Here is a 72,089-nt window from a genome sequence, read left to right on the forward strand (position 1 = left end):
CACCCAGTCAAAAGATCTGGGTTTGATCCATCACCGTTCTTTAGCCCACTCTGCCACCCCAGTTCAGACATGGCTATATGCAAATCAGTCTGACCCTGTGCCTCATGGGAACAGTCCAGCCCGAACTGCCAAGCCATGCCTTCCCTGGACCGGAAACAAGCTTCCGAGGACCGGTTTCTGGCATTACAGTCGTCTTCAGCCCGGCTAGCTTGAATCCAGTGGCAAAGTGAGAAGGGACTCACATCTGAGCATACCCTGCCACACTTATGGCGGCCAAAAGCGGTACAAAAGGGGGTGGTGATGGACGGAGCATCTGAACCAATCAAACACTCACACCCAGTCAAAAGATCTGGGTTTGATCCATCACCGTTCTTTAGCCCACTCTGCCACCCCAGTTCAGACATGGCTATATGCAAATCAGTCTGACCCTGTGCCTCATGGGAACAGTCCAGCCCGAACTGCCAAGCCATGCCTTCCCTGGACCGGAAACAAGCTTCCGAGGACCGGCTTCTGGCATTACAGTCGTCTTCAGCCCGGCTTGCTTGAATACAGTGGCAAAGTGAGCAAGGGACTCACATCTGAGCATACCCTGCCACACTTATGGTGGCCAAAAGCGGTACAAAAGGGTTGGTGATGGACGGAGCATCTGAACCAATCAAACACTCACACCCAGTCAAAAGATCTGGGTTTGATCCATCACCGTTCTTTAGCCCACTCTGCCACCCCAGTTCAGACATGGCTATATGCAAATCAGTCTGACCCTGTGCCTCATGGGAACAGTCCAGCCCGAACTGCCAAGCCATGCCTTCCCTGGACCGGAAACAAGCTTCCGAGGACCGGTTTCTGGCATTACAGTCGTCTTCAGCCTGGCTTGCTTGGATCCAGTGGCAAAGTGAGCAAGGGACTCACATCTTAGCATACCCTGCCACACTTATGGTGGCCAAAAGTGGTACAAAAGGGGGTGGTGATGGACGGAGCATCTGAACCAATCAAACACTCACACCCAGTCAAAAGATCTGGGTTTGATCCATCACCGTTCTTTAGCCCACTCTGCCACCCCAGTTCAGACATGGCTATATGCAAATCAGTCTGACCCTGTGCCTCATGGGAACAGTCCAGCCCGAACTGCCAAGCCATGCCTTCCCTGGACCGGAAACTAGCTTCCGAGGACCGGTTTCTGGCATTACAGCCGTCTTCAGGCCAGCTTGCTTGAATCCAGTGGCAAAGTGAGCAAGGGACTCACGTCTGAGCATACCCTGCCACACTTATGGCGGCCAAAAGCGGTAAAAAAGGGGGTGGTGATGGACGGACCATCTGAACCAATCAAACACTCACACCCAGTCAAAAGATCTGGGTTTGATCCATCACCGTTCTTTAGCCCACTCTGCCACCCCAGTTCAGACATGGCTATATGCAAATCAGTCTTGACCCTGTGCCTCATGGGAACAGTCCAGCCCGAACTGCCAAGCCATGCCTTCCCTGGACCGGAAACAAGCTTCCGAGGACCGGTTTCTGGCATTACAGTCGTCTTCAGCCTGACTTGCTTGAATCCAGTGGCAAAGTGAGCAAGGGACTCACATCTGAGCATACCCTGCCACACTTATGGCGGCCAAAAGCGGTACAAAAGGGGGTGGTGATGGACGGAGCATCTGAACCAATCAAACACTCACACCCAGTCAAAAGATCTGGGTTTGATCCATCACCGTTCTTTAGCCCACTCTGCCACCCCAGTTCAGACATGGCTATATGCAAATCAGTCTGACCCTGTGCCTCATGGGAACAGTCCAGCCCGAACTGCCAAGCCATGCCTTCCCTGGACCAGAAACAAGCTTCCGAGGACCGGTTTCTGGCATTACAGCCGTCTTCAGCCCGGCTTGCTTGAATCCAGAGGCAAAGTGAGCAAGGGACTCACGTCTGAGCATACCCTGCCACACTTATGGCAGCCAAAAGCGGTACAAAAGTGGTGGTGATGGACGGAGCATCTGAACCAATCAAACACTCACACCCAGTCAATAGATCTGGGTTTGATCCATCATCGTTCTTTAGCCCACTCTGCCACCCCAGTTCAGACATGGCTATATGCAAATCAGTCTGACCCTGTGCCTCATGGGAACAGTCCAGCCCCAACTGCCAAGCCATGCCTTCCCTGGACCGGAAACAAGCTTCCGAGGACCGGTTTCTGGCATTACAGCCGTCTTCAGCCCGGCTTGCTTGAATCCAGAGGCAAAGTGAGCAAGGGACTCACGTCTGAGCATACCCTGCCACACTTATGGCGGCCAAAAGCGGTACAAAAGGGGGTGGTGATGGACGGAGCATCTGAACCAATAAAACACTCACACCCAGTCAAAAGATCTGGGTTTGATCCATCACCGTTCTTTAGCCCACTCTGCCACCCCAGTTCAGACATGGCTATATGCAAATCAGTCTGACCCTGTGCCTCATGGGAACAGTCCAGCCCGAACTGCCAAGCCATGCCTTCCCTGGACCGGAAACAAGCTTCCGAGGACCGGTTTCTGGCATTACAGCCGTCTTCAGCCCTGCTTGCTTGAATCCAGTGGCAAAGTCAGCAAGGGACTCACGTCTGAGCATACCCTGCCACACCTATGGCGGCCAAAAGCGGTACAAAAGGGGGTGGTGATGGACGGAGCATCTGAACCAATCAAACACTCACACCCAGTCAAAAGATCTGGGTTTGATCCATCACCGTTCTTTAGCCCACTCTGCCACCCCAGTTCAGACATGGCTATATGCAAATCGGTCTGACCCTGTGCCTCATGGGAACAGTCCAGCCCGAACTGCCAAGCCATGCCTTCCCTGGACCGGAAACAAGCTTCCGAGGACCGGTTTTTTGCATTACAGTCGTCTTCAGCCCGGCTTGCTTGGATCCAGTGGCAAAGTGAGCAAGGGACTCACATCTGAGCATACCCTGCCACACTTATGGCGGCCAAAAGCGGTACAAAAGGGGGTGGTGATGGACGGAGCATCTGAACCAATCAAACACTCACACCCAGTAAAAAGATCTGGGTTTGATCCATCACCGTTCTTTAGCCCACTCTGCCACCCCAGTTCAGACATGGCTATATGCAAATCAGTCTGACCCTGTGCCTCATGGGAACAGTCCAGCCCAAACTGCCAAGCCATGCCTTCCCTGGACCGGAAACAAGCTTCCGAGGACCGGTTTCTGGCATTACAGCCGTCTTCAGCCCGGCTTGTTTGAATCCAGTGGCAAAGTGAGCAAGGGACTCACATCTGAGCATACCCTGCCACACTTATGGCGGCCAAAAGCGGTACAAAAGGGGGTGGTGATGGACGGAGCATCTGAACCAATCAAACACTCACACCCAGTCAAAAGATCTGGATTTGATCCATCACCGTTCTTTAGCCCACTCTGCCACCCCAGTTCAGACATGGCTATATGCAAATCAGTCTGACCCTGTGCCTCATGGGAACAGTCCAGCCCGAACTGCCAAGCCATGCCTTCCCTGGACCGGAAACAAGGTTCCGAGGACCGGTTTCTGGCATTACAGCCGTCTTCAGGCCAGCTTGCTTGAATCCAGTGGCAAAGTGAGCAAGGGACTCACGTCTGAGCATACCCTGCCACACTTATGGCGGCCAAAAGCGGTACAAAAGGGGGTGGTGATGGACGGAGCATCTGAACCAATCAAACACTCACGCCCAGTCAAAAGATCTGGGTTGGATCCATCACCGTTCTTTAGCCCACTCTGCCACCCCAGTTCAGACATGGCTATATGCAAATCAGTCTGACCCTGTGCCTCATGGGAACAGTCCAGCCCGAACTTCCAAGCCATGCCTTCCCTGGACCGGAAACAAGCTTCCGAGGACCGGTTTCTGGCATTACAGTCGTCTTCAGCCCGGCTTGCTTGAATCCAGTGGCAAAGTGAGAAGGGACTCACATCTGAGCATACCCTGCCACACTTATGGCGGCCAAAAGCGGTACAAAAGGGGGTGGTGATGGACGGAGCATCTGAACCAATCAAACACTCACACCCAGTCAAAAGATCTGGGTTTGATCCATCACCGTTCTTTAGCCCACTCTGCCACCCCAGTTCAGACATGGCTATATGCAAATCAGTCTGACCCTGTGCCTCATGGGAACAGTCCAGCCCGAACTGCCAAGCCATGCCTTCCCTGGACCGGAAACAAGCTTCCGAGGACCGGCTTCTGGCATTACAGTCGTCTTCAGCCTGGCTTGCTTGAATACAGTGGCAAAGTGAGCAAGGGACTCACATCTGAGCATACCCTGCCACACTTATGGCGGCCAAAAGCGGTACAAAAGGGTTGGTGATGGACGGAGCATCTGAACCAATCAAACACTCACACCCAGTCAAAAGATCTGGGTTTGATCCATCACCGTTCTTTAGCCCACTCTGCCACCCCAGTTCAGACATGGCTATATGCAAATCAGTCTGACCCTGTGCCTCATGGGAACAGTCCAGCCCGAACTGCCAAGCCATGCCTTCCCTGGACCGGAAACAAGCTTCCGAGGACCGGTTTCTGGCATTACAGTCGTCTTCAGCCCGGCTTGCTTGAATCCAGTGGCAAAGTGAGAAGGGACTCACATCTGAGCATACCCTGCCACACTTATGGCGGCCAAAAGCGGTACAAAAGGGGGTGGTGATGGACGGAGCATCTGAACCAATCAAACACTCACACCCAGTCAAAAGATCTGGGTTTGATCCATCACCGTTCTTTAGCCCACTCTGCCACCCCAGTTCAGACATGGCTATATGCAAATCAGTCTGACCCTGTGCCTCATGGGAACAGTCCAGCCCGAACTGCCAAGCCATGCCTTCCCTGGACCGGAAACAAGCTTCCGAGGACCGGCTTCTGGCATTACAGTCGTCTTCAGCCCGGCTTGCTTGAATACAGTGGCAAAGTGAGCAAGGGACTCACATCTGAGCATACCCTGCCACACTTATGGTGGCCAAAAGCGGTACAAAAGGGTTGGTGATGGACGGAGCATCTGAACCAATCAAACACTCACACCCAGTCAAAAGATCTGGGTTTGATCCATCACCGTTCTTTAGCCCACTCTGCCACCCCAGTTCAGACATGGCTATATGCAAATCAGTCTGACCCTGTGCCTCATGGGAACAGTCCAGCCCGAACTGCCAAGCCATGCCTTCCCTGGACCGGAAACAAGCTTCCGAGGACCGGTTTCTGGCATTACAGTCGTCTTCAGCCTGGCTTGCTTGGATCCAGTGGCAAAGTGAGCAAGGGACTCACATCTTAGCATACCCTGCCACACTTATGGTGGCCAAAAGTGGTACAAAAGGGGGTGGTGATGGACGGAGCATCTGAACCAATCAAACACTCACACCCAGTCAAAAGATCTGGGTTTGATCCATCACCGTTCTTTAGCCCACTCTGCCACCCCAGTTCAGACATGGCTATATGCAAATCAGTCTGACCCTGTGCCTCATGGGAACAGTCCAGCCCGAACTGCCAAGCCATGCCTTCCCTGGACCGGAAACTAGCTTCCGAGGACCGGTTTCTGGCATTACAGCCGTCTTCAGGCCAGCTTGCTTGAATCCAGTGGCAAAGTGAGCAAGGGACTCACGTCTGAGCATACCCTGCCACACTTATGGCGGCCAAAAGCGGTAAAAAAGGGGGTGGTGATGGACGGACCATCTGAACCAATCAAACACTCACACCCAGTCAAAAGATCTGGGTTTGATCCATCACCGTTCTTTAGCCCACTCTGCCACCCCAGTTCAGACATGGCTATATGCAAATCAGTCTTGACCCTGTGCCTCATGGGAACAGTCCAGCCCGAACTGCCAAGCCATGCCTTCCCTGGACCGGAAACAAGCTTCCGAGGACCGGTTTCTGGCATTACAGTCGTCTTCAGCCTGACTTGCTTGAATCCAGTGGCAAAGTGAGCAAGGGACTCACATCTGAGCATACCCTGCCACACTTATGGCGGCCAAAAGCGGTACAAAAGGGGGTGGTGATGGACGGAGCATCTGAACCAATCAAACACTCACACCCAGTCAAAAGATCTGGGTTTGATCCATCACCGTTCTTTAGCCCACTCTGCCACCCCAGTTCAGACATGGCTATATGCAAATCAGTCTGACCCTGTGCCTCATGGGAACAGTCCAGCCCGAACTGCCAAGCCATGCCTTCCCTGGACCAGAAACAAGCTTCCGAGGACCGGTTTCTGGCATTACAGCCGTCTTCAGCCCGGCTTGCTTGAATCCAGAGGCAAAGTGAGCAAGGGACTCACGTCTGAGCATACCCTGCCACACTTATGGCAGCCAAAAGCGGTACAAAAGTGGTGGTGATGGACGGAGCATCTGAACCAATCAAACACTCACACCCAGTCAATAGATCTGGGTTTGATCCATCACCGTTCTTTAGCCCACTCTGCCACCCCAGTTCAGACATGGCTATATGCAAATCAGTCTGACCCTGTGCCTCATGGGAACAGTCCAGCCCCAACTGCCAAGCCATGCCTTCCCTGGACCGGAAACAAGCTTCCGAGGACCGGTTTCTGGCATTACAGCCGTCTTCAGCCCGGCTTGCTTGAATCCAGAGGCAAAGTGAGCAAGGGACTCACGTCTGAGCATACCCTGCCACACTTATGGCGGCCAAAAGCGGTACAAAAGGGGGTGGTGATGGACGGAGCATCTGAACCAATAAAACACTCACACCCAGTCAAAAGATCTGGGTTTGATCCATCACCGTTCTTTAGCCCACTCTGCCACCCCAGTTCAGACATGGCTATATGCAAATCAGTCTGACCCTGTGCCTCATGGGAACAGTCCAGCCCGAACTGCCAAGCCATGCCTTCCCTGGACCGGAAACAAGCTTCCGAGGACCGGTTTCTGGCATTACAGCCGTCTTCAGCCCTGCTTGCTTGAATCCAGTGGCAAAGTCAGCAAGGGACTCACGTCTGAGCATACCCTGCCACACCTATGGCGGCCAAAAGCGGTACAAAAGGGGGTGGTGATGGACGGAGCATCTGAACCAATCAAACACTCACACCCAGTCAAAAGATCTGGGTTTGATCCATCACCGTTCTTTAGCCCACTCTGCCACCCCAGTTCAGACATGGCTATATGCAAATCGGTCTGACCCTGTGCCTCATGGGAACAGTCCAGCCCGAACTGCCAAGCCATGCCTTCCCTGGACCGGAAACAAGCTTCCGAGGACCGGTTTTTTGCATTACAGTCGTCTTCAGCCCGGCTTGCTTGGATCCAGTGGCAAAGTGAGCAAGGGACTCACATCTGAGCATACCCTGCCACACTTATGGCGGCCAAAAGCGGTACAAAAGGGGGTGGTGATGGACGGAGCATCTGAACGAATCAAACACTCACACCCAGTAAAAAGATCTGGGTTTGATCCATCACCGTTCTTTAGCCCACTCTGCCACCCCAGTTCAGACATGGCTATATGCAAATCAGTCTGACCCTGTGCCTCATGGGAACAGTCCAGCCCGAACTGCCAAGCCATGCCTTCCCTGGACCGGAAACAAGGTTCCGAGGACCGGTTTCTGGCATTACAGCCGTCTTCAGGCCAGCTTGCTTGAATCCAGTGGCAAAGTGAGCAAGGGACTCACGTCTGAGCATACCCTGCCACACTTATGGCGGCCAAAAGCGGTACAAAAGGGGGTGGTGATGGACGGAGCATCTGAACCAATCAAACACTCACGCCCAGTCAAAAGATCTGGGTTGGATCCATCACCGTTCTTTAGCCCACTCTGCCACCCCAGTTCAGACATGGCTATATGCAAATCAGTCTGACCCTGTGCCTCATGGGAACAGTCCAGCCCGAACTTCCAAGCCATGCCTTCCCTGGACCGGAAACAAGCTTCCGAGGACCGGTTTCTGGCATTACAGTCGTCTTCAGCCCGGCTTGCTTGAATCCAGTGGCAAAGTGAGAAGGGACTCACATCTGAGCATACCCTGCCACACTTATGGCGGCCAAAAGCGGTACAAAAGGGGGTGGTGATGGACGGAGCATCTGAACCAATCAAACACTCACACCCAGTCAAAAGATCTGGGTTTGATCCATCACCGTTCTTTAGCCCACTCTGCCACCCCCGGTCAGACATGGCTATATGCAAATCAGTCTGACCCTGTGCCTCATGGGAACAGTCCAGCCCGAACTGCCAAGCCATGCCTTCCCTGGACCGGAAACAAGCTTCTGAGGACCGGTTTCTGGCATTACAGTCGTCTTCAGCCCGGCTTGCTTGAATACAGTGGCAAAGTGAGCAAGGGACTCACATCTGAGCATACCCTGCCACACTTATGGCGGCCAAAAGCGGTACAAAAGGGGGTGGTGATGGACGGAGCATCTGAACCAATCAAACACTCACACCCAGTCAAAAGATCTGGGTTTGATCCATCACCGTTCTTTAGCCCACTCTGCCACCCCAGTTCAGACATGGCTATATGCAAATCAGTCTGACCCTGTGCCTCATGGGAACAGTCCAGCCCGAACTGCCAAGCCATGCCTTCCCTGGACCGGAAACAAGCTTCCGAGGACCAGTTTCTGGCATTACAGCCGTCTTCAGCCCGGCTTGCTTGAATCCAGTGGAAAAGTGAGCAAGGGACTCACATCTGAGCATACCCTGCCTCACGTATGGCGGCCAAAAGCGGTACAAAAGGGGGTGGTGATGGACGGAGCATCTGAACCAATCAAACTCTCACACCCAGTCAAAAGATCTGTGTTTGATCCATCACCGTTCTTTAGCCCACTCTGCCACCCCAGTTCAGACATGGCTATATGCAAATCAGTCTGACCCTGTGCCTCATGGGAACAGTCCAGCCCGAACTGCCAAGCCATGCCTTCCCTGGACCGGAAACTAGCTTCCGAGGGCAGGTTTCTGGCATTACAGCCGTCTTCAGGCCAGCTTGCTTGAATCCAGTGGCAAAGTGAGCAAGGGACTCACGTCTGAGCATACCCTGCCACACTTATGGTGGCCAAAAGCGGTACAAAAGGGGGTGGTGATGGACGGAGCATCTGAACCAATCAAACACTCACACCCAGTCAAAAGATCTGGGTTTGATCCATCACCGTTCTTTAGCCCACTCTGCCACCCCAGTTCAGACATGGCTATATGCAAATCAGTCTGACCCTGTGCCTCATGGGAACAGTCCAGCCCGAACTGCCAAGCCATGCCTTCCCTGGACCGGAAACAAGCTTCCAAGGACTGGTTTCTGGCATTACAGTCGTCTTCAGCCCGGCTTGCTTGAATACAGTGGCAAAGTGAGCAAGGGACTCACATCTGAGCATACCCTGCCACACTTATGGTGGCCAAAAGCGGTACTAAAGGGGGTGGGGATGGACGAAACATCTGAACCAATCAAACACTCACACCCAGTCAAAAGATCGGGGTTTGATCCATCACCGTTCTTTAGCCCACTCTGCCACCCCAGTTCAGACATGGCTATATGCAAATCAGTCTGACCCTGTGCCTCATGGGAACAGTCCAGCCCGAACTGCCAAGCCATGCCTTCCCTGGACCGGAAACTAGCTTCCGAGGACCGGTTTCTGGCATTACAGCCGTCTTCAGGCCAGCTTGCTTGAATCCAGTGGCAAAGTGAGCAAGGGACTCACGTCTGAGCATACCCTGCCACACTTATGGTGGCCAAAAGCGGTACAAAAGGGGGTGGTGCTGGACGGAGCATCTGAACCAATCAAACACTCACACCCAGTCAAAAGATCTGGGTTTGATCCATCACCGTTCTTTAGCCCACTCTGCCACCCCAGTTCAGACATGGCTATATGAAAATCAGTCTGACCCTGTGCCTCGTGGGAACAGTCCAGCCCGAACTGCCAAGCCATGCCTTCCCTGGACCGGAAACAAGCTTCCGAGGACCGGTTTCTGGCATTACAGTCGTCTTCAGCCCGGCTTGCTTGAATCCAGTGGCAAAGTGAGAAGGGACTCACATCTGAGCATACCCTGCCACACTTATGGCGGCCAAAAGCGGTACAAAAGGGGGTGGTGCTGGACGGAGCATCTGAACCAATCAAACACTCACACCCAGTCAAAAGATCTGGGTTTGATCCATCACCGTTCTTTAGCCCACTCTGCCACCCCAGTTCAGACATGGCTATATGCAAATCAGTCTGACCCTGTGCCTCATGGGAACAGTCCAGCCCGAACTGCCAAGCCATGCCTTCCCTGGACCAGAAACAAGCTTCCGAGGACCGGTTTCTGGCATTACAGCCGTCTTCAGCCCGGCTTGCTTGAATCCAGAGGCAAAGTGAGCAAGGGACTCACGTCTGAGCATACCCTGCCACACTTATGGCGGCCAAAAGCGGTACAAAAGTGGTGGTGATGGACGGAGCATCTGAACCAATCAAACACTCACACCCAGTCAAAAGATCTGGGTTTGATCCATCACCGTTCTTTAGCCCACTCTGCCACCCCAGTTCAGACATGGCTATATGCAAATCAGTCTGACCCTGTGCCTCATGGGAACAGTCCAGCCCGAACTGCCAAGCCATGCCTTCCCTGGACCGGAAACAAGCTTCCGAGGACCGGTTTCTGGCATTACAGCCGTCTTCAGCCCGGCTTGCTTGAATCCAGAGGCAAAGTGAGCAAGGGACTCACGTCTGAGCATACCCTGCCACACTTATGGCGGCCAAAAGCGGTACAAAAGGGGGTGGTGATGGACGGAGCATCTGAACCAATAAAACACTCACACCCAGTCAAAAGATCTGGGTTTGATCCATCACCGTTCTTTAGCACACTCTGCCACCCCAGTTCAGACATGGCTATATGCAAATCAGTCTGACCCTGTGCCTCATGGGAACAGTCCAGCCCGAACTGCCAAGCCATGCCTTCCCTGGACCGGAAACAAGCTTCCGAGGACCGGTTTCTGGCATTACAGCCGTCTTCAGCCCGGCTTGCTTGAATCCAGTGGCAAAGTGAGCAAGGGACTCACATCTGAGCATACCCTGCCACACTTATGGCGGCCAAAAGCGGTACAAAAGGGGGTGGTGATGGACGGAGCATCTGAACCAATCAAACACTCACACCCAGTAAAAAGATCTGGGTTTGATCCATCACCGTTCTTTAGCCCACTCTGCCACCCCAGTTCAGACATGGCTATATGCAAATCAGTCTGACCCTGTGCCTCATGGGAACAGTCCAGCCCGAACTGCCAAGCCATGCCTTCCCTGGACCGGAAACAAGCTTCCGAGGACCGGTTTCTGGCATTACAGCCGTCTTCAGCCCGGCTTGTTTGAATCCAGTGGCAAAGTGAGCAAGGGACTCACATCTGAGCATACCCTGCCACACTTATGGCGGCCAAAAGCGGTACAAAAGGGGGTGGTGATGGACGGAGCATCTGAACCAATCAAACACTCACACCCAGTCAAAAGATCTGGATTTGATCCATCACCGTTCTTTAGCCCACTCTGCCACCCCAGTTCAGACATGGCTATATGCAAATCAGTCTGACCCTGTGCCTCATGGGAACAGTCCAGCCCGAACTGCCAAGCCATGCCTTCCCTGGACCGGAAACAAGCTTCCGAGGACCGTTTTTTTGCATTACAGTCGTCTTCAGCCCGGCTTGCTTGGATCCAGTGGCAAAGTGAGCAAGGGACTCACATCTGAGCATACCCTGCCACACTTATGGCGGCCAAAAGCGGTACAAAAGGGGGTGGTGATGGACGGAGCATCTGAACCAATCAAACACTCACACCCAGTAAAAAGATCTGGGTTTGATCCATCACCGTTCTTTAGCCCACTCTGCCACCCCAGTTCAGACATGGCTATATGCAAATCAGTCTGACCCTGTGCCTCATGGGAACAGTCCAGCCTGAACTGCCAAGCCATGCCTTCCCTGGACCGGAAACAAGGTTCCGAGGACCGGTTTCTGGCATTACAGCCGTCTTCAGGCCAGCTTGCTTGAATCCAGTGGCAAAGTGAGCAAGGGACTCACCTCTGAGCATACCCTGCCACACTTATGGCGGCCAAAAGCGGTACAAAAGGGGGTGGTGATGGACGGAGCATCTGAACCAATCAAACACTCACGCCCAGTCAAAAGATCTGGGTTGGATCCATCACCGTTCTTTAGCCCACTCTGCCACCCCAGTTCAGACATGGCTATATGCAAATCAGTCTGACCCTGTGCCTCATGGGAACAGTCCAGCCCGAACTTCCAAGCCATGCCTTCCCTGGACCGGAAACAAGCTTCCGAGGACCGGTTTCTGGCATTACAGTCGTCTTCAGCCCGGCTTGCTTGAATCCAGTGGCAAAGTGAGAAGGGACTCACATCTGAGTATACCCTGCCACACTTATGGCGGCCAAAAGCGGTACAAAAGGGGGTGGTGATGGACGGAGCATCCGAACCAATCAAACACTCACACCCAGTCAAAAGATCTGGGTTTGATCCATCACCGTTCTTTAGCCCACTCTGCCACCCCAGTTCAGACATGGCTATATGCAAATCAGTCTGACCTTGTGCCTCATGGGAACAGTCCAGCCCGAACTGCCAAGCCATGCCTTCCCTGGACCGGAAACAAGCTTCCGAGGACCAGTTTCTGGCATTGCAGCCATCTTCAGCCCGGCGTGCTTGAATCCAGTGGCAAAGTGAGCAAGGGACTCACGTCTGAGCATACCCTGCCACACTTATGGCGGCCAAAAGCGGTACAAAAGGGGGTGGTGATGGACGGAGCATCTGAGCCAATCAAACACTCACACCCAGTCAAAAGATCTGGGTTTGATCCATCACTGTTCTTTAGCCCACTCTGCCAACCCAGTTCAGACATGGCTATATACAAATCAGTCTGACCCTGTGCCTCATGGGAACAGTCCAGCCCGAACTGCCAAGCCATGCCTTCCCTGGACCGGAAACAAGCTTCCGAGGACCGGTTTCTGGCATTACAGCCGTCTTCAGCCCGGCTTGCTTGAATCCAGACGCAAAGTGAGCAAGGGACTCACGTCTGAGCATACCCTGCCACACTTATGGCGGCCAAAAGCAGTACAAAAGGGGGTGGTGATGGACGGAGCATCTGAACCAATCAAACACTCACACCCAGTCAAAAGATCTGGGTTTGATCCATCACCGTTCTTTAGCCCACTCTGCCACCCCAGTTCAGACATGGCTATATGCAAATCAGTCTGACCCTGTGCCTCATGGGAACAGTCCAGCCCGAACTGCCAAGCCATGCCTTCCCTGGACCGGAAACAAGCTTCCGAGGACCGGTTTTTGGCATTACAGCCGTCTTCAGCCCGGCTTGCTTGAATCCAGTGGAAAAGTGAGCAAGGGACTCACATCTGAGCATACCCTGCCTCACGTATGGCAGCCAAAAGCGGTACAAAAGGGGGTGGTGATGGACGGAGCATCTGAACCAATCAAACTCTCACACCCAGTCAAAAGATCTGTGTTTGATCCATCACCGTTCTTTAGCCCACTCTGCCACCCCAATTCAGACATGGCTATATGCAAATCAGTCTGACCCTGTGCCTCATGGGAACAGTCCAGCCCGAACTGCCAAGCCATGCCTTCCCTGGACCGGAAACTAGCTTCCGAGGACCGATTTCTGGTATTACAGCCGTCTTCAGCCCGGCTTGCTTGAATCCAGTGGAAAAGTGAGCAAGGGACTCACATCTGAGCATACCCTGCCTCACGTATGGCAGCCAAAAGCGGTACAAAAGGGGGTGGTGATGGACGGAGCATCTGAACCAATCAAACTCTCACACCCAGTCAAAAGATCTGGGTTTGATCCATCACCGTTCTTTAGCCCACTCTGCCACCCCAGTTCAGACATGGCTATATGCAAATCAGTCTGACCCTGTGCCTCATGGGAACAGTCCAGCCCGAACTGCCAAGCCATGCCTTCCCTGGACCGGAAACAAGCTTCCGAGGACCGGTTTCTGGCATTACAGCCGTCTTCAGCCCGGCTTGCTTGAATCCAGAGGCAAAGTGAGCAAGGGACTCACGTCTGAGCATACCCTGCCACACTTATGGCGGCCAAAAGCGGTACAAAAGGGGGTGGTGATGGACGGAGCATCTGAACCAATAAAACACTCACACCCAGTCAAAAGATCTGGGTTTGATCCATCACCGTTCTTTAGCCCACTCTGCCACCCCAGTTCAGACATGGCTATATGCAAATCAGTCTGACCCTGTGCCTCATGGGAACAGTCCAGCCCGAACTGCCAAGACATGCCTTCCCTGGACCGGAAACAAGCTTCCGAGGACCGGTTTCTGGCATTACAGCCGTCTTCAGCCCTGCTTGCTTGAATCCAGTGGCAAAGTCAGCAAGGGACTCACGTCTGAGCATACCCTGCCACACCTATGGCGGCCAAAAGCGGTACAAAAGGGGGTGGTGATGGACGGAGCATCTGAACCAATCAAACACTCACACCCAGTCAAAAGATCTGGGTTTGATCCATCACCGTTCTTTAGCCCACTCTGCCACCCCAGTTCAGACATGGCTATATGCAAATCGGTCTGACCCTGTGCCTCATGGGAACAGTCCAGCCCGAACTGCCAAGCCATGCCTTCCCTGGACCGGAAACAAGCTTCCGAGGACCGGTTTTTTGCATTACAGTCGTCTTCAGCCCGGCTTGCTTGGATCCAGTGGCAAAGTGAGCAAGGGACTCACATCTGAGCATACCCTGCCACACTTATGGCGGCCAAAAGCGGTACAAAAGGGGGTGGTGATGGACGGAGCATCTGAACCAATCAAACACTCACACCCAGTAAATAGATCTGGGTTTGATCCATCACCGTTCTTTAGCCCACTCTGCCACCCCAGTTCAGACATGGCTATATGCAAATCAGTCTGACCCTGTGCCTCATGGGAACAGTCCAGCCCAAACTGCCAAGCCATGCCTTCCCTGGACCGGAAACAAGCTTCCGAGGACCGGTTTCTGGCATTACAGCCGTCTTCAGCCCGGCTTGTTTGAATCCAGTGGCAAAGTGAGCAAGGGACTCACATCTGAGCATACCCTGCCACACTTATGGCGGCCAAAAGCGGTACAAAAGGGGGTGGTGATGGACGGAGCATCTGAACCAATCAAACACTCACACCCAGTCAAAAGATCTGGATTTGATCCATCACCGTTCTTTAGCCCACTCTGCCACCCCAGTTCAGACATGGCTATATGCAAATCAGTCTGACCCTGTGCCTCATGGGAACAGTCCAGCACGAACTGCCAAGCCATGCCTTCCCTGGACCGGAAACAAGGTTCCGAGGACCGGTTTCTGGCATTACAGCCGTCTTCAGGCCAGCTTGCTTGAATCCAGTGGCAAAGTGAGCAAGGGACTCACGTCTGAGCATACCTTGCCACACTTATGGCGGCCAAAAGCGGTACAAAAGGGGGTGGTGATGGACGGAGCATCTGAACCAATCAAACACTCACGCCCAGTCAAAAGATCTGGGTTGGATCCATCACCGTTCTTTAGCCCACTCTGCCACCCCAGTTCAGACATGGCTATATGCAAATCAGTCTGACCCTGTGCCTCATGGGAACAGTCCAGCCCGAACTTCCAAGCCATGCCTTCCCTGGACCGGAAACTAGCTTCCGAGGACCGGTTTCTGGCATTACAGTCGTCTTCAGCCCGGCTTGCTTGAATCCAGTGGCAAAGTGAGAAGGGACTCACATCTGAGCATACCCTGCCACACTTATGGTGGCCAAAAGCGGTACAAAAGGGGGTGGTGATGGACGGAGCATCTGAACCAATCAAACACTCACACCCAGTCAAAAGATCTGGGTTTGATCCATCACCGTTCTTTAGCCCACTCTGCCACCCCCGGTCAGACATGGCTATATGCAAATCAGTCTGACCCTGTGCCTCATGGGAACAGTCCAGCCCGAACTGCCAAGCCATGCCTTCCCTGGACCGGAAACAAGCTTCCGAGGACCAGTTTCTGGCATTACAGCCGTCTTCAGCCCGGCTTGCTTGAATCCAGTGGAAAAGTGAGCAAGGGACTCACATCTGAGCATACCCTGCCTCACGTATGGCGGCCAAAAGCGGTACAAAAGGGGGTGGGGATGGACGGAGCATCTGAACCAATCAAACTCTCACACCCAGTCAAAAGATCTGTGTTTGATCCATCACCGTTCTTTAGCCCACTCTGCCACCCCAGTTCAGACATGGCTATATGCAAATCAGTCTGACCCTGTGCCTCATGGGAACAGTCCAGCCCGAACTGCCAAGCCATGCCTTCCCTGGACCGGAAACAAGCTTCCGAGGACCAGTTTCTGGCATTACAGCCGTCTTCAGCCCGGCTTGCTTGAATCCAGTGGAAAAGTGAGCAAGGGACTCACATCTGAGCATACCCTGCCTCACGTATGGCGGCCAAAAGCGGTACAAAAGGGGGTGGTGATGGACGGAGCATCTGAACCAATCAAACACTCACACCCAGTCAAAAGATCTGGGTTTGATCCATCACCGTTCTTTAGCCCACTCTGCCACCCCCGGTCAGACATGGCTATATGCAAATCAGTCTGACCCTGTGCCTCATGGGAACAGTCCAGCCCGAACTGCCAAGCCATGCCTTCCCTGGACCGGAAACAAGCTTCCAAGGACTGGTTTCTGGCATTACAGTCGTCTTCAGCCCGGCTTGCTTGAATACAGTGGCAAAGTGAGCAAGGGACTCACATCTGAGCATACCCTGCCACACTTATGGTGGCCAAAAGCGGTACTAAAGGGGGTGGGGATGGACGAAACATCTGAACCAATCAAACACTCACACCCAGTCAAAAGATCTGGGTTTGATCCATCACCGTTCTTTAGCCCACTCTGCCACCCCAGTTCAGACATGGCTATATGCAAATCAGTCTGACCCTGTGCCTCATGGGAACAGTCCAGCCCGAACTGCCAAGCCATGCCTTCCCTGGACCGGAAACTAGCTTCCGAGGACCGGTTTCTGGCATTACAGCCGTCTTCAGGCCAGCTTGCTTGAATCCAGTGGCAAAGTGAGCAAGGGACTCACGTCTGAGCATACCCTGCCACACTTATGGTGGCCAAAAGCGGTACAAAAGGGGGTGGTGCTGGACGGAGCATCTGAACCAATCAAACACTCACACCCAGTCAAAAGATCTGGGTTTGATCCATCACCGTTCTTTAGCCCACTCTGCCACCCCAGTTCAGACATGGCTATATGAAAATCAGTCTGACCCTGTGCCTCGTGGGAACAGTCCAGCCCGAACTGCCAAGCCATGCCTTCCCTGGACCGGAAACAAGCTTCCGAGGACCGGTTTCTGGCATTACAGTCGTCTTCAGCCCGGCTTGCTTGAATCCAGTGGCAAAGTGAGAAGGGACTCACATCTGAGCATACCCTGCCACACTTATGGCGGCCAAAAGCGGTACAAAAGGGGGTGGTGCTGGACGGAGCATCTGAACCAATCAAACACTCACACCCAGTCAAAAGATCTGGGTTTGATCCATCACCGTTCTTTAGCCCACTCTGCCACCCCAGTTCAGACATGGCTATATGCAAATCAGTCTGACCCTGTGCCTCATGGGAACAGTCCAGCCCGAACTGCCAAGCCATGCCTTCCCTGGACCAGAAACAAGCTTCCGAGGACCGGTTTCTGGCATTACAGCCGTCTTCAGCCCGGCTTGCTTGAATCCAGAGGCAAAGTGAGCAAGGGACTCACGTCTGAGCATACCCTGCCACACTTATGGCGGCCAAAAGCGGTACAAAAGTGGTGGTGATGGACGGAGCATCTGAACCAATCAAACACTCACACCCAGTCAAAAGATCTGGGTTTGATCCATCACCGTTCTTTAGCCCACTCTGCCACCCCAGTTCAGACATGGCTATATGCAAATCAGTCTGACCCTGTGCCTCATGGGAACAGTCCAGCCCGAACTGCCAAGCCATGCCTTCCCTGGACCGGAAACAAGCTTCCGAGGACCGGTTTCTGGCATTACAGCCGTCTTCAGCCCGGCTTGCTTGAATCCAGAGGCAAAGTGAGCAAGGGACTCACGTCTGAGCATACCCTGCCACACTTATGGCGGCCAAAAGCGGTACAAAAGGGGGTGGTGATGGACGGAGCATCTGAACCAATAAAACACTCACACCCAGTCAAAAGATCTGGGTTTGATCCATCACCGTTCTTTAGCACACTCTGCCACCCCAGTTCAGACATGGCTATATGCAAATCAGTCTGACCCTGTGCCTCATGGGAACAGTCCAGCCCGAACTGCCAAGCCATGCCTTCCCTGGACCGGAAACAAGCTTCCGAGGACCGGTTTCTGGCATTACAGCCGTCTTCAGCCCGGCTTGCTTGAATCCAGTGGCAAAGTGAGCAAGGGACTCACATCTGAGCATACCCTGCCACACTTATGGCGGCCAAAAGCGGTACAAAAGGGGGTGGTGATGGACGGAGCATCTGAACCAATCAAACACTCACACCCAGTAAAAAGATCTGGGTTTGATCCATCACCGTTCTTTAGCCCACTCTGCCACCCCAGTTCAGACATGGCTATATGCAAATCAGTCTGACCCTGTGCCTCATGGGAACAGTCCAGCCCGAACTGCCAAGCCATGCCTTCCCTGGACCGGAAACAAGCTTCCGAGGACCGGTTTCTGGCATTACAGCCGTCTTCAGCCCGGCTTGTTTGAATCCAGTGGCAAAGTGAGCAAGGGACTCACATCTGAGCATACCCTGCCACACTTATGGCGGCCAAAAGCGGTACAAAAGGGGGTGGTGATGGACGGAGCATCTGAACCAATCAAACACTCACACCCAGTCAAAAGATCTGGATTTGATCCATCACCGTTCTTTAGCCCACTCTGCCACCCCAGTTCAGACATGGCTATATGCAAATCAGTCTGACCCTGTGCCTCATGGGAACAGTCCAGCCCGAACTGCCAAGCCATGCCTTCCCTGGACCGGAAACAAGCTTCCGAGGACCGTTTTTTTGCATTACAGTCGTCTTCAGCCCGGCTTGCTTGGATCCAGTGGCAAAGTGAGCAAGGGACTCACATCTGAGCATACCCTGCCACACTTATGGCGGCCAAAAGCGGTACAAAAGGGGGTGGTGATGGACGGAGCATCTGAACCAATCAAACACTCACACCCAGTAAAAAGATCTGGGTTTGATCCATCACCGTTCTTTAGCCCACTCTGCCACCCCAGTTCAGACATGGCTATATGCAAATCAGTCTGACCCTGTGCCTCATGGGAACAGTCCAGCCTGAACTGCCAAGCCATGCCTTCCCTGGACCGGAAACAAGGTTCCGAGGACCGGTTTCTGGCATTACAGCCGTCTTCAGGCCAGCTTGCTTGAATCCAGTGGCAAAGTGAGCAAGGGACTCACCTCTGAGCATACCCTGCCACACTTATGGCGGCCAAAAGCGGTACAAAAGGGGGTGGTGATGGACGGAGCATCTGAACCAATCAAACACTCACGCCCAGTCAAAAGATCTGGGTTGGATCCATCACCGTTCTTTAGCCCACTCTGCCACCCCAGTTCAGACATGGCTATATGCAAATCAGTCTGACCCTGTGCCTCATGGGAACAGTCCAGCCCGAACTTCCAAGCCATGCCTTCCCTGGACCGGAAACAAGCTTCCGAGGACCGGTTTCTGGCATTACAGTCGTCTTCAGCCCGGCTTGCTTGAATCCAGTGGCAAAGTGAGAAGGGACTCACATCTGAGCATACCCTGCCACACTTATGGCGGCCAAAAGCGGTACAAAAGGGGGTGGTGATGGACGGAGCATCCGAACCAATCAAACACTCACACCCAGTCAAAAGATCTGGGTTTGATCCATCACCGTTCTTTAGCCCACTCTGCCACCCCAGTTCAGACATGGCTATATGCAAATCAGTCTGACCTTGTGCCTCATGGGAACAGTCCAGCCCGAACTGCCAAGCCATGCCTTCCCTGGACCGGAAACAAGCTTCCGAGGACCAGTTTCTGGCATTGCAGCCATCTTCAGCCCGGCGTGCTTGAATCCAGTGGCAAAGTGAGCAAGGGACTCACGTCTGAGCATACCCTGCCACACTTATGGCGGCCAAAAGCGGTACAAAAGGGGGTGGTGATGGACGGAGCATCTGAGCCAATCAAACACTCACACCCAGTCAAAAGATCTGGGTTTGATCCATCACTGTTCTTTAGCCCACTCTGCCAACCCAGTTCAGACATGGCTATATACAAATCAGTCTGACCCTGTGCCTCATGGGAACAGTCCAGCCCGAACTGCCAAGCCATGCCTTCCCTGGACCGGAAACAAGCTTCCGAGGACCGGTTTCTGGCATTACAGCCGTCTTCAGCCCGGCTTGCTTGAATCCAGACGCAAAGTGAGCAAGGGACTCACGTCTGAGCATACCCTGCCACACTTATGGCGGCCAAAAGCAGTACAAAAGGGGGTGGTGATGGACGGAGCATCTGAACCAATCAAACACTCACACCCAGTCAAAAGATCTGGGTTTGATCCATCACCGTTCTTTAGCCCACTCTGCCACCCCAGTTCAGACATGGCTATATGCAAATCAGTCTGACCCTGTGCCTCATGGGAACAGTCCAGCCCGAACTGCCAAGCCATGCCTTCCCTGGACCGGAAACAAGCTTCCGAGGACCGGTTTTTGGCATTACAGCCGTCTTCAGCCCGGCTTGCTTGAATCCAGTGGAAAAGTGAGCAAGGGACTCACATCTGAGCATACCCTGCCTCACGTATGGCAGCCAAAAGCGGTACAAAAGGGGGTGGTGATGGACGGAGCATCTGAACCAATCAAACTCTCACACCCAGTCAAAAGATCTGTGTTTGATCCATCACCGTTCTTTAGCCCACTCTGCCACCCCAATTCAGACATGGCTATATGCAAATCAGTCTGACCCTGTGCCTCATGGGAACAGTCCAGCCCGAACTGCCAAGCCATGCCTTCCCTGGACCGGAAACTAGCTTCCGAGGACCGATTTCTGGTATTACAGCCGTCTTCAGCCCGGCTTGCTTGAATCCAGTGGAAAAGTGAGCAAGGGACTCACATCTGAGCATACCCTGCCTCACGTATGGCAGCCAAAAGCGGTACAAAAGGGGGTGGTGATGGACGGAGCATCTGAACCAATCAAACTCTCACACCCAGTCAAAAGATCTGGGTTTGATCCATCACCGTTCTTTAGCCCACTCTGCCACCCCAGTTCAGACATGGCTATATGCAAATCAGTCTGACCCTGTGCCTCATGGGAACAGTCCAGCCCGAACTGCCAAGCCATGCCTTCCCTGGACCGGAAACAAGCTTCCGAGGACCGGTTTCTGGCATTACAGCCGTCTTCAGCCCGGCTTGCTTGAATCCAGAGGCAAAGTGAGCAAGGGACTCACGTCTGAGCATACCCTGCCACACTTATGGCGGCCAAAAGCGGTACAAAAGGGGGTGGTGATGGACGGAGCATCTGAACCAATAAAACACTCACACCCAGTCAAAAGATCTGGGTTTGATCCATCACCGTTCTTTAGCCCACTCTGCCACCCCAGTTCAGACATGGCTATATGCAAATCAGTCTGACCCTGTGCCTCATGGGAACAGTCCAGCCCGAACTGCCAAGACATGCCTTCCCTGGACCGGAAACAAGCTTCCGAGGACCGGTTTCTGGCATTACAGCCGTCTTCAGCCCTGCTTGCTTGAATCCAGTGGCAAAGTCAGCAAGGGACTCACGTCTGAGCATACCCTGCCACACCTATGGCGGCCAAAAGCGGTACAAAAGGGGGTGGTGATGGACGGAGCATCTGAACCAATCAAACACTCACACCCAGTCAAAAGATCTGGGTTTGATCCATCACCGTTCTTTAGCCCACTCTGCCACCCCAGTTCAGACATGGCTATATGCAAATCGGTCTGACCCTGTGCCTCATGGGAACAGTCCAGCCCGAACTGCCAAGCCATGCCTTCCCTGGACCGGAAACAAGCTTCCGAGGACCGGTTTTTTGCATTACAGTCGTCTTCAGCCCGGCTTGCTTGGATCCAGTGGCAAAGTGAGCAAGGGACTCACATCTGAGCATACCCTGCCACACTTATGGCGGCCAAAAGCGGTACAAAAGGGGGTGGTGATGGACGGAGCATCTGAACCAATCAAACACTCACACCCAGTAAATAGATCTGGGTTTGATCCATCACCGTTCTTTAGCCCACTCTGCCACCCCAGTTCAGACATGGCTATATGCAAATCAGTCTGACCCTGTGCCTCATGGGAACAGTCCAGCCCAAACTGCCAAGCCATGCCTTCCCTGGACCGGAAACAAGCTTCCGAGGACCGGTTTCTGGCATTACAGCCGTCTTCAGCCCGGCTTGTTTGAATCCAGTGGCAAAGTGAGCAAGGGACTCACATCTGAGCATACCCTGCCACACTTATGGCGGCCAAAAGCGGTACAAAAGGGGGTGGTGATGGACGGAGCATCTGAACCAATCAAACACTCACACCCAGTCAAAAGATCTGGATTTGATCCATCACCGTTCTTTAGCCCACTCTGCCACCCCAGTTCAGACATGGCTATATGCAAATCAGTCTGACCCTGTGCCTCATGGGAACAGTCCAGCACGAACTGCCAAGCCATGCCTTCCCTGGACCGGAAACAAGGTTCCGAGGACCGGTTTCTGGCATTACAGCCGTCTTCAGGCCAGCTTGCTTGAATCCAGTGGCAAAGTGAGCAAGGGACTCACGTCTGAGCATACCTTGCCACACTTATGGCGGCCAAAAGCGGTACAAAAGGGGGTGGTGATGGACGGAGCATCTGAACCAATCAAACACTCACGCCCAGTCAAAAGATCTGGGTTGGATCCATCACCGTTCTTTAGCCCACTCTGCCACCCCAGTTCAGACATGGCTATATGCAAATCAGTCTGACCCTGTGCCTCATGGGAACAGTCCAGCCCGAACTTCCAAGCCATGCCTTCCCTGGACCGGAAACAAGCTTCCGAGGACCGGTTTCTGGCATTACAGTCGTCTTCAGCCCGGCTTGCTTGAATCCAGTGGCAAAGTGAGAAGGGACTCACATCTGAGCATACCCTGCCACACTTATGGCGGCCAAAAGCGGTACAAAAGGGGGTGGTGATGGACGGAGCATCTGAACCAATCAAACACTCACACCCAGTCAAAAGATCTGGGTTTGATCCATCACCGTTCTTTAGCCCACTCTGCCACCCCCGGTCAGACATGGCTATATGCAAATCAGTCTGACCCTGTGCCTCATGGGAACAGTCCAGCCCGAACTGCCAAGCCATGCCTTCCCTGGACCGGAAACAAGCTTCTGAGGACCGGTTTCTGGCATTACAGTCGTCTTCAGCCCGGCTTGCTTGAATACAGTGGCAAAGTGAGCAAGGGACTCACATCTGAGCATACCCTGCCACACTTATGGCGGCCAAAAGCGGTACAAAAGGGGGTGGTGATGGACGGAGCATCTGAACCAATCAAACACTCACACCCAGTCAAAAGATCTGGGTTTGATCCATCACCGTTCTTTAGCCCACTCTGCCACCCCAGTTCAGACATGGCTATATGCAAATCAGTCTGACCCTGTGCCTCATGGGAACAGTCCAGCCCGAACTGCCAAGCCATGCCTTCCCTGGACCGGAAACAAGCTTCCGAGGACCAGTTTCTGGCATTACAGCCGTCTTCAGCCCGGCTTGCTTGAATCCAGTGGAAAAGTGAGCAAGGGACTCACATCTGAGCATACCCTGCCTCACGTATGGCGGCCAAAAGCGGTACAAAAGGGGGTGGTGATGGACGGAGCATCTGAACCAATCAAACTCTCACACCCAGTCAAAAGATCTGTGTTTGATCCATCACCGTTCTTTAGCCCACTCTGCCACCCCAGTTCAGACATGGCTATATGCAAATCAGTCTGACCCTGTGCCTCATGGGAACAGTCCAGCCCGAACTGCCAAGCCATGCCTTCCCTGGACCGGAAACTAGCTTCCGAGGGCCGGTTTCTGGCATTACAGCCGTCTTCAGGCCAGCTTGCTTGAATCCAGTGGCAAAGTGAGCAAGGGACTCACGTCTGAGCATACCCTGCCACACTTATGGTGGCCAAAAGCGGTACAAAAGGGGGTGGTGATGGACGGAGCATCTGAACCAATCAAACACTCACACCCAGTCAAAAGATCTGGGTTTGATCCATCACCGTTCTTTAGCCCACTCTGCCACCCCAGTTCAGACATGGCTATATGCAAATCAGTCTGACCATGTGCCTCATGGGAACAGTCCAGCCCGAACTGCCAAGCTATGCCTTCCCTGGACCGGAAACAAGCTTCCAAGGACTGGTTTCTGGCATTACAGTCGTCTTCAGCCCGGCTTGCTTGAATACAGTGGCAAAGTGAGCAAGGGACTCACATCTGAGCATACCCTGCCACACTTATGGTGGCCAAAAGCGGTACTAAAGGGGGTGGGGATGGACGAAACATCTGAACCAATCAAACACTCACACCCAGTCAAAAGATCTGGGTTTGATCCATCACCGTTCTTTAGCCCACTCTGCCACCCCAGTTCAGACATGGCTATATGCAAATCAGTCTGACCCTGTGCCTCATGGGAACAGTCCAGCCCGAACTGCCAAGCCATAGCTTCCCTGGACCGGAAACAAGCTTCCGAGGACCGATTTCTGGTATTACAGTCGTCTTCAGCCCGGCTTGCTTGAATCCAGTGGCAAAGTGAGCAAGGGACTCACATCTGAGCATACCCTGCCACACGTATGGCGGCCAAAAGCGTTACAAAAGGGGGTGGTGATGGACGGAGCATCTGAACCAATCAAACTCACACCCAGTCAAAAGATCTGGGTTTGATCCATCACCGTTCTTTAGCCCACTCTGCCACCCCAGTTCAGACATGGCTATATGCAAATCAGTCTGACCCTGTGCCTCATGGGAACAGTCCAGCCCGAACTGCCAAGCCATGCCTTCCCTGGACCGGAAACTAGCTTCCGAGGACCGGTTTCTGGCATTACAGCCATCTTCAGGCCAGCTTGCTTGAATCCAGTGGCAAAGTGAGCAAGGGACTCACGTCTGAGCATACCCTGCCACACTTATGGTGGCCAAAAGCGGTACAAAAGGGGGTGGTGCTGGACGGAGCATCTGAACCAATCAAACACTCACACCCAGTCAAAAGATCTGGGTTTGATCCATCACCGTTCTTTAGCCCACTCTGCCACCCCAGTTCAGACATGGCTATATGAAAATCAGTCTGACCCTGTGCCTCGTGGGAACAGTCCAGCCCGAACTGCCAAGCCATGCCTTCCCTGGACCGGAAACAAGCTTCCGAGGACCGGTTTCTGGCATTACAGTCGTCTTCAGCCCGGCTTGCTTGAATCCAGTGGCAAAGTGAGAAGGGACTCACATCTGAGCATACCCTGCCACACTTATGGCGGCCAAAAGCGGTACAAAAGGGGGTGGTGCTGGACGGAGCATCTGAACCAATCAAACACTCACACCCAGTCAAAAGATCTGGGTTTGATCCATCACCGTTCTTTAGCCCACTCTGCCACCCCAGTTCAGACATGGCTATATGCAAATCAGTCTGACCCTGTGCCTCATGGGAACAGTCCAGCCCGAACTGCCAAGCCATGCCTTCCCTGGACCAGAAACAAGCTTCCGAGGACCGGTTTCTGGCATTACAGCCGTCTTCAGCCCGGCTTGCTTGAATCCAGAGGCAAAGTGAGCAAGGGACTCACGTCTGAGCATACCCTGCCACACTTATGGCGGCCAAAAGCGGTACAAAAGTGGTGGTGATGGACGGAGCATCTGAACCAATCAAACACTCACACCCAGTCAAAAGATCTGGGTTTGATCCATCACCGTTCTTTAGCCCACTCTGCCACCCCAGTTCAGACATGGCTATATGCAAATCAGTCTGACCCTGTGCCTCATGGGAACAGTCCAGCCCGAACTGCCAAGCCATGCCTTCCCTGGACCGGAAACAATCTTCCGAGGACCGGTTTCTGGCATTACAGCCGTCTTCAGCCCGGCTTGCTTGAATCCAGAGGCAAACTGAGCAAGGGACTCACGTCTGAGCATACCCTGCCACACTTATGGCGGCCAAAAGCGGTACAAAAGGGGGTGGTGATGGACGGAGCATCTGAACCAATAAAACACTCACACCCAGTCAAAAGATCTGGGTTTGATCCATCACCGTTCTTTAGCACACTCTGCCACCCCAGTTCAGACATGGCTATATGCAAATCAGTCTGACCCTGTGCCTCATGGGAACAGTCCAGCCCGAACTGCCAAGCCATGCCTTCCCTGGACCGGAAACAAGCTTCCGAGGACCGGTTTCTGGCATTACAGCCGTCTTCAGCCCGGCTTGCTTGAATCCAGTGGCAAAGTGAGCAAGGGACTCACGTCTGAGCATACCCTGCCACACCTATGGCGGCCAAAAGCGGTACAAAAGGGGGTGGTGATGGACGGAGCATCTGAACCAATCAAACACTCACACCCAGTCAAAAGATCTGGGTTTGATCCATCACCGTTCTTTAGCCCACTCTGCCACCCCAGTTCAGACATGGCTATATGCAAATCGGTCTGACCCTGTGCCTCATGGGAACAGTCCAGCCCGAACTGCCAAGCCATGCCTTCCCTGGACCGGAAACAAGCTTCCGAGGACCGGTTTTTTGCATTACAGTCGTCTTCAGCCCGGCTTGCTTGGATCCAGTGGCAAAGTGAGCAAGGGACTCACATCTGAGCATACCCTGCCACACTTATGGCGGCCAAAAGCGGTACAAAAGGGGGTGGTGATGGACGGAGCATCTGAACCAATCAAACACTCACACCCAGTAAAAAGATCTGGGTTTGATCCATCACCGTTCTTTAGCCCACTCTGCCACCCCCGGTCAGACATGGCTATATGCAAATCAGTCTGACCCTGTGCCTCATGGGAACAGTCCAGCCCGAACTGCCAAGCCATGCCTTCCCTGGACCGGAAACAAGCTTCCAAGGACTGGTTTCTGGCATTACAGTCGTCTTCAGCCCGGCTTGCTTGAATACAGTGGCAAAGTGAGCAAGGGACTCACATCTGAGCATACCCTGCCACACTTATGGTGGCCAAAAGCGGTACTAAAGGGGGTGGGGATGGACGAAACATCTGAACCAATCAAACACTCACACCCAGTCAAAAGATCTGGGTTTGATCCATCACCGTTCTTTAGCCCACTCTGCCACCCCAGTTCAGACATGGCTATATGCAAATCAGTCTGACCCTGTGCCTCATGGGAACAGTCCAGCCCGAACTGCCAAGCCATGCCTTCCCTGGACCGGAAACTAGCTTCCGAGGACCGGTTTCTGGCATTACAGCCGTCTTCAGGCCAGCTTGCTTGAATCCAGTGGCAAAGTGAGCAAGGGACTCACGTCTGAGCATACCCTGCCACACTTATGGTGGCCAAAAGCGGTACAAAAGGGGGTGGTGCTGGACGGAGCATCTGAACCAATCAAACACTCACACCCAGTCAAAAGATCTGGGTTTGATCCATCACCGTTCTTTAGCCCACTCTGCCACCCCAGTTCAGACATGGCTATATGAAAATCAGTCTGACCCTGTGCCTCGTGGGAACAGTCCAGCCCGAACTGCCAAGCCATGCCTTCCCTGGACCGGAAACAAGCTTCCGAGGACCGGTTTCTGGCATTACAGTCGTCTTCAGCCCGGCTTGCTTGAATCCAGTGGCAAAGTGAGAAGGGACTCACATCTGAGCATACCCTGCCACACTTATGGCGGCCAAAAGCGGTACAAAAGGGGGTGGTGCTGGACGGAGCATCTGAACCAATCAAACACTCACACCCAGTCAAAAGATCTGGGTTTGATCCATCACCGTTCTTTAGCCCACTCTGCCACCCCAGTTCAGACATGGCTATATGCAAATCAGTCTGACCCTGTGCCTCATGGGAACAGTCCAGCCCGAACTGCCAAGCCATGCCTTCCCTGGACCAGAAACAAGCTTCCGAGGACCGGTTTCTGGCATTACAGCCGTCTTCAGCCCGGCTTGCTTGAATCCAGAGGCAAAGTGAGCAAGGGACTCACGTCTGAGCATACCCTGCCACACTTATGGCGGCCAAAAGCGGTACAAAAGTGGTGGTGATGGACGGAGCATCTGAACCAATCAAACACTCACACCCAGTCAAAAGATCTGGGTTTGATCCATCACCGTTCTTTAGCCCACTCTGCCACCCCAGTTCAGACATGGCTATATGCAAATCAGTCTGACCCTGTGCCTCATGGGAACAGTCCAGCCCGAACTGCCAAGCCATGCCTTCCCTGGACCGGAAACAAGCTTCCGAGGACCGGTTTCTGGCATTACAGCCGTCTTCAGCCCGGCTTGCTTGAATCCAGAGGCAAAGTGAGCAAGGGACTCACGTCTGAGCATACCCTGCCACACTTATGGCGGCCAAAAGCGGTACAAAAGGGGGTGGTGATGGACGGAGCATCTGAACCAATAAAACACTCACACCCAGTCAAAAGATCTGGGTTTGATCCATCACCGTTCTTTAGCACACTCTGCCACCCCAGTTCAGACATGGCTATATGCAAATCAGTCTGACCCTGTGCCTCATGGGAACAGTCCAGCCCGAACTGCCAAGCCATGCCTTCCCTGGACCGGAAACAAGCTTCCGAGGACCGGTTTCTGGCATTACAGCCGTCTTCAGCCCGGCTTGCTTGAATCCAGTGGCAAAGTGAGCAAGGGACTCACATCTGAGCATACCCTGCCACACTTATGGCGGCCAAAAGCGGTACAAAAGGGGGTGGTGATGGACGGAGCATCTGAACCAATCAAACACTCACACCCAGTAAAAAGATCTGGGTTTGATCCATCACCGTTCTTTAGCCCACTCTGCCACCCCAGTTCAGACATGGCTATATGCAAATCAGTCTGACCCTGTGCCTCATGGGAACAGTCCAGCCCGAACTGCCAAGCCATGCCTTCCCTGGACCGGAAACAAGCTTCCGAGGACCGGTTTCTGGCATTACAGCCGTCTTCAGCCCGGCTTGTTTGAATCCAGTGGCAAAGTGAGCAAGGGACTCACATCTGAGCATACCCTGCCACACTTATGGCGGCCAAAAGCGGTACAAAAGGGGGTGGTGATGGACGGAGCATCTGAACCAATCAAACACTCACACCCAGTCAAAAGATCTGGATTTGATCCATCACCGTTCTTTAGCCCACTCTGCCACCCCAGTTCAGACATGGCTATATGCAAATCAGTCTGACCCTGTGCCTCATGGGAACAGTCCAGCCCGAACTGCCAAGCCATGCCTTCCCTGGACCGGAAACAAGCTTCCGAGGACCGTTTTTTTGCATTACAGTCGTCTTCAGCCCGGCTTGCTTGGATCCAGTGGCAAAGTGAGCAAGGGACTCACATCTGAGCATACCCTGCCACACTTATGGCGGCCAAAAGCGGTACAAAAGGGGGTGGTGATGGACGGAGCATCTGAACCAATCAAACACTCACACCCAGTAAAAAGATCTGGGTTTGATCCATCACCGTTCTTTAGCCCACTCTGCCACCCCAGTTCAGACATGGCTATATGCAAATCAGTCTGACCCTGTGCCTCATGGGAACAGTCCAGCCTGAACTGCCAAGCCATGCCTTCCCTGGACCGGAAACAAGGTTCCGAGGACCGGTTTCTGGCATTACAGCCGTCTTCAGGCCAGCTTGCTTGAATCCAGTGGCAAAGTGAGCAAGGGACTCACCTCTGAGCATACCCTGCCACACTTATGGCGGCCAAAAGCGGTACAAAAGGGGGTGGTGATGGACGGAGCATCTGAACCAATCAAACACTCACGCCCAGTCAAAAGATCTGGGTTGGATCCATCACCGTTCTTTAGCCCACTCTGCCACCCCAGTTCAGACATGGCTATATGCAAATCAGTCTGACCCTGTGCCTCATGGGAACAGTCCAGCCCGAACTTCCAAGCCATGCCTTCCCTGGACCGGAAACAAGCTTCCGAGGACCGGTTTCTGGCATTACAGTCGTCTTCAGCCCGGCTTGCTTGAATCCAGTGGCAAAGTGAGAAGGGACTCACATCTGAGCATACCCTGCCACACTTATGGCGGCCAAAAGCGGTACAAAAGGGGGTGGTGATGGACGGAGCATCCGAACCAATCAAACACTCACACCCAGTCAAAAGATCTGGGTTTGATCCATCACCGTTCTTTAGCCCACTCTGCCACCCCAGTTCAGACATGGCTATATGCAAATCAGTCTGACCTTGTGCCTCATGGGAACAGTCCAGCCCGAACTGCCAAGCCATGCCTTCCCTGGACCGGAAACAAGCTTCCGAGGACCAGTTTCTGGCATTGCAGCCATCTTCAGCCCGGCGTGCTTGAATCCAGTGGCAAAGTGAGCAAGGGACTCACGTCTGAGCATACCCTGCCACACTTATGGCGGCCAAAAGCGGTACAAAAGGGGGTGGTGATGGACGGAGCATCTGAGCCAATCAAACACTCACACCCAGTCAAAAGATCTGGGTTTGATCCATCACTGTTCTTTAGCCCACTCTGCCAACCCAGTTCAGACATGGCTATATACAAATCAGTCTGACCCTGTGCCTCATGGGAACAGTCCAGCCCGAACTGCCAAGCCATGCCTTCCCTGGACCGGAAACAAGCTTCCGAGGACCGGTTTCTGGCATTACAGCCGTCTTCAGCCCGGCTTGCTTGAATCCAGACGCAAAGTGAGCAAGGGACTCACGTCTGAGCATACCCTGCCACACTTATGGCGGCCAAAAGCAGTACAAAAGGGGGTGGTGATGGACGGAGCATCTGAACCAATCAAACACTCACACCCAGTCAAAAGATCTGGGTTTGATCCATCACCGTTCTTTAGCCCACTCTGCCACCCCAGTTCAGACATGGCTATATGCAAATCAGTCTGACCCTGTGCCTCATGGGAACAGTCCAGCCCGAACTGCCAAGCCATGCCTTCCCTGGACCGGAAACAAGCTTCCGAGGACCGGTTTTTGGCATTACAGCCGTCTTCAGCCCGGCTTGCTTGAATCCAGTGGAAAAGTGAGCAAGGGACTCACATCTGAGCATACCCTGCCTCACGTATGGCAGCCAAAAGCGGTACAAAAGGGGGTGGTGATGGACGGAGCATCTGAACCAATCAAACTCTCACACCCAGTCAAAAGATCTGTGTTTGATCCATCACCGTTCTTTAGCCCACTCTGCCACCCCAATTCAGACATGGCTATATGCAAATCAGTCTGACCCTGTGCCTCATGGGAACAGTCCAGCCCGAACTGCCAAGCCATGCCTTCCCTGGACCGGAAACTAGCTTCCGAGGACCGATTTCTGGTATTACAGCCGTCTTCAGCCCGGCTTGCTTGAATCCAGTGGAAAAGTGAGCAAGGGACTCACATCTGAGCATACCCTGCCTCACGTATGGCAGCCAAAAGCGGTACAAAAGGGGGTGGTGATGGACGGAGCATCTGAACCAATCAAACTCTCACACCCAGTCAAAAGATCTGGGTTTGATCCATCACCGTTCTTTAGCCCACTCTGCCACCCCAGTTCAGACATGGCTATATGCAAATCAGTCTGACCCTGTGCCTCATGGGAACAGTCCAGCCCGAACTGCCAAGCCATGCCTTCCCTGGACCGGAAACAAGCTTCCGAGGACCGGTTTCTGGCATTACAGCCGTCTTCAGCCCGGCTTGCTTGAATCCAGAGGCAAAGTGAGCAAGGGACTCACGTCTGAGCATACCCTGCCACACTTATGGCGGCCAAAAGCGGTACAAAAGGGGGTGGTGATGGACGGAGCATCTGAACCAATAAAACACTCACACCCAGTCAAAAGATCTGGGTTTGATCCATCACCGTTCTTTAGCCCACTCTGCCACCCCAGTTCAGACATGGCTATATGCAAATCAGTCTGACCCTGTGCCTCATGGGAACAGTCCAGCCCGAACTGCCAAGACATGCCTTCCCTGGACCGGAAACAAGCTTCCGAGGACCGGTTTCTGGCATTACAGCCGTCTTCAGCCCTGCTTGCTTGAATCCAGTGGCAAAGTCAGCAAGGGACTCACGTCTGAGCATACCCTGCCACACCTATGGCGGCCAAAAGCGGTACAAAAGGGGGTGGTGATGGACGGAGCATCTGAACCAATCAAACACTCACACCCAGTCAAAAGATCTGGGTTTGATCCATCACCGTTCTTTAGCCCACTCTGCCACCCCAGTTCAGACATGGCTATATGCAAATCGGTCTGACCCTGTGCCTCATGGGAACAGTCCAGCCCGAACTGCCAAGCCATGCCTTCCCTGGACCGGAAACAAGCTTCCGAGGACCGGTTTTTTGCATTACAGTCGTCTTCAGCCCGGCTTGCTTGGATCCAGTGGCAAAGTGAGCAAGGGACTCACATCTGAGCATACCCTGCCACACTTATGGCGGCCAAAAGCGGTACAAAAGGGGGTGGTGATGGACGGAGCATCTGAACCAATCAAACACTCACACCCAGTAAATAGATCTGGGTTTGATCCATCACCGTTCTTTAGCCCACTCTGCCACCCCAGTTCAGACATGGCTATATGCAAATCAGTCTGACCCTGTGCCTCATGGGAACAGTCCAGCCCAAACTGCCAAGCCATGCCTTCCCTGGACCGGAAACAAGCTTCCGAGGACCGGTTTCTGGCATTACAGCCGTCTTCAGCCCGGCTTGTTTGAATCCAGTGGCAAAGTGAGCAAGGGACTCACATCTGAGCATACCCTGCCACACTTATGGCGGCCAAAAGCGGTACAAAAGGGGGTGGTGATGGACGGAGCATCTGAACCAATCAAACACTCACACCCAGTCAAAAGATCTGGATTTGATCCATCACCGTTCTTTAGCCCACTCTGCCACCCCAGTTCAGACATGGCTATATGCAAATCAGTCTGACCCTGTGCCTCATGGGAACAGTCCAGCACGAACTGCCAAGCCATGCCTTCCCTGGACCGGAAACAAGGTTCCGAGGACCGGTTTCTGGCATTACAGCCGTCTTCAGGCCAGCTTGCTTGAATCCAGTGGCAAAGTGAGCAAGGGACTCACGTCTGAGCATACCTTGCCACACTTATGGCGGCCAAAAGCGGTACAAAAGGGGGTGGTGATGGACGGAGCATCTGAACCAATCAAACACTCACGCCCAGTCAAAAGATCTGGGTTGGATCCATCACCGTTCTTTAGCCCACTCTGCCACCCCAGTTCAGACATGGCTATATGCAAATCAGTCTGACCCTGTGCCTCATGGGAACAGTCCAGCCCGAACTTCCAAGCCATGCCTTCCCTGGACCGGAAACAAGCTTCCGAGGACCGGTTTCTGGCATTACAGTCGTCTTCAGCCCGGCTTGCTTGAATCCAGTGGCAAAGTGAGAAGGGACTCACATCTGAGCATACCCTGCCACACTTATGGCGGCCAAAAGCGGTACAAAAGGGGGTGGTGATGGACGGAGCATCTGAACCAATCAAACACTCACACCCAGTCAAAAGATCTGGGTTTGATCCATCACCGTTCTTTAGCCCACTCTGCCACCCCCGGTCAGACATGGCTATATGCAAATCAGTCTGACCCTGTGCCTCATGGGAACAGTCCAGCCCGAACTGCCAAGCCATGCCTTCCCTGGACCGGAAACAAGCTTCTGAGGACCGGTTTCTGGCATTACAGTCGTCTTCAGCCCGGCTTGCTTGAATACAGTGGCAAAGTGAGCAAGGGACTCACATCTGAGCATACCCTGCCACACTTATGGCGGCCAAAAGCGGTACAAAAGGGGGTGGTGATGGACGGAGCATCTGAACCAATCAAACACTCACACCCAGTCAAAAGATCTGGGTTTGATCCATCACCGTTCTTTAGCCCACTCTGCCACCCCAGTTCAGACATGGCTATATGCAAATCAGTCTGACCCTGTGCCTCATGGGAACAGTCCAGCCCGAACTGCCAAGCCATGCCTTCCCTGGACCGGAAACAAGCTTCCGAGGACCAGTTTCTGGCATTACAGCCGTCTTCAGCCCGGCTTGCTTGAATCCAGTGGAAAAGTGAGCAAGGGACTCACATCTGAGCATACCCTGCCTCACGTATGGCGGCCAAAAGCGGTACAAAAGGGGGTGGTGATGGACGGAGCATCTGAACCAATCAAACTCTCACACCCAGTCAAAAGATCTGTGTTTGATCCATCACCGTTCTTTAGCCCACTCTGCCACCCCAGTTCAGACATGGCTATATGCAAATCAGTCTGACCCTGTGCCTCATGGGAACAGTCCAGCCCGAACTGCCAAGCCATGCCTTCCCTGGACCGGAAACTAGCTTCCGAGGGCCGGTTTCTGGCATTACAGCCGTCTTCAGGCCAGCTTGCTTGAATCCAGTGGCAAAGTGAGCAAGGGACTCACGTCTGAGCATACCCTGCCACACTTATGGTGGCCAAAAGCGGTACAAAAGGGGGTGGTGATGGACGGAGCATCTGAACCAATCAAACACTCACACCCAGTCAAAAGATCTGGGTTTGATCCATCACCGTTCTTTAGCCCACTCTGCCACCCCAGTTCAGACATGGCTATATGCAAATCAGTCTGACCATGTGCCTCATGGGAACAGTCCAGCCCGAACTGCCAAGCTATGCCTTCCCTGGACCGGAAACAAGCTTCCAAGGACTGGTTTCTGGCATTACAGTCGTCTTCAGCCCGGCTTGCTTGAATACAGTGGCAAAGTGAGCAAGGGACTCACATCTGAGCATACCCTGCCACACTTATGGTGGCCAAAAGCGGTACTAAAGGGGGTGGGGATGGACGAAACATCTGAACCAATCAAACACTCACACCCAGTCAAAAGATCTGGGTTTGATCCATCACCGTTCTTTAGCCCACTCTGCCACCCCAGTTCAGACATGGCTATATGCAAATCAGTCTGACCCTGTGCCTCATGGGAACAGTCCAGCCCGAACTGCCAAGCCATAGCTTCCCTGGACCGGAAACAAGCTTCCGAGGACCGATTTCTGGTATTACAGTCGTCTTCAGCCCGGCTTGCTTGAATCCAGTGGCAAAGTGAGCAAGGGACTCACATCTGAGCATACCCTGCCACACGTATGGCGGCCAAAAGCGTTACAAAAGGGGGTGGTGATGGACGGAGCATCTGAACCAATCAAACTCACACCCAGTCAAAAGATCTGGGTTTGATCCATCACCGTTCTTTAGCCCACTCTGCCACCCCAGTTCAGACATGGCTATATGCAAATCAGTCTGACCCTGTGCCTCATGGGAACAGTCCAGCCCGAACTGCCAAGCCATGCCTTCCCTGGACCGGAAACTAGCTTCCGAGGACCGGTTTCTGGCATTACAGCCATCTTCAGGCCAGCTTGCTTGAATCCAGTGGCAAAGTGAGCAAGGGACTCACGTCTGAGCATACCCTGCCACACTTATGGTGGCCAAAAGCGGTACAAAAGGGGGTGGTGCTGGACGGAGCATCTGAACCAATCAAACACTCACACCCAGTCAAAAGATCTGGGTTTGATCCATCACCGTTCTTTAGCCCACTCTGCCACCCCAGTTCAGACATGGCTATATGAAAATCAGTCTGACCCTGTGCCTCGTGGGAACAGTCCAGCCCGAACTGCCAAGCCATGCCTTCCCTGGACCGGAAACAAGCTTCCGAGGACCGGTTTCTGGCATTACAGTCGTCTTCAGCCCGGCTTGCTTGAATCCAGTGGCAAAGTGAGAAGGGACTCACATCTGAGCATACCCTGCCACACTTATGGCGGCCAAAAGCGGTACAAAAGGGGGTGGTGCTGGACGGAGCATCTGAACCAATCAAACACTCACACCCAGTCAAAAGATCTGGGTTTGATCCATCACCGTTCTTTAGCCCACTCTGCCACCCCAGTTCAGACATGGCTATATGCAAATCAGTCTGACCCTGTGCCTCATGGGAACAGTCCAGCCCGAACTGCCAAGCCATGCCTTCCCTGGACCAGAAACAAGCTTCCGAGGACCGGTTTCTGGCATTACAGCCGTCTTCAGCCCGGCTTGCTTGAATCCAGAGGCAAAGTGAGCAAGGGACTCACGTCTGAGCATACCCTGCCACACTTATGGCGGCCAAAAGCGGTACAAAAGTGGTGGTGATGGACGGAGCATCTGAACCAATCAAACACTCACACCCAGTCAAAAGATCTGGGTTTGATCCATCACCGTTCTTTAGCCCACTCTGCCACCCCAGTTCAGACATGGCTATATGCAAATCAGTCTGACCCTGTGCCTCATGGGAACAGTCCAGCCCGAACTGCCAAGCCATGCCTTCCCTGGACCGGAAACAATCTTCCGAGGACCGGTTTCTGGCATTACAGCCGTCTTCAGCCCGGCTTGCTTGAATCCAGAGGCAAACTGAGCAAGGGACTCACGTCTGAGCATACCCTGCCACACTTATGGCGGCCAAAAGCGGTACAAAAGGGGGTGGTGATGGACGGAGCATCTGAACCAATAAAACACTCACACCCAGTCAAAAGATCTGGGTTTGATCCATCACCGTTCTTTAGCACACTCTGCCACCCCAGTTCAGACATGGCTATATGCAAATCAGTCTGACCCTGTGCCTCATGGGAACAGTCCAGCCCGAACTGCCAAGCCATGCCTTCCCTGGACCGGAAACAAGCTTCCGAGGACCGGTTTCTGGCATTACAGCCGTCTTCAGCCCGGCTTGCTTGAATCCAGTGGCAAAGTGAGCAAGGGACTCACGTCTGAGCATACCCTGCCACACCTATGGCGGCCAAAAGCGGTACAAAAGGGGGTGGTGATGGACGGAGCATCTGAACCAATCAAACACTCACACCCAGTCAAAAGATCTGGGTTTGATCCATCACCGTTCTTTAGCCCACTCTGCCACCCCAGTTCAGACATGGCTATATGCAAATCGGTCTGACCCTGTGCCTCATGGGAACAGTCCAGCCCGAACTGCCAAGCCATGCCTTCCCTGGACCGGAAACAAGCTTCCGAGGACCGGTTTTTTGCATTACAGTCGTCTTCAGCCCGGCTTGCTTGGATCCAGTGGCAAAGTGAGCAAGGGACTCACATCTGAGCATACCCTGCCACACTTATGGCGGCCAAAAGCGGTACAAAAGGGGGTGGTGATGGACGGAGCATCTGAACCAATCAAACACTCACACCCAGTAAAAAGATCTGGGTTTGATCCATCACCGTTCTTTAGCCCACTCTGCCACCCCAGTTCAGACATGGCTATATGCAAATCAGTCTGACCCTGTGCCTCATGGGAACAGTCCAGCCCGAACTGCCAAGCCATGCTTTCCCTGGACCGGAAACAAGCTTCCGAGGACCGGTTTCTGGCATTACAGCCGTCTTCAGCCCGGCTTGTTTGAATCCAGTGGCAAAGTGAGCAAGGGACTCACATCTGAGCATACCCTGCCACACTTATGGCGGCCAAAAGCGGTACAAAAGGGGGTGGTGATGGACGGAGCATCTGAACCAATCAAACACTCACACCCAGTCAAAAGATCTGGATTTGATCCATCACCGTTCTTTAGCCCACTCTGCCACCCCAGTTCAGACATGGCTATATGCAAATCAGTCTGACCCTGTGCCTCATGGGAACAGTCCAGCCCGAACTGCCAAGCCATGCCTTCCCTGGACCGGAAACAAGCTTCCGAGGACCGTTTTTTTGCATTACAGTCGTCTTCAGCCCGGCTTGCTTGGATCCAGTGGCAAAGTGAGCAAGGGACTCACATCTGAGCATACCCTGCCACACTTATGGCGGCCAAAAGCGGTACAAAAGGGGGTGGTGATGGACGGAGCATCTGAACCAATCAAACACTCACACCCAGTAAAAAGATCTGGGTTTGATCCATCACCGTTCTTTAGCCCACTCTGCCACCCCAGTTCAGACATGGCTATATGCAAATCAGTCTGACCCTGTGCCTCATGGGAACAGTCCAGCCTGAACTGCCAAGCCATGCCTTCCCTGGACCGGAAACAAGCTTCCGAGGACCGGTTTCTGGCATTACAGCCGTCTTCAGCCTGGCTTGTTTGAATCCAGTGGCAAAGTGAGCAAGGGACTCACATCTGAGCATACCCTGCCACACTTATGGCGGCCAAAAGCGGTACAAAAGGGGGTGGTGATGGACGGAGCATCTGAACCAATCAAACACTCACACCCAGTCAAAAGGTCTGGATTTGATCCATCACCGTTCTTTAGCCCACTCTGCCACCCCAGTTCAGACATGGCTATATGCAAATCAGTCTGACCCTGTGCCTCATGGGAACAGTCCAGCCCGAACTGCCAAGCCATGCCTTCCCTGGACCGGAAACAAGGTTCCGAGGACCGGTTTCTGGCATTACAGCCGTCTTCAGGCCAGCTTGCTTGAATCCAGTGGCAAAGTGAGCAAGGGACTCACCTCTGAGCATACCCTGCCACACTTATGGCGGCCAAAAGCGGTACAAAAGGGGGTGGTGATGGACGGAGCATCTGAACCAATCAAACACTCACGCCCAGTCAAAAGATCTGGGTTGGATCCATCACCGTTCTTTAGCCCACTCTGCCACCCCAGTTCAGACATGGCTATATGCAAATCAGTCTGACCCTGTGCCTCATGGGAACAGTCCAGCCCGAACTTCCAAGCCATGCCTTCCCTGGACCGGAAACAAGCTTCCGAGGACCGGTTTCTGGCATTACAGTCGTCTTCAGCCCGGCTTGCTTGAATCCAGTGGCAAAGTGAGAAGGGACTCACATCTGAGCATACCCTGCCACACTTATGGCGGCCAAAAGCGGTACAAAAGGGGGTGGTGATGGACGGAGCATCCGAACCAATCAAACACTCACACCCAGTCAAAAGATCTGGGTTTGATCTATCACCGTTCTTTAGCCCACTCTGCCACCCCCGGTCAGACATGGCTATATGCAAATCAGTCTGACCCTGTGCCTCGTGGGAACAGTCCAGCCCGAACTGCCAAGCCATGCCTTCCCTGGACCGGAAACAAGCTTCTGAGGACCGGTTTCTGGCATTACAGTCGTCTTCAGCCCGGCTTGCTTGAATACAGTGGCAAAGTGAGCAAGGGACTCACATCTGAGCATACCCTGCCACACTTATGGCGGCCAAAAGCGGTACAAAAGGGGGTGGTGATGGACGGAGCATCTGAACCAATCAAACACTCACACCCAGTCAAAAGATCTGGGTTTGATCCATCACCGTTCTTTAGCCCACTCTGCCACCCCAGTTCAGACATGGCTATATGCAAATCAGTCTGACCTTGTGCCTCATGGGAACAGTCCAGCCCGAACTGCCAAGCCATGCCTTCCCTGGACCGGAAACAAGCTTCCGAGGACCAGTTTCTGGCATTACAGCCATCTTCAGCCCGGCGTGCTTGAATCCAGTGGCAAAGTGAGCAAGGGACTCACGTCTGAGCATACCCTGCCACACTTATGGCGGCCAAAAGCGGTACAAAAGGGGGTGGTGATGGACGGAGCATCTGAGCCAATCAAACACTCACACCCAGTCAAAAGATCTGGGTTTGATCCATCACTGTTCTTTAGCCCACTCTGCCACCCCAGTTCAGACATGGCTATATACAAATCAGTCTGACCCTGTGCCTCATGGGAACAGTCCAGCCCGAACTGCCAAGCCATGCCTTCCCTGGACCGGAAACAAGCTTCCGAGGACCGGTTTCTGGCATTACAGCCGTCTTCAGCCCGGCTTGCTTGAATCCAGACGCAAAGTGAGCAAGGGACTCACGTCTGAGCATACCCTGCCACACTTATGGCGGCCAAAAGCAGTACAAAAGGGGGTGGTGATGGACGGAGCATCTGAACCAATCAAACACTCACACCCAGTCAAAAGATCTGGGTTTGATCCATCACCGTTCTTTAGCCCACTCTGCCACCCCAGTTCAGACATGGCTATATGCAAATCAGTCTGACCCTGTGCCTCATGGGAACAGTCCAGCCCGAACTGCCAAGCCATGCCTTCCCTGGACCGGAAACAAGCTTCCGAGGACCGGTTTTTGGCATTACAGCCGTCTTCAGCCCGGCTTGCTTGAATCCAGTGGAAAAGTGAGCAAGGGACTCACATCTGAGCATACCCTGCCTCACGTATGGCGGCCAAAAGCGGTACAAAAGGGGGTGGTGATGGACGGAGCATCTGAACCAATCAAACTCTCACACCCAGTCAAAAGATCTGTGTTTGATCCATCACCGTTCTTTAGCCCACTCTGCCACCCCAATTCAGACATGGCTATATGCAAATCAGTCTGACCCTGTGCCTCATGGGAACAGTCCAGCCCGAACTGCCAAGCCATGCCTTCCCTGGACCGGAAACTAGCTTCCGAGGACCGATTTCTGGTATTACAGTCGTCTTCAGCCCGGCTTGCTTGAATCCAGTGGCAAAGTGAGCAAGGGACTCACATCTGAGCATACCCTGCCACACGTATGGCGGCCAAAAGCGGTACAAAAGGGGGTGGTGATGGACGGAGCATCTGAACCAATCAAACTCTCACACCCAGTCAAAAGATCTGGGTTTGATCCATCACCGTTCTTTAGCCCACTCTGCCACCCCAGTTCAGACATGGCTATATGCAAATCAGTCTGACCCTGTGCCTCATGGGAACAGTCCAGCCCGAACTGCCAAGCCATGCCTTCCCTGGACCGGAAACTAGCTTCCGAGGACCGGTTTCTGGCATTACAGCCGTCTTCAGGCCAGCTTGCTTGAATCCAGTGGCAAAGTGAGCAAGGGACTCACGTCTGAGCATACCCTGCCACACTTATGGTGGCCAAAAGCGGTACAAAAGGGGGTGGTGATGGACGGAGCATCTGAACCAATCAAACACTCACACCCAGTCAAAAGATCTGTGTTTGATCCATCACCGTTCTTTAGCCCACTCTGCCACCCCAGTTCAGACATGGCTATATGCAAATCAGTCTGACCATGTGCCTCATGGGAACAGTCCAGCCCGAACTGCCAAGCCATGCCTTCCCTGGACGGGAAACAAGCTTCCGAGGACTGGTTTCTGGCATTACAGTCGTCTTCAGCCCGGCTTGCTTGAATACAGTGGCAAAGTGAGCAAGGGACTCACATCTGAGCATTCCCTGCCACACTTATGGCGGCCAAAAGCGGTACAAAAGGGGGTGGTGATGGACGGAGCATCTGAACCAATCAAACACTCTGACCCAGTCAAAAGATCTGGGTTTGATCCATCACCGTTCTTTAGCCCACTCTGCCACCCCAGTTCAGACATGGCTATATGCAAATCAGTCTGACCCTGTGCCTCGTGGGAACAGTCCAGCCCGAACTGCCAAGCCATGCCTTCCCTAGACCGGAAAAAGCTTCCGAGGACCGGTTTCTGGCATTACAGTCGTCTTCAGCCCGGCTTGCTTGAATCCAGTGGCAAAGTGAGAAGGGACTCACATCTGAGCATACCCTGCCACACTTATGGCGGCCAAAAGCGGTACAAAAGGGGGTGGTGATGGACGGAGCATCTGAACCAATCAAACACTCACACCCAGTCAAAAGATCTGGGTTTGATCCATCACCGTTCTTTAGCCCACTCTGCCACCCCAGTTCAGACATGGCTATATGCAAATCAGTCTGACCCTGTGCCTCATGGGAACAGTCCAGCCCGAACTGCCAAGCCATGCCTTCCCTGGACCGGAAACAAGCTTCCGAGGACCGGTTTCTGGCATTACAGTCGTCTTCAGCCCGGCTTGCTTGGATCCAGTGGCAAAGTGAGCAAGGGACTCACATCTGAGCATACCCTGCCACACTTATGGCGGCCAAAAGCGGTACAAAAGGGGGTGGTGATGGACGGAGCATCTGAACCAATCAAACACTCACACCCAGTCAAAAGATCTGGGTTTGATCCATCACCGTTCTTTAGCCCACTCTGCCACCCCAGTTCAGACATGGCTATATGCAAATCAGTCTGACCCTGTGCCTCATGGGAACAGTCCAGCCCGAACTGCCAAGCCATGCCTTCCCTGGACCGGAAACAAGCTTCCGAGGACCGGTTTCTGGCATTACAGTCGTCTTCAGCCCGGCTTGCTTGGATCCAGTGGCAAAGTGAGCAAGGGACTCACATCTTAGCATACCCTGCCACACTTATGGCGGCCAAAAGTGGTACAAAAGGGGGTGGTGATGGACGGAGCATCTGAACCAATCAAACACTCACACCCAGTCAAAAGATCTGGGTTTGATCCATCACCGTTCTTTAGCCCACTCTGCCACCCCAGTTCAGACATGGCTATATGCAAATCAGTCTGACCCTGTGCCTCATGGGAACAGTCCAGCCCGAACTGCCAAGCCATGCCTTCCCTGGACCGGAAACTAGCTTCCGAGGACCGGTTTCTGGCATTACAGCCGTCTTCAGGCCAGCTTGCTTGAATCCAGTGGCAACGTGAGCAAGGGACTCACGTCTGAGCATACCCTGCCACACTTATGGCGGCCAAAAGCGGTACAAAAGGGGGTGGTGATGGACGGAGCATCTGAACCAATCAAACACTCACACCCAGTCAAAAGATCTGGGTTTGATCCATCACCGTTCTTTAGCCCACTCTGCCACCCCAGTTCAGACATGGCTATATGCAAATCAGTCTGACCTTGTGCCTCATGGGAACAGTCCAGACCGAACTGCCAAGCCATGCCTTCCCTGGACCGGAAACAAGCTTCCGAGGACCGGTTTCTCGCATTACAGCCGTCTTCAGGCCAGCTTGCTTGAATCCAGTGGCAAAGTGAGCAAGGGACTCACGTCTGAGCATACCCTGCCACACTTATGGCGGCCAAAAGCAGTACAAAAGGGGGTGGTGATGGACGGAGCATCTGAACCAATCAAACACTCACACCCAGTCAAAAGATCTGGGTTTGATCCATCACCGTTCTTTAGCCCACTCTGCCACCCCAGTTCAGACATGGCTATATGCAAATCAGTCTGACCCTGTGCCTCATGGGAACAGTCCAGCCCGAACTGCCAAGCCATGCCTTCCCTGGACCGGAAACAAGCTTCCGAGGACCGGTTTTTGGCATTACAGCCGTCTTCAGCCCGGCTTGCTTGAATCCAGTGGAAAAGTGAGCAAGGGACTCACATCTGAGCATACCCTGCCTCACGTATGGCGGCCAAAAGCGGTACAAAAGGGGGTGGTGATGGACGGAGCATCTGAACCAATCAAACTCTCACACCCAGTCAAAAGATCTGTGTTTGATCCATCACCGTTCTTTAGCCCACTCTGCCACCCCAGTTCAGACATGGCTATATGCAAATCAGTCTGACCCTGTGCCTCATGGGAACAGTCCAGCCCGAACTGCCAAGCCATGCCTTCCCTGGACCGGAAACTAGCTTCCGAGGACCGATTTCTGGTATTACAGTCGTCTTCAGCCCGGCTTGCTTGAATCCAGTGGCAAAGTGAGCAAGGGACTCACATCTGAGCATACCCTGCCACACGTATGGCGGCCAAAAGCGGTACAAAAGGGGGTGGTGATGGACGGAGCATCTGAACCAATCAAACTCTCACACCCAGTCAAAAGATCTGGGTTTGATCCATCACCGTTCTTTAGCCCACTCTGCCACCCCAGTTCAGACATGGCTATATGCAAATCAGTCTGACCCTGTACCTCATGGGAACAGTCCAGCCCGAACTGCCAAGCCATGCCTTCCCTGGACCGGAAACTAGCTTCCGAGGACCGGTTTCTGGCATTACAGCCGTCTTCAGGCCAGCTTGCTTGAATCCAGTGGCAAAGTGAGCAAGGGACTCACGTCTGAGCATACCCTGCCACACTTATGGTGGCCAAAAGCGGTACAAAAGGGGGTGGTGATGGACGGAGCATCTGAACCAATCAAACACTCACACCCAGTCAAAAGATCTGGGTTTGATCCATCACCGTTCTTTAGCCCACTCTGCCACCCCAGTTCAGACATGGCTATATGCAAATCAGTCTGACCATGTGCCTCATGGGAACAGTCCAGCCCGAACTGCCAAGCCATGCCTTCCCTGGACCGGAAACAAGCTTCCGAGGACTGGTTTCTGGCATTACAGTCGTCTTCAGCCCGGCTTGCTTCAATACAGTGGCAAAGTGAGCAAGGGACTCACATCTGAGCATTCCCTGCCACACTTATGGCGGCTAAAAGCGGTACAAAAGGGGGTGGTGATGGACGGAGCATCTGAACCAATCAAACACTCACACCCAGTCAAAAGATCTGGGTTTGATCCATCACCGTTCTTTAGCCCACTCTGCCACCCCAGTTCAGACATGGCTATATGCAAATCAGTCTGACCCTGTGCCTCGTGGGAACAGTCCAGCCCGAACTGCCAAGCCATGCCTTCCCTGGCCCGGAAACAAGCTTCCGAGGACCGGTTTCTGGCATTACAGTCGTCTTCAGCCCGGCTTGCTTGAATCCAGTGGCAAAGTGAGAAGGGACTCACATCTGAGCATACCCTGCCACACTTATGGCGGCCAAAAGCGGTACAAAAGGGGGTGGTGATGGACGGAGCATCTGAACCAATCAAACACTCACACCCAGTCAAAAGATCTGGGTTTGATCCATCACCGTTCTTTAGCCCACTCTGCCACCCCAGTTCAGACATGGCTATATGCAAATCAGTCTGACCCTGTGCCTCATGGGAACAGTCCAGCCCGAACTGCCAAGCCATGCCTTCCCTGGACCGGAAACAAGCTTCCGAGGACCGGTTTCTGGCATTACAGTCGTCTTCAGCCCGGCTTGCTTGGATCCAGTGGCAAAGTGAGCAAGGGACTCACATCTGAGCATACCCTGCCACACTTATGGCGGCCAAAAGCGGTACAAAAGGGGGTGGTGATGGACGGAGCATCTGAACCAATCAAACACTCACACCCAGTCAAAAGATCTGGGTTTGATCCATCACCGTTCTTTAGCCCACTCTGCCACCCCAGTTCAGACATGGCTATATGCAAATCAGTCTGACCCTGTGCCTCATGGGAACAGTCCAGCCCGAACTGCCAAGCCATGCCTTCCCTGGACCGGAAACAAGCTTCCGAGGACCGGTTTTTGGCATTACAGCCGTCTTCAGCCCGGCTTGCTTGAATCCAGTGGAAAAGTGAGCAAGGGACTCACATCTGAGCATACCCTGCCTCACGTATGGCGGCCAAAAGCGGTACAAAAGGGGGTGGTGATGGACGGAGCATCTGAACCAATCAAACTCTCACACCCAGTCAAAAGATCTGTGTTTGATCCATCACCGTTCTTTAGCCCACTCTGCCACCCCAGTTCAGACATGGCTATATGCAAATCAGTCTGACCCTGTGCCTCATGGGAACAGTCCAGCCCGAACTGCCAAGCCATGCCTTCCCTGGACCGGAAACTAGCTTCCGAGGACCGATTTCTGGTATTACAGTCGTCTTCAGCCCGGCTTGCTTGAATCCAGTGGCAAAGTGAGCAAGGGACTCACATCTGAGCATACCCTGCCACACGTATGGCGGCCAAAAGCGGTACAAAAGGGGGTGGTGATGGACGGAGCATCTGAACCAATCAAACTCTCACACCCAGTCAAAAGATCTGGGTTTGATCCATCACCGTTCTTTAGCCCACTCTGCCACCCCAGTTCAGACATGGCTATATGCAAATCAGTCTGACCCTGTGCCTCATGGGAACAGTCCAGCCCGAACTGCCAAGCCATGCCTTCCCTGGACCGGAAACTAGCTTCCGAGGACCGGTTTCTGGCATTACAGCCGTCTTCAGGCCAGCTTGCTTGAATCCAGTGGCAAAGTGAGCAAGGGACTCACGTCTGAGCATACCCTGCCACACTTATGGTGGCCAAAAGCGGTACAAAAGGGGGTGGTGATGGACGGAGCATCTGAACCAATCAAACACTCACACCCAGTCAAAAGATCTGGGTTTGATCCATCACCGTTCTTTAGCCCACTCTGCCACCCCAGTTCAGACATGGCTATATGCAAATCAGTCTGACCATGTGCCTCATGGGAACAGTCCAGCCCGAACTGCCAAGCCATGCCTTCCCTGGACCGGAAACAAGCTTCCGAGGACTGGTTTCTGGCATTACAGTCGTCTTCAGCCCGGCTTGCTTGAATACAGTGGCAAAGTGAGCAAGGGACTCACATCTGAGCATTCCCTGCCACACTTATGGCGGCCAAAAGCGGTACAAAAGGGGGTGGTGATGGACGGAGCATCTGAACCAATCAAACACTCACACCCAGTCAAAAGATCTGGGTTTGATCCATCACCGTTCTTTAGCCCACTCTGCCACCCCAGTTCAGACATGGCTATATGCAAATCAGTCTGACCCTGTGCCTCATGGGAACAGTCCAGCCCGAACTGCCAAGCCATGCCTTCCCTGGACCGGAAACAAGCTTCCGAGGACCGGTTTCTGGCATTACAGTCGTCTTCAGCCCGGCTTGCTTGGATCCAGTGGCAAAGTGAGCAAGGGACTCACATCTTAGCATACCCTGCCACAATTATGGCGGCCAAAAGTGGTACAAAAGGGGGTGGTGATGGACGGAGCATCTGAACCAATCAAACACTCACACCCAGTGTAGGAGAGTAGGGTCTGCAATCCTATGATCACCCAGATTTTTGCTTTTTGCTGCACTGGTTTACGACTTTCCCTGGCTGTGGGCCTGCTAATCAGACCCACAGCCTAGCTGTTCTCTCTATCCAAATTGTACTTAGGTACTGAATTGGCACTGGGCCCTCTCCAAGTCCCTGTACCCAGGGCTGAGGTGCACCCAGAAGTCTCCCAGGGGCTGAAGCATGTATTGTGCCACCCCTGGATTGACTAACTAAAACTGACACAACTGGCTGCACGACAGCTGGGGCAAGGTGGTGTACTCACCCTTTGCTTTAGATATAGTATACCTATATCTAACCCTAAAATGGACACATAGATCTCCTATCAGTCACTCCTATGGCAGGCCTTAACAATCCTGAAGGCAGAGTGCTTGGAATCGTGTGAGATGGTGCTCTGGCATGAGCTGAGCCTGTCTGCGGCTTTCGGGATCCATCCCTTAGCCGTTTCCATGATATCGCATACCATATACTCTTAAGTGCATTATAATCCTCGCGGTTATGTGCCAACTCTGGTATCGCTTTATCAAAACATGTCGAGTAAGGTGTCATACGAATTGGAATACTAACCCCTCGCCAATTCTGGCGACGGGGTTAGCATTCCACCCTTCTAGAGGGACACGACATGTATGTAACCCCTAACCCCGGTTAAAGTCAGACAGAGCCTTAGCATCCACAAAATGGATGCTGCCACCAAGACATAAGTCTGCCCTCCTGCTGCTGGGAGTCCTCCCAGAGCAGGAGATAAGGACAAAGGGTTTCCTGCCAGGGGCGGTGCCAGCACCGTCCCAGACAGGGTTTTGTGTATTGTAGGTAGGCAGGGCTTTAGAGGAAGGTGACTGCAAGTGGCACCCCGGTGCTCACTGTGCATAGGCTGGCTGGAACCAGTTCCAGGGTCACTCCAGACCCTGTGCTGGGGAAAAGCCCGCCAAGGAAGTGGGTGTAACCACCCCCCTCCTAGTCCCACCCCTAGGGCAGGACTTAGTCGCGTGCCAGCCCCTTTTTACAGGATAAAGGTAGGAACTGGCCCCCTTCCAAATCAGATCATCTTTGAATCCTGAAACTACTTTCCACGAAAGGAACTCAAGACTTCTTCCTAAGATTTCTCCCTTGTGACTAAGGAGTAGTCACCCTGCATCCGCAGGCACCATCTACAGAACACTGCGGTCTGCTGCAAGTCTCTCCTCCGGATCAAGACTGCCCAGCTCGACGAGAACCGGCTTCCCTGGCACCTCTGACCTCTACCTACATCATCAGTCACGCTGAGATTCGTGGGTGTGACGAGACCTCGAGGGACCGGCCATCTTCAAGACTGCACGACTTCTGAACAACAAGCCCGCCGAGTGAATTCCTGGTGAGTGCTTTGGGGTCCGAGAAGCCCCCACCCTGAGCAGCTCCAGCACCGAAGAGCAGCCCCCCAGCATCTCCACGATCTGCGTGGGGCCCTTCTGCTTTTTGCTGCTCACCGCGTTGTTTGGCTACTAGCCCGCTGGCTTGTGGCCTTCCTGACGACGCCCGACGACATTTCTGCTGCTGGTCTGGTTGCTCCAGACTGGCCCTTGCTTCCCTCCATCGGAGAAGTACCCTGGACCCTCCTGGTCCACTCAAGACGCCATTTTAGGTCCACCGCGTGGGCCTTGCATTTGCCAAGACTTGTTGCCCAATCCTGGGTCCAGCGACGTCGACAGCAAGAACCTTCGTGGGACAGCTCGCACCTCCATCCTGGTCACCGACAACGCCTCCTGGTCCGAGAGACTGCAGAGCCCAGCAGCGCCCACTCACCTGACTGCGGTGACTTCGCCCGGTGCCATCCTGGTGCCCACTTAATCACTGGCTAGTGATTCAAGAACTTGGTCCCCTCTGCTTTCAGGTTTTCTTCTTCCTTGATCCAGGCTTGGATCCATCGAACTTTTCTTCACTGGTCGCCTGCCAGCAACTTCTTCCTTCCAGGCTCCTGGTCCGGCAACGAGATCCCCGACGTCTTTTCAGACCTATGCAGCTGCAGCCCCTGGGCTAGGTAACTTCGGCACTTCGGTGTCCCAGCATAGCCTCACTATCCTAGGGTCAGGATCCACTGTCGTTTTCTTCCTACCAGGTCGGGTTCGCCCGTGAACACTAACTTTGCCTTTACTAGCCTCCATAGACTTTGTCCCGCATCCCGCGTGAGAGTGCACACTCTGCACCCGAGTCCCCTGGGTCTCCTAGTAGTAATCTAACGATTCCCTAGTCAAGTCCTAGCGATTCCAAAGCCTATTAGTACTGTACTTACCTGCTAGTAATTTCGCATTCCACTTTTAGAATATATGGTTTTTCGTGCCCCTCGGGCATTTGTGTATAACGTGCTAACTTAAGTATTTTCGTAAGAGTTTTGTTGTGTGCCTAGCACCCTGTCCTCATAAAGAGTACAGGGTTGTTGTGATTCTAATAAATACACTGTTTATTTTCATAACACTTGTGTGGTGTCCTTTCACTGGGTGTTCAAGGGGTAATGTGATGGTAAAACAGCTGGCTTAACACGCCCTCTAGAGTCTTAGCCTTAGACTGCTCGTATCCATGCTACTAGGATAGCTGGTCTATAAGGTTGACTTACAACCAATCATCAATAAGGGTTGTTTGGACTGATATATAGTGATCACTAGAATAGTGAGCACTGCACATCAGGCCAACTTCTCACACCCAGTCAAAAGATCTGGGTTTGATCCATCACCGTTCTTTAGCCCACTCTGCCACCCCAGTTCAGACATGGCTATATGCAAATCAGTCTGACCCTGTGCCTCATGGGAACAGTCCAGCCCGAACTACCAAGCCATGCCTTCCCTGGACCGGAAACTAGCTTCCGAGGACCGGTTTCTGGCATTACAGCCGTCTTCAGGCCAGCTTGCTTGAATCCAGTGGCAAAGTGAGCAAGGGACTCACGTCTGAGCATACCCTGCCACACTTATGGCGGCCAAAAGCGGTACAAAAGGGGGTGGTGATGGACGGAGCATCTGAACCAATCAAACACTCACACCCAGTCAAAAGATCTGGGTTTGATCCATCACCGTTCTTTAGCCCACTCTGCCAACCCAGTTCAGACATGGCTATATGCAAATCAGTCTGACCCTGTGCCTCATGGGAACAGTCCAGCCCGAACTGCCAAGCCATGCCTTCCCTGGACCGGAAACAAGCTTCCGAGGACCGGTTTCTGGCATTACAGCCGTCTTCAGGCCAGCTTGCTTGAATCCAGTGGCAAAGTGAGCAAGGGACTCACGTCTGAGCATACCCTGCCACACTTATGGCGGCCAAAAGCAGTACAAAAGGGGGTGGTGATGGACGGAGCATCTGAACCAATCAAACACTCACACCCAGTCAAAAGATCTGGGTTTGATCCATCACCGTTCTTTAGCCCACTCTGCCACCCCAGTTCAGACATGGCTATATGCAAATCAGTCTGACCCTGTGCCTCATGGGAACAGTCCAGCCCGAACTGCCAAGCCATGCCTTCCCTGGACCGGAAACTAGCTTCCGAGGACCGATTTCTGGTATTACAGTCGTCTTCAGCCCGGCTTGCTTGAATCCAGTGGCAAAGTGAGCAAGGGACTCACATCTGAGCATACCCTGCCACACGTATGGCGGCCAAAAGCGGTACAAAAGGGGGTGGTGATGGACGGAGCATCTGAACCAATCAAACTCTCACACCCAGTCAAAAGATCTGGGTTTGATCCATCACCGTTCTTTAGCCCACTCTGCCACCCCAGTTCAGACATGGCTATATGCAAATCAGTCTGACCCTGTGCCTCATGGGAACAGTCCAGCCCGAACTGCCAAGCCATGCCTTCCCTGGACCGGAAACAAGCTTCCGAGGACCGGTTTTTGGCATTACAGCCGTCTTCAGCCCGGCTTGCTTGAATCCAGTGGAAAAGTGAGCAAGGGACTCACATCTGAGCATACCCTGCCTCACGTATGGCGGCCAAAAGCGGTACAAAAGGGGGTGGTGATGGACGGAGCATCTGAACCAATCAAACTCTCACACCCAGTCAAAAGATCTGTGTTTGATCCATCACCGTTCTTTAGCCCACTCTGCCACCCCAGTTCAGACATGGCTATATGCAAATCAGTCTGACCCTGTGCCTCATGGGAACAGTCCAGCCCGAACTGCCAAGCCATGCCTTCCCTGGACCGGAAACTAGCTTCCGAGGACCGATTTCTGGTATTACAGTCGTCTTCAGCCCGGCTTGCTTGAATCCAGTGGCAAAGTGAGCAAGGGACTCACATCTGAGCATACCCTGCCACACGTATGGCGGCCAAAAGCGGTACAAAAGGGGGTGGTGATGGACGGAGCATCTGAACCAATCAAACTCTCACACCCAGTCAAAAGATCTGGGTTTGATCCATCACCGTTCTTTAGCCCACTCTGCCACCCCAGTTCAGACATGGCTATATGCAAATCAGTCTGACCCTGTACCTCATGGGAACAGTCCAGCCCGAACTGCCAAGCCATGCCTTCCCTGGACCGGAAACTAGCTTCCGAGGACCAGTTTCTGGCATTACAGCCGTCTTCAGGCCAGCTTGCTTGAATCCAGTGGCAAAGTGAGCAAGGGACTCACGTCTGAGCATACCCTGCCACACTTATGGTGGCCAAAAGCGGTACAAAAGGGGGTGGTGATGGACGGAGCATCTGAACCAATCAAACACTCACACCCAGTCAAAAGATCTGGGTTTGATCCATCACCGTTCTTTAGCCCACTCTGCCACCCCAGTTCAGACATGGCTATATGCAAATCAGTCTGACCATGTGCCTCATGGGAACAGTCCAGCCCGAACTGCCAAGCCATGCCTTCCCTGGACCGGAAACAAGCTTCCGAGGACTGGTTTCTGGCATTACAGTCGTCTTCAGCCCGGCTTGCTTCAATACAGTGGCAAAGTGAGCAAGGGACTCACATCTGAGCATTCCCTGCCACACTTATGGCGGCTAAAAGCGGTACAAAAGGGGGTGGTGATGGACGGAGCATCTGAACCAATCAAACTCACACCCAGTCAAAAGATCTGGGTTTGATCTATCACCGTTCTTTAGCCCACTCTGCCACCCCAGTTCAGACATGGCTATATGCAAATCAGTCTGACCCTGTGCCTCGTGGGAACAGTCCAGCCCGAACTGCCAAGCCATGCCTTCCCTGGCCCGGAAACAAGCTTCCGAGGACCGGTTTCTGGCATTACAGTCGTCTTCAGCCCGGCTTGCTTGAATCCAGTGGCAAAGTGAGAAGGGACTCACATCTGAGCATACCCTGCCACACTTATGGCGGCCAAAAGCGGTACAAAAGGGGGTGGTGATGGACGGAGCATCTGAACCAATCAAACACTCACACCCAGTCAAAAGATCTGGGTTTGATCCATCACCGTTCTTTAGCCCACTCTGCCACCCCAGTTCAGACATGGCTATATGCAAATCAGTCTGACCCTGTGCCTCATGGGAACAGTCCAGCCCGAACTGCCAAGCCATGCCTTCCCTGGACCGGAAACAAGCTTCCGAGGACCGGTTTCTGGCATTACAGTCGTCTTCAGCCCGGCTTGCTTGGATCCAGTGGCAAAGTGAGCAAGGGACTCACATCTGAGCATACCCTGCCACACTTATGGCGGCCAAAAGCGGTACAAAAGGGGGTGGTGATGGACGGAGCATCTGAACCAATCAAACACTCACACCCAGTCAAAAGATCTGGGTTTGATCCATCACGGTTCTTTAGCCCACTCTGCCACCCCAGTTCAGACATGGCTATATGCAAATCAGTCTGACCCTGTGCCTCATGGGAACAGTCCAGCCCGAACTGCCAAGCCATGCCTTCCCTGGACCGGAAACAAGCTTCCGAGGACCGGTTTTTGGCATTACAGCCGTCTTCAGCCCGGCTTGCTTGAATCCAGTGGAAAAGTGAGCAAGGGACTCACATCTGAGCATACCCTGCCTCACGTATGGCGGCCAAAAGCGGTACAAAAGGGGGTGGTGATGGACGGAGCATCTGAACCAATCAAACTCTCACACCCAGTCAAAAGATCTGGGTTTGATCCATCACCGTTCTTTAGCCCACTCTGCCACCCCAGTTCAGACATGGCTATATGCAAATCAGTCTGACCATGTGCCTCATGGGAACAGTCCAGCCCGAACTGCCAAGCCATGCCTTCCCTGGACCGGAAACAAGCTTCCGAGGACTGGTTTCTGGCATTACAGTCGTCTTCAGCCCGGCTTGCTTGAATACAGTGGCAAAGTGAGCAAGGGACTCACATCTGAGCATTCCCTGCCACACTTATGGCGGCCAAAAGCGGTACAAAAGGGGGTGGTGATGGACGGAGCATCTGAACCAATCAAACACTCACACCCAGTCAAAAGATCTGGGTTTGATCCATCACCGTTCTTTAGCCCACTCTGCCACCCCAGTTCAGACATGGCTATATGCAAATCAGTCTGACCCTGTGCCTCGTGGGAACAGTCCAGCCCGAACTGCCAAGCCATGCCTTCCCTGGCCCGGAAACAAGCTTCCGAGGACCGGTTTCTGGCATTACAGTCGTCTTCAGCCCGGCTTGCTTGAATCCAGTGGCAAAGTGAGAAGGGACTCACATCTGAGCATACCCTGCCACACTTATGGCGGCCAAAAGCGGTACAAAAGGGGGTGGTGATGGACGGAGCATCTGAACCAATCAAACACTCACACCCAGTCAAAAGATCTGGGTTTGATCCATCACCGTTCTTTAGCCCACTCTGCCACCCCAGTTCAGACATGGCTATATGCAAATCAGTCTGACCCTGTGCCTCATGGGAACAGTCCAGCCCGAACTGCCAAGCCATGCCTTCCCTGGACCGGAAACAAGCTTCCGAGGACCGGTTTCTGGCATTACAGTCGTCTTCAGCCCGGCTTGCTTGGATCCAGTGGCAAAGTGAGCAAGGGACTCACATCTGAGCATACCCTGCCACACTTATGGCGGCCAAAAGCGGTACAAAAGGGGGTGGTGATGGACGGAGCATCTGAACCAATCAAACACTCACACCCAGTCAAAAGATCTGGGTTTGATCCATCACCGTTCTTTAGCCCACTCTGCCACCCCAGTTCAGACATGGCTATATGCAAATCAGTCTGACCCTGTGCCTCATGGGAACAGTCCAGCCCGAACTGCCAAGCCATGCCTTCCCTGGACCGGAAACAAGCTTCCGAGGACCGGTTTTTGGCATTACAGCCGTCTTCAGCCCGGCTTGCTTGAATCCAGTGGAAAAGTGAGCAAGGGACTCACATCTGAGCATACCCTGCCTCACGTATGGCGGCCAAAAGCGGTACAAAAGGGGGTGGTGATGGACGGAGCATCTGAACCAATCAAACTCTCACACCCAGTCAAAAGATCTGTGTTTGATCCATCACTGTTCTTTAGCCCACTCTGCCACCCCAGTTCAGACATGGCTATATGCAAATCAGTCTGACCCTGTGCCTCATGGGAACAGTCCAGCCCGAACTGCCAAGCCATGCCTTCCCTGGACCGGAAACTAGCTTCCGAGGACCGATTTCTGGTATTACAGTAGTCTTCAGCCCGGCTTGCTTGAATCCAGTGGCAAAGTGAGCAAGGGACTCACATCTGAGCATACCCTGCCACACGTATGGCGGCCAAAAGCGGTACAAAAGGGGGTGGTGATGGACGGAGCATCTGAACCAATCAAACTCTCACACCCAGTCAAAAGATCTGGGTTTGATCCATCACCGTTCTTTAGCCCACTCTGCCACCCCAGTTCAGACATGGCTATATGCAAATCAGTCTGACCCTGTGCCTCATGGGAACAGTCCAGCCCGAACTGCCAAGCCATGCCTTCCCTGGACCGGAAACTAGCTTCCGAGGACCGGTTTCTGGCATTACAGCCGTCTTCAGGCCAGCTTGCTTGAATCCAGTGGCAAAGTGAGCAAGGGACTCACGTCTGAGCATACCCTGCCACACTTATGGTGGCCAAAAGCGGTACAAAAGGGGGTGGTGATGGACGGAGCATCTGAACCAATCAAACACTCACACCCAGTCAAAAGATCTGGGTTTGATCCATCACCGTTCTTTAGCCCACTCTGCCACCCCAGTTCAGACATGGCTATATGCAAATCAGTCTGACCATGTGCCTCATGGGAACAGTCCAGCCCGAACTGCCAAGCCATGCCTTCCCTGGACCGGAAACAAGCTTCCGAGGACTGGTTTCTGGCATTACAGTCGTCTTCAGCCCGGCTTGCTTGAATACAGTGGCAAAGTGAGCAAGGGACTCACATCTGAGCATTCCCTGCCACACTTATGGCGGCCAAAAGCGGTACAAAAGGGGGTGGTGATGGACGGAGCATCTGAACCAATCAAACACTCACACCCAGTCAAAAGATCTGGGTTTGATCCATCACCGTTCTTTAGCCCACTCTGCCACCCCAGTTCAGACATGGCTATATGCAAATCAGTCTGACCCTGTGCCTCATGGGAACAGTCCAGCCCGAACTGCCAAGCCATGCCTTCCCTGGACCGGAAACAAGCTTCCGAGGACCGGTTTCTGGCATTACAGTCGTCTTCAGCCCGGCTTGCTTGGATCCAGTGGGAAAGTGAGCAAGGGACTCACATCTTAGCATACCCTGCCACAATTATGGCGGCCAAAAGTGGTACAAAAGGGGGTGGTGATGGACGGAGCATCTGAACCAATCAAACACTCACACCCAGTGTAGGAGAGTAGGGTCTGCAATCCTATGATCACCCAGATTTTTGCTTTTTGCTGCACTGGTTTACGACTTTCCCTGGCTGTGGGCCTGCTAATCAGACCCACAGCCTAGCTGTTCTCTCTATCCAAATTGTACTTAGGTACTGAATTGGCACTGGGCCCTCTCCAAGTCCCTGTACCCAGGGCTGAGGTGCACCCAGAAGTCTCCCAGGGGCTGAAGCATGTATTGTGCCACCCCTGGATTGACTAACTAAAACTGACACAACTGGCTGCACGACAGCTGGGGCAAGGTGGTGTACTCACCCTTTGCTTTAGATATAGTATACCTATATCTAACCCTAAAATGGACACATAGATCTCCTATCAGTCACTCCTATGGCAGGCCTTAACAATCCTGAAGGCAGAGTGCTTGGAATCGTGTGAGATGGTGCTCTGGCATGAGCTGAGCCTGTCTGCGGCTTTCGGGATCCATCCCTTAGCCGTTTCCATGATATCGCATACCATATACTCTTAAGTGCATTATAATCCTCGCGGTTATGTGCCAACTCTGGTATCGCTTTATCAAAACATGTCGAGTAAGGTGTCATACGAATTGGAATACTAACCCCTCGCCAATTCTGGCGACGGGGTTAGCATTCCACCCTTCTAGAGGGACACGACATGTATGTAACCCCTAACCCCGGTTAAAGTCAGACAGAGCCTTAGCATCCACAAAATGGATGCTGCCACCGAGACACAAGTCTGCCCTCCTGCTGCTGGGAGTCCTCCCAGAGCAGGAGATAAGGACAAAGGGTTTCCTGCCAGGGGCGGTGCCAGCACCGTCCCAGACAGGGTTTTGTGTATTGTAGGTAGGCAGGGCTTTAGAGGAAGGTGACTGCAAGTGGCACCCCGGTGCTCACTGTGCATAGGCTGGCTGGAACCAGTTCCAGGGTCACTCCAGACCCTGTGCTGGGGAAAAGCCCGCCAAGGAAGTGGGTGTAACCACCCCCCTCCTAGTCCCACCCCTAGGGCAGGACTTAGTCGCGTGCCAGCCCCTTTTTACAGGATAAAGGTAGGAACTGGCCCCCTTCCAAATCAGATCATCTTTGAATCCTGAAACTACTTTCCACGAAAGGAACTCAAGACTTCTTCCTAAGATTTCTCCCTTGTGACTAAGGAGTAGTCACCCTGCATCCGCAGGCACCATCTACAGAACACTGCGGTCTGCTGCAAGTCTCTCCTCCGGATCAAGACTGCCCAGCTCGACGAGAACCGGCTTCCCTGGCACCTCTGACCTCTACCTACATCATCAGTCACGCTGAGATTCGTGGGTGTGACGAGACCTCGAGGGACCGGCCATCTTCAAGACTGCACGACTTCTGAACAACAAGCCCGCCGAGTGAATTCCTGGTGAGTGCTTTGGGGTCCGAGAAGCCCCCACCCTGAGCAGCTCCAGCACCGAAGAGCAGCCCCCCAGCATCTCCACGATCTGCGTGGGGCCCTTCTGCTTTTTGCTGCTCACCGCGTTGTTTGGCTACTAGCCCGCTGGCTTGTGGCCTTCCTGACGACGCCCGACGACATTTCTGCTGCTGGTCTGGTTGCTCCAGACTGGCCCTTGCTTCCCTCCATCGGAGAAGTACCCTGGACCCTCCTGGTCCACTCAAGACGCCATTTTAGGTCCACCGCGTGGGCCTTGCATTTGCCAAGACTTGTTGCCCAATCCTGGGTCCAGCGACGTCGACAGCAAGAACCTTCGTGGGACAGCTCGCACCTCCATCCTGGTCGCCGACAACGCCTCCTGGTCCGAGAGACTGCAGAGCCCAGCAGCGCCCACTCACCTGACTGCGGTGACTTCGCCCGGTGCCATCCTGGTGCCCACTTAATCACTGGCTAGTGATTCAAGAACTTGGTCCCCTCTGCTTTCAGGTTTTCTTCTTCCTTGATCCAGGCTTGGATCCATCGAACTTTTCTTCACTGGTCGCCTGCCAGCAACTTCTTCCTTCCAGGCTCCTGGTCCGGCAACGAGATCCCCGACGTCTTTTCAGACCTATGCAGCTGCAGCCCCTGGGCTAGGTAACTTCGGCACTTCGGTGTCCCAGCATAGCCTCACTATCCTAGGGTCAGGATCCACTGTCGTTTTCTTCCTACCAGGTCGGGTTCGCCCGTGAACACTAACTTTGCCTTTACTAGCCTCCATAGACTTTGTCCCGCATCCCGCGTGAGAGTGCACACTCTGCACCCGAGTCCCCTGGGTCTCCTAGTAGTAATCTAACGATTCCCTAGTCAAGTCCTAGCGATTCCAAAGCCTATTAGTACTGTACTTACCTGCTAGTAATTTCGCATTCCACTTTTAGAATATATGGTTTTTCGTGCCCCTCGGGCATTTGTGTATAACGTGCTAACTTAAGTATTTTCGTAGGAGTTTTGTTGTGTGCCTAGCACCCTGTCCTCATAAAGAGTACAGGGTTGTTGTGATTCTAATAAATACACTGTTTATTTTCATAACACTTGTGTGGTGTCCTTTCACTGGGTGTTCAAGGGGTAATGTGATGGTAAAACAGCTGGCTTAACACGCCCTCTAGAGTCTTAGCCTTAGACTGCTCGTATCCATGCTACTAGGATAGCTGGTCTATAAGGTTGACTTACAACCAATCATCAATAAGGGTTGTTTGGACTGATATATAGTGATCACTAGAATAGTGAGCACTGCACATCAGGCCAACTTCTCACACCCAGTCAAAAGATCTGGGTTTGATCCATCACCGTTCTTTAGCCCACTCTGCCACCCCAGTTCAGACATGGCTATATGCAAATCAGTCTGACCCTGTGCCTCATGGGAACAGTCCAGCCCGAACTACCAAGCCATGCCTTCCCTGGACCGGAAACTAGCTTCCGAGGACCGGTTTCTGGCATTACAGCCGTCTTCAGGCCAGCTTGCTTAAATCCAGTGGCAAAGTGAGCAAGGGACTCACGTCTGAGCATACCCTGCCACACTTATGGCGGCCAAAAGCGGTACAAAAGGGGGTGGTGATGGACGGAGCATCTGAACCAATCAAACACTCACACCCAGTCAAAAGATCTGGGTTTGATCCATCACCGTTCTTTAGCCCACTCTGCCAACCCAGTTCAGACATGGCTATATGCAAATCAGTCTGACCCTGTGCCTCATGGGAACAGTCCAGCCCGAACTGCCAAGCCATGCCTTCCCTGGACCGGAAACAAGCTTCCGAGGACCGGTTTCTGGCATTACAGCCGTCTTCAGGCCAGCTTGCTTGAATCCAGTGGCAAAGTGAGCAAGGGACTCACGTCTGAGCATACCCTGCCACACTTATGGCGGCCAAAAGCAGTACAAAAGGGGGTGGTGATGGACGGAGCATCTGAACCAATCAAACACTCACACCCAGTCAAAAGATCTGGGTTTGATCCATCACCGTTCTTTAGCCCACTCTGCCACCCCAGTTCAGACATGGCTATATGCAAATCAGTCTGACCCTGTGCCTCATGGGAACAGTCCAGCCCGAACTGCCAAGCCATGCCTTCCCTGGACCGGAAACAAGCTTCCGAGGACCGGTTTTTGGCATTACAGCCGTCTTCAGCCCGGCTTGCTTGAATCCAGTGGAAAAGTGAGCAAGGGACTCGCATCTGAGCATACCCTGCCTCACGTATGGCGGCCAAAAGCGGTACAAAAGGGGGTGGTGATGGACGGAGCATCTGAACCAATCAAACTCTCACACCCAGTCAAAAGATCTGTGTTTGATCCATCACCGTTCTTTAGCCCACTCTGCCACCCCAGTTCAGACATGGCTATATGCAAATCAGTCTGACCCTGTGCCTCATGGGAACAGTCCAGCCCGAACTGCCAAGCCATGCCTTCCCTGGACCGGAAACTAGCTTCCGAGGACCGATTTCTGGTATTACAGTCGTCTTCAGCCCGGCTTGCTTGAATCCAGTGGCAAAGTGAGCAAGGGACTCACATCTGAGCATACCCTGCCACACGTATGGCGGCCAAAAGCGGTACAAAAGGGGGTGGTGATGGACGGAGCATCTGAACCAATCAAACACTCACACCCAGTCAAAAGATCTGGGTTTGATCCATCACCGTTCTTTAGCCCACTCTGCCACCCCAGTTCAGACATGGCTATATGCAAATCAGTCTGACCCTGAGCCTCGTGGGAACAGTCCAGCCCGAACTGCCAAGCCATGCCTTCCCTGGACCGGAAACAAGCTTCCGAGGACCGGTTTCTGGCATTACAGTCGTCTTCAGCCCGGCTTGCTTGAATCCAGTGGCAAAGTGAGAAGGGACTCACATCTGAGCATACCCTGCCACACTTATGGCGGCCAAAAGCGGTACAAAAGGGGGTGGTGATGGACGGAGCATCTGAACCAATCAAACACTCACACCCAGTCAAAAGATCTGGGTTTGATCCATCACCGTTCTTTAGCCCACTCTGCCACCCCAGTTCAGACATGGCTATATGCAAATCAGTCTGACCCTGTGCCTCATGGGAACAGTCCAGCCCGAACTGCCAAGCCATGCCTTCCCTGGACCGGAAACAAGCTTCCGAGGACCGGTTTCTGGCATTACAGTCGTCTTCAGCCCGGCTTGCTTGGATCCAGTGGCAAAGTGAGCAAGGGACTCACATCTGAGCATACCCTGCCACACTTATGGCGGCCAAAAGCGGTACAAAAGGGGGTGGTGATGGACGGAGCATCTGAACCAATCAAACACTCACACCCAGTCAAAAGATCTGGGTTTGATCCATCACCGTTCTTTAGCCCACTCTGCCACCCCAGTTCAGACATGGCTATATGCAAATCAGTCTGACCCTGTGCCTCATGGGAACAGTCCAGCCCGAACTGCCAAGCCATGCCTTCCCTGGACCGGAAACAAGCTTCCGAGGACCGGTTTCTGGCATTACAGTCGTCTTCAGCCCGGCTTGCTTGGATCCAGTGGCAAAGTGAGCAAGGGACTCACATCTTAGCATACCCTGCCACACTTATGGCGGACAAAAGTGGTACAAAAGGGGGTGGTGATGGACGGAGCATCTGAACCAATCAAACACTCACACCCAGTGTAGGAGAGTAGGGTCTGCAATCCTATGATCACCCAGATTTTTGCTTTTTGCTGCACTGGTTTACGACTTTCCCTGGCTGTGGGCCTGCTAATCAGACCCACAGCCTAGCTGTTCTCTCTATCCAAATTGTACTTAGGTACTGAATTGGCACTGGGCCCTCTCCAAGTCCCTGTACCCAGGGCTGAGGTGCACCCAGAAGTCTCCCAGGGGCTGAAGCATGTATTGTGCCACCCCTGGATTGACTAACTAAAACTGACACAACTGGCTGCACGACAGCTGGGGCAAGGTGGTGTACTCACCCTTTGCTTTAGATATAGTATACCTATATCTAACCCTAAAATGGACACATAGATCTCATATCAGTCACTCCTATGGCAGGACTTAACAATTCTGAAGGCAGAGTGCTTGGAATCGTGTGAGATGGTGCTCTGGCATGAGCTGAGCCTGTCTGCGGCTTTCGGGATCCATCCCTTAGCCGTTTGCATGATATCGCATACCATATACTCTTAAGTGCATTATAATCCTCGCGGTTATGTGCCAACTCTGGTATCGCTTTATCAAAACATGTCGAGTAAGGTGTCATACGAATTGGAATACTAACCCCTCGCCAATTCTGGCGACGGGGTTAGCATTCCACCCTTCTAGAGGGACACGACATGTATGTAACCCCTAACCCCGGTTAAAGTCAGACAGAGCCTTAGCATCCACAAAATGGATGCTGCCACCGAGACACAAGTCTGCCCTCCTGCTGCTGGGAGTCCTCCCAGAGCAGGAGATAAGGACAAAGGGTTTCCTGCCAGGGGCGGTGCCAGCACCGTCCCAGACAGGGTTTTGTGTATTGTAGGTAGGCAGGGCTTTAGAGGAAGGTGACTGCAAGTGGCACCCCGGTGCTCACTGTGCATAGGCTGGCTGGAACCAGTTCCAGGGTCACTCCAGACCCTGTGCTGGGGAAAAGCCCACCAAGGAAGTGGGTGTAACCACCCCCCTCCTAGTCCCACCCCTAGGGCAGGACTTAGTCGCGTGCCAGCCCCTTTTTACAGGATAAAGGTAGGAACTGGCCCCCTTCCAAATCAGATCATCTTTGAATCCTGAAACTACTTTCCACGAAAGGAACTCAAGACTTCTTCCTAAGATTTCTCCCTTGTGACTAAGGAGTAGTCACCCTGCATCCGCAGGCACCATCTACAGAACACTGCGGTCTGCTGCAAGTCTCTCCTCCGGATCAAGACTGCCCAGCTCGACGAGAACCGGCTTCCCTGGCACCTCTGACCTCTACCTACATCATCAGTCACGCTGAGATTCGTGGGTGTGACGAGACCTCGAGGGACCGGCCATCTTCAAGACTGCACGACTTCTGAACAACAAGCCCGCCGAGTGAATTCCTGGTGAGTGCTTTGGGGTCCGAGAAGCCCCCACCCTGAGCAGCTCCAGCACCGAAGAGCAGCCCCCCAGCATCTCCACGATCTGCGTGGGGACCTTCTGCTTTTTGCTGCTCACCGCGTTGTTTGGCTACTAGCCCGCTGGCTTGTGGCCTTCCTGACGACGCCCGACGACATTTCTGCTGCTGGTCTGGTTGCTCCAGACTGGCCTTTGCTTCCCTCCATCGGAGAAGTACCCTGGACCCTCCTGGTCCACTCAAGACGCCATTTTAGGTCCACCGCGTGGGCCTTGCATTTGCCAAGACTTGTTGCCCAATCCTGGGTCCAGCGATGTCGACAGCAAGAACCTTCGTGGGACAGCTCGCACCTCCATCCTGGTCGCCGACAACGCCTCCTGGTCCGAGAGACTGCAGAGCCCAGCAGCGCCCACTCACCTGACTGCGGTGACTTCGCCCGGTGCCATCCTGGTGCCCACTTAATCACTGGCTAGTGATTCAAGAACTTGGTCCCCTCTGCTTTCAGGTTTTCTTCTTCCTTGATCCAGGCTTGGATCCATCGAACTTTTCTTCACTGGTCGCCTGCCAGCAACTTCTTCCTTCCAGGCTCCTGGTCCGGCAACGAGATCCCCGACGTCTTTTCAGACCTATGCAGCTGCAGCCCCTGGGCTAGGTAACTTCGGCACTTCGGTGTCCCAGCATAGCCTCACTATCCTAGGGTCAGGATCCACTGTCGTTTTCTTCCTACCAGGTCGGGTTCGCCCGTGAACACTAACTTTGCCTTTACTAGCCTCCATAGACTTTGTCCCGCATCCCGCGTGAGAGTGCACACTCTGCACCCGAGTCCCCTGGGTCTCCTAGTAGTAATCTAACGATTCCCTAGTCAAGTCCTAGCGATTCCAAAGCCTATTAGTACTGTACTTACCTGCTAGTAATTTCGCATTCCACTTTTAGAATATATGGTTTTTCGTGCCCCTCGGGCATTTGTGTATAACGTGCTAACTTAAGTATTTTCGTAAGAGTTTTGTTGTGTGCCTAGCACCCTGTCCTCATAAAGAGTACAGGGTTGTTGTGATTCTAATAAATACACTGTTTATTTTCATAACACTTGTGTGGTGTCCTTTCACTGGGTGTTCAAGGGGTAATGTGATGGTAAAACAGCTGGCTTAACACGCCCTCTAGAGTCTTAGCCTTAGACTGCTCGTATCCATGCTACTAGGATAGCTGGTCTATAAGGTTGACTTACAACCAATCAATAAGGGTTGTTTGGACTGATATATAGTGATCACTAGAATAGTGAGCACTGCACATCAGGCCAACTTCTCACATTGGTGGCAGCGGTGGGATTTGAGCTTGCTGTTGTTTTACCACACATGCCCTAAGAATATCTTGTGAAAGATCACATAAGTACTAAAGGTACATATAACTTAGCTTAGAATACTCTGAGTTCTACTGAACCAGCTGTTGTAGCTCCTAGGGCCTAGCACACCCTAAACTACAACTCTAGCAAGGGATCAGTAGGCAAACATATAGTGTAGGTAAGTGCACCACTTACACCTCACTAGAAAAGCATGTCGACTCAGGGGGACTCTACTGAGACTCCCCTGGTCAGTGTTGACCCTCCACAGGTCACTTCAAGATATGCAGCTCTCAGTTTCCAGGAGATGAGACAAATCTGTGTCTCCAGGAAACTGAAGCAGGGGTCTAACCCCACCACTCCCTTTCTGATAGGTCTCTTAGAGACATATGATGCCAGAAAGCTTTCTCAGTTACATGAGAACATGCCAGCCTTAGAGGGAACCTCTGGGGATCCAGATCTCCCCAACACTGATTCAGCAGTTGAGGAGGAGGATCAGGAGGTACTCTCTGGGGATGAGGTAGACAAGGGTCTTGAGGTAGTCAGAAGGCTAACTAGGACCAACTTAGACTTACTTGGGCTAGGATCTGGGGGACCCCCAGTACTAACCCGAAGTGGGCCTAACCTTGGAGTTAGGAGAGATAGATCTCTTTCTAGGGACTCCAATAGATCTCTGCACTCTAATGCCTCTTCTCAGGGGAGAAGGAATCCTCCACAGAGGAGATTTACTTCCCCTCAGAGAAGGGAGCATGAGGCTAGGATGAGACAAGCTGAACTGAGGATTGAAAGGGAAGAAATTGCCCTGGCCAAAGAGAAGCTTGCCCTGGCAAGAGAGCAGCAGATGAGTGGGCTAGCTCCCACTGGTGGCAGCAATCTCCCAAGAGATAGAGAGAAGGGTTTAGATACTAAACACCTGACTAAAATAGTGCCCCCCTTTAAGCAAGGGGATGATATCCAGAAATGGATGGCTGCTCTGGAGAGGGCCTGCACTGTGCAGGGCATTCCCCAGAGTCAGTGGGCAGCTATACTGTGGCTCTCCTTTGATGGTAAAGGTAGAGATAAGCTCCTCACTACAAGAGTGGAGGATGCTAACAATTACCAGGTCCTGAAGAATACACTGGTTGATGGGTTTGGTTTAACCACTGAGCAGTACAGGTTGCTGTTCAGAGACACCCAGAAAACTCAGTCTCAGGACTGGTCTGATTTTGTGGATTGTGCCACTAAGGCTTTGGAGGGCTGGTTGCTGGGTAGCAAGGTTACAGATTACACAGGATTGTATAATCTAATGATGAGAGAACAAATTTTGAACAATTGTCAGAACCAGTTGCTGCACCAGCACCTTGTTGATTCAGATCTGACCTCTCCCCAAGAATTGGGAAAGAAGGCAGACAAATGGGTCAGGACAAGGATCAAGCAGAACCAGAACCAGAACCAGGGTGGTCAGAAGAAAGCAGACCAGAAGGGTAATGTTAAGAATGAGCAAAATGACCAGAAGTCTTCACCAGGTCCCCAACAAACCAAAGAGGGTGGGGGTCAGGCTTCCCAGAAGAAGAAGACTCAAGAAGGCCAGTCAAAAAGGTGGTGCCAGTACTGCAAAAGTAAATCTCACTGGTTTAGTGAGTGCACCAAAAGAGGAGGACAAACTCCTGCCACTACAGCTCCTAAAGCAACTGCACCCCCTAGTACAGTCAGTAGTGGTAGTGTCACTCCCAAGGCATTAGTTGGGTTAACCTTGGGTACTGAGGGGTCTGACAACTTAGTTGGCACACTCACTCAGGCTGTCCTTGTCTGTACAGGGGATATGGATATGTCCCCTGAAATAAGTCCCAATACTTTGGGCAAATACAGGCGGACACCTTTGTTTAATGGCAAAATGGCTCAGGCCTATAGGGACACTTGTGCCAGTGTCACCATGGTGACACCTAACTTTGTGGACCCTGGACAGATCATGCCAGGTACTGATTTCCTGGTGACCAATGCCAGCAATGTCACTACTAGTCATAGTGTGGCAATTGTGGCTTTCTCCTGGGGTGGAGTGAAGGGACAAAAGAAAGTTGTAGTCAGTTCAGACCTCCCAGTTGATTGTTTGTTGGGCAATGATTTGGAGTCATCACAATGGTCAGAAGTGGAGCAGAGGACTCACATGGAGATGTTAGGCTTGCCAGCACATGTGCTTGCTGTGACTAGGTCACAGGCCAGAAGATGCCCCACTGAACAGGTGCTGGATCCTGAAATTATGGACCAGACACCTCCCAAGAAGAAGAGCAGTAAGGGTAAGGCTTTGCCTTCCCCCTTGCCCCAGGTTGAGGATCAAGTCTCTGAGGAGGCTGATCTAGAAGAGCTGAGGGAAACTGAGCCTAAAGAGCTTGAACTTGATCAAGTTGAGTTTCTGGGCTCAGGGGGACCCTCCAGAGCAGACCTGGGGAAGGAACAGTTGAGCTGCCCTTCCCTTGAACCCCTCAGACAGCAGGCTGCTGCTGAGGCTGCAGGGAATGCCACAGGTGCCCACAGGGTATACTGGGAAGATGGACTCCTGTACTCTGAGTCAAGAGACCCCAAGCCTGGTGCAACCAGGAGGCTGGTCATCCCCTTGTCTCTGAGAGGTTTCCTTCTCACCTTGGCCCATGAGATTCCCCTTGCAGGTCATTTAGGTCAGACAAAGACTTGGGACAGGCTTGTCTCACACTTTCACTGGCCACATATGAATGAGAATACCAAGGAGTTTTGTCGCTCATGTGTCACTTGCCAAGCCAGTGGTAAGTCAGGCGGCACAACAAAGGCCCCCCTCATACCACTACCTGTGGTGGGGGTTCCCTTTGAAAGAGTGGGGATTGACATTGTTGGTCCAATGGAACCCCAGACAGCATCAGGACACAAGTTTATACTGGTGGTGGTGGACCATGCCACCAGGTATCCTGAGGCTATTCCCCTTAGGACCACTACAGCCCCTGTAGTGGCAAGAGCCCTAGTTGGAGTGTTCTCCAGAGTGGGTTTCCCTAAGGAGGTCGTTTCTGACAGAGGTACAAACTTCATGTCAGGATATCTGACTGCCATGTGGAAAGAGTGTGGTGTGAACTACAAGTTCACCACACCCTATCATCCACAATGCAATGGGCTTGTTGAGAGATTCAACAGGACCCTGAAAGGGATGATTCATGGACTACCTGAAACTCTTAGGAGAAGATGGGATGTCCTGATCCCCTGCCTCTTGTTTGCTTACAGAGAGGTCCCACAGAAGGGGGTTGGCTACAGCCCTTTTGAGCTTCTGTATGGGCATCCTGTAAGAGGACCCCTGTGTTTGGTGAAGGAAGGATGGGAGAGACCTCTCAAAAAGCCTGCAACCAACATAGTGGACTATGTACTTGGTCTCCGCTCCAGGATGGCTGAGTATATGGAGAAGGCATCTAAAAACCTTGAGGCCAGCCAGGAACTTCAAAAAGCTTGGCATGACCAAAAGGCTGTACTGACTGTGTACCAGCCAGGACAGAAGGTGTGGGTGCTGGAGCCAGTGGCCCCAGCAGCTCTGAAAGACAAATGGTCTGGGCCCCACACCATCATTGAGCAAAAGGGAGAGGTTACCTACTTGGTGGACCTTGGAACTCCCAGGAGCCCTCTCAGAGTGCTCCATGTTAACAGGCTCAAGGCATATGTTGACAGGAAGGACATGAGCTTGCTCATGGCCACAGATGAGGGACAGGAGGAAGAGAGTGACCCTCTCCCAGACCTGCTCACTCAGAATCCTGATGATGGATCAGTTGATGGTGTTGTCTTTTGTGGCAGCCTCACTGAACATCAGCAACAGGATTGCAGGCAAGTCTTGCAATCCTTCAGACATATGTTCTCTCTGACACCCAGCCAAACTGATTGGTGTACCCATGATGTTGACACTGGAGACAGTCTGCCTGTCAAGAGTAAAATCTACAGACAGCCTGATCATGTTAGAGACTGCATCAAAACTGAAGTGCAGAAAATGTTGGAGCTGGGAGTCATTGAGCCCTCAGATAGCCCTTGGGCTAGCCCAGTAGTTCTAGTGCCAAAGCCTCACACCCAGGGTGGTAGGAGAGAGATGAGGTTTTGCGTAGACTACAGAGGCCTCAATGCAGTCACTAAGACTGATGCCCACCCAATACCAAGAGCAGATGAGCTTATAGATAGATTGGCTTCTGCCAACTTCTTAAGCACATTTGATTTGACAGCTGGGTATTGGCAAATCAGGTTAGCTGAGGAAGCCAAACCTAAGACAGCATTTTCTACCCCTGGAGGGCATTATCAATTTGTGGTAATGCCCTTTGGACTGAAAAATGCACCTGCCACCTTCCAAAGGTTGGTGAATCAAGTCCTCACTGGGCTGGATGACTTCTGTGCAGCTTATCTTGACGATATTGCTGTCTTTAGCTCCACCTGGGAGGATCACCTGGTCCACCTGAGGAAAGTGTTAGAGGCCCTGCAAAAGGCAGGCCTCACTATCAAGGCCACAAAGTGCCAGATAGGGCAGTCACAGGTTGTATACCTGGGCCACCTTGTAGGTGGAGGCCAGGTTCAGCCACTGGAGAGTAAGATACAGGCCATCAAGGACTGGACTCCTCCAATCACCCAGACTCAGGTTCGAGCTTTCTTGGGCCTGACTGGGTACTATAGGAAGTTTGTCAGAAATTATGGGTCCATAGTGACCCCCCTTAATGACCTGACAAGCAAGAAGATGCCAAAGAAAGTTCAGTGGACAGCAAGCTGTCAGAAAGCATTCAATGACCTAAAGCAGGCCATGTGCACAGCACCTATCCTCAAGAGTCCAGATTACTCCAAGCCATTCATTGTCCAAACAGATGCTTCTGAGTTGGGTGTGGGAGCTGTTCTGTCTCAACTGAATTTTGATGGTAATGATCAGCCTATTGCTTTCATTAGTAGGAGGTTGACACCCAGAGAGAAAAATTGGTCAGCTATTGAGAGGGAGGCCTTTGCTGTGGTCTGGGCCCTGAAGAAGCTGAGGGCCTACTTGTTTGGCACTCACTTCACCATTCAGACAGACCATAAGCCCCTCTTGTGGCTAAATCAGATGAAGGGTGAAAACCCCAAACTGCTTAGGTGGTCCATTTCCCTACAGGGGATGGATTTTACAGTGGAGCATAGACCTGGGACTGATCACAGCAATGCTGATGGGCTCTCCAGGTATTTCCACTTAGAGCAAGAAGACTCACCTGGTCAAGGTTAGTTTATTGTCCCAAAGTTTGGGGGGGGGTCATGTAGGAGAGTAGGGTCTGCAATCCTATGATCACCCAGATTTTTGCTTTTTGCTGCACTGGTTTACGACTTTCCCTGGCTGTGGGCCTGCTAATCAGACCCACAGCCTAGCTGTTCTCTCTAGCCAAATTGTACTTAGGTACTGAATTGGCACTGGGCCCTCTCCAAGTCCCTGTACCCAGGGCTGAGGTGCACCCAGAAGTCTCCCAGGGGCTGAAGCATGTATTGTGCCACCCCTGGATTGACTAACTAAAACTGACACAACTGGCTGCACGACAGCTGGGGCAAGGTGGTGTACTCACCCTTTGCTTTAGATATAGTATACCTATATCTAACCCTAAAATGGACACATAGATCTCCTATCAGTCACTCCTATGGCAGGCCTTAACAATCCTGAAGGCAGAGTGCTTGGAATCGTGTGAGATGGTGCTCTGGCATGAGCTGAGCCTGTCTGCGGCTTTCGGGATCCATCCCTTAGCCGTTTCCATGATATCGCATACCATATACTCTTAAGTGCATTATAATCCTCGCGGTTATGTGCCAACTCTGGTATCGCTTTATCAAAACATGTCGAGTAAGGTGTCATACGAATTGGAATACTAACCCCTCGCCAATTCTGGCGACGGGGTTAGCATTCCACCCTTCTAGAGGGACACGACATGTATGTAACCCCTAACCCCGGTTAAAGTCAGACAGAGCCTTAGCATCCACAAAATGGATGCTGCCACCGAGACACAAGTCTGCCCTCCTGCTGCTGGGAGTCCTCCCAGAGCAGGAGATAAGGACAAAAGGTTTCCTGCCAGGGGCGGTGCCAGCACCGTCCCAGACAGGGTTTTGTGTATTGTAGGTAGGCAGGGCTTTAGAGGAAGGTGACTGCAAGTGGCACCCCGGTGCTCACTGTGCATAGGCTGGCTGGAACCAGTTCCAGGGTCACTCCAGACCCTGTGCTGGGGAAAAGCCCGCCAAGGAAGTGGGTGTAACCACCCCCCTCCTAGTCCCACCCCTAGGGCAGGACTTAGTCGCGTGCCAGCCCCTTTTTACAGGATAAAGGTAGGAACTGGCCCCCTTCCAAATCAGATCATCTTTGAATCCTGAAACTACTTTCCACGAAAGGAACTCAAGACTTCTTCCTAAGATTTCTCCCTTGTGACTAAGGAGTAGTCACCCTGCATCCGCAGGCACCATCTACAGAACACTGCGGTCTGCTGCAAGTCTCTCCTCCGGATCAAGACTGCCCAGCTCGACGAGAACCGGCTTCCCTGGCACCTCTGACCTCTACCTACATCATCAGTCACGCTGAGATTCGTGGGTGTGACGAGACCTCGAGGGACCGGCCATCTTCAAGACTGCACGACTTCTGAACAACAAGCCCGCCGAGTGAATTCCTGGTGAGTGCTTTGGGGTCCGAGAAGCCCCCACCCTGAGCAGCTCCAGCACCGAAGAGCAGCCCCCCAGCATCTCCACGATCTGCGTGGGGCCCTTCTGCTTTTTGCTGCTCACCGCGTTGTTTGGCTACTAGCCCGCTGGCTTGTGGCCTTCCTGACGACGCCCGACGACATTTCTGCTGCTGGTCTGGTTGCTCCAGACTGGCCCTTGCTTCCCTCCATCGGAAAAGTACCCTGGACCCTCCTGGTCCACTCAAGACGCCATTTTAGGTCCACCGCGTGGGCCTTGCATTTGCCAAGACTTGTTGCCCAATCCTGGGTCCAGCGACGTCGACAGCAAGAACCTTCGTGGGACAGCTCGCACCTCCATCCTGGTCGCCGACAACGCCTCCTGGTCCGAGAGACTGCAGAGCCCAGCAGCGCCCACTCACCTGACTGCGGTGACTTCGCCCGGTGCCATCCTGGTGCCCACTTAATCACTGGCTAGTGATTCAAGAACTTGGTCCCCTCTGCTTTCAGGTTTTCTTCTTCCTTGATCCAGGCTTGGATCCATCGAACTTTTCTTCACTGGTCGCCTGCCAGCAACTTCTTCCTTCCAGGCTCCTGGTCCGGCAACGAGATCCCTGACGTCTTTTCAGACCTATGCAGCTGCAGCCCCTGGGCTAGGTAACTTCGGCACTTCGGTGTCCCAGCATAGCCTCACTATCCTAGGGTCAGGATCCACTGTCGTTTTCTTCCTACCAGGTCGGGTTCGCCCGTGAACACTAACTTTGCCTTTACTAGCCTCCATAGACTTTGTCCCGCATCCCGCGTGAGAGTGCACACTCTGCACCCGAGTCCCCTGGGTCTCCTAGTAGTAATCTAACGATTCCCTAGTCAAGTCCTAGCGATTCCAAAGCCTATTAGTACTGTACTTACCTGCTAGTAATTTCGCATTCCACTTTTAGAATATATGGTTTTTCGTGCCCCTCGGGCATTTGTGTATAACGTGCTAACTTAAGTATTTTCGTAAGAGTTTTGTTGTGTGCCTAGCACCCTGTCCTCATAAAGAGTACAGGGTTGTTGTGATTCTAATAAATACACTGTTTATTTTCATAACACTTGTGTGGTGTCCTTTCACTGGGTGTTCAAGGGGTAATGTGATGGTAAAACAGCTGGCTTAACACGCCCTCTAGAGTCTTAGCCTTAGACTGCTCGTATCCATGCTACTAGGATAGCTGGTCTATAAGGTTGACTTACAACCAATCATCAATAAGGGTTGTTTGGACTGATATATAGTGATCACTAGAATAGTGAGCACTGCACATCAGGCCAACTTCTCACACCCAGTCAAAAGATCTGGGTTTGATCCATCACCGTTCTTTAGCCCACTCTGCCACCCCAGTTCAGACATGGCTATATGCAAATCAGTCTGACCCTGTGCCTCATGGGAACAGTCCAGCCCGAACTACCAAGCCATGCCTTCCCTGGACCGGAAACTAGCTTCCGAGGACCGGTTTCTGGCATTACAGCCGTCTTCAGGCCAGCTTGCTTGAATCCAGTGGCAAAGTGAGCAAGGGACTCACGTCTGAGCATACCCTGCCACACTTATGGCGGCCAAAAGCGGTACAAAAGGGGGTGGTGATGGACGGAGCATCTGAACCAATCAAACACTCACACCCAGTCAAAAGATCTGGGTTTGATCCATCACCGTTCTTTAGCCCACTCTGCCACCCCAGTTCAGACATGGCTATATGCAAATCAGTCTGACCCTGTGCCTCATGGGAACAGTCCAGCCCGAACTGCCAAGCCATGCCTTCCCTGGACCGGAAACAAGCTTCCGAGGACCGGTTTCTGGCATTACAGCCGTCTTCAGCCCGGCTTGCTTGAATCCAGTGGAAAAGTGAGCAAGGGACTCACATCTGAGCATACCCTGCCTCACGTATGGCGGCCAAAAGCGGTACAAAAGGGGGTGGTGATGGACGGAGCATCTGAACCAATCAAACTCTCACACCCAGTCAAAAGATCTGTGTTTGATCCATCACCGTTCTTTAGCCCACTCTGCCACCCCAGTTCAGACATGGCTATATGCAAATCAGTCTGACCCTGTGCCTCATGGGAACAGTCCAGCCCGAACTGCCAAGCCATGCCTTCCCTGGACCGGAAACTAGCTTCCTAGGACCGATTTCTGGTATTACAGTCGTCTTCAGCCCGGCTTGCTTGAATCCAGTGGCAAAGTGAGCAAGGGACTCACATCTGAGCATACCCTGCCACACGTATGGCGGCCAAAAGCGGTACAAAAGGGGGTGGTGATGGACGGAGCATCTGAACCAATCAAACTCTCACACCCAGTCAAAAGATCTGGGTTTGATCCATCACCGTTCTTTAGCCCACTCTGCCACCCCAGTTCAGACATGGCTATATGCAAATCAGTCTGACCCTGTGCCTCATGGGAACAGTCCAGCCCGAACTGCCAAGCCATGCCTTCCCTGGACCGGAAACTAGCTTCCGAGGACCGGTTTCTGGCATTACAGCCGTCTTCAGGCCAGCTTGCTTGAATCCAGTGGCAAAGTGAGCAAG

Source organism: Lissotriton helveticus, chromosome 5_1 (assembly GCF_964261635.1).
Source record: "Lissotriton helveticus chromosome 5_1, aLisHel1.1, whole genome shotgun sequence".
Taxonomy (NCBI): Eukaryota; Metazoa; Chordata; class Amphibia; order Caudata; family Salamandridae; genus Lissotriton; species Lissotriton helveticus.